We start from the raw sequence: 59,626 nt of genomic DNA on the forward strand, positions 1-59,626 counted from the left end.
TTTTTTTATTTAAAGCTTTTTGGCCTGGCAATATGTTTGAAAAAATATAATGTGGTGCAACATTGATCGTTTTTATTAATAGGTGGACTACTCCTGTGTTGAAAATGTGTATTTACAGATCACAAATATTTTACTTTTAAATGGAACAAGAGCGAGGTGAGAGAACAGTGTGGTTCTCTCTGTGAGCCCTTACCTTTCAGCAATGTAATCAAGAGAAAGAAATCCACCTTGCCTTCACCAAACTGTAATTTTCAAAAGGTGTTGGTCAAAATGATTATTTAGGTTGTTATAACAGAGGTTCACCATAATTGTGAGCTTTTCATGTAAGTTTGAATAGCTCATCATTGGCTAATAGTGAAGCATTGAACAAGCACACCATTATCTTCATACCTTATTCTTCTGTACTGTGTCTTCATTACACACATGGGTAACAGTCAGACAAGATAGAGGAGAGTGTGTTTTAGGTTTTAGCTCTTATATAAGCCAGGCTTTGTCTGTGATAAAGCCTGGCTTATATTGACCAACACCTTTTGAAAATTACAGTTTGGTGAAGGCAAGGTGGATTTCTTTCTCTTGATTACATTGCTGAAAGGTAAGGGCTCACAGAGAGAACCACACTGTTCTCTCACCTCGCTCTTGTTCCATTTAAAAGTAAATATTTGTGATCTGTAAATACACATTTTCAACACAGGAGTAGTCCACCTATTAATAAAAACGATCAATGTTGCACCACATTACATTTCATCAGGATCTTTGTGTCAAAATTACACTTTTATTTAGTCAACACAGCTCCATCCTGTTCACTCCCAAATCACTGGGATGATACACATGACAACTCAACTGCTAACTCAGCAATGACAAATCAAACGCTAACTCAACTGTCTTTGCATACTGATCTACATGTTTTTGCAATTTTTTTAATTGTCTACATCCAGAGTTTGCACTTTTTTTTTTATTTCTTTTTTTTTAACCTTTATTTAACTGGGCAAGTCAGTTAAGAAGAAATTCTTATTTACAATGACGGCCTACACCGGCCAAACCCGGACGTCGCTGGGCCAATTGTGCACCGCCCTTTGGGACTCCCAATCACGGCCGGTTGTGATACAGCCTGGAATCGAACCAGGGGGTCCGTAGTGACCATTAAACTTTTGAAAGGATCATACAGATTTATTTAGCCAGGTAAATCATTGAGAACAAAATGTTATGCAGTTTCATGATAAATGGGTGTCTCACTCAATTCAAGAAAGCGTACAGTATTATATAGAGTCATTAGTGCATGGAACTCCGTTCCATCTCACATTACTCAAATGAACAGCAAACCTGGTTTAAGAAAAATACAGATAAAGCAACACCTCACCGCACAATGCCTCTCCCCTGTTTGACCTAGATAGCTTGTGTGTATGTATTGATATGTAGGCTACTTGTGCCTTAAGAAAATATATATATATTGATGTGGTTCTGTCCTTGAGCTTGTCTATTAATGTTCTGTATTATGTAATGTTTCATGTTTTGTGTGGACCCCAGGAAGAGTAGCTGCTGCTTTTGCAACAGCTAATGGGGATCCTAATAAAATACCAAAGAGGAACTGGTAGGAATGGCCTATGTTTGATCTTTTACATGTTTGCTGTCTTGAGTCATTTTTATTCAGTTACATGTTTTCATATGTACAATAATGAAATAATCAATCTTCATCATCTTTTGTGTTTACTTTTAGATTACAAATAAGTTGTGTTTTTCTTTGCAGGTAAGATGTTTCCATAACTAGTGTAAAATAGGATAATTCCATGTGTTGGCAACAGGTGGCGCTTAACTTAATAAAACCATTACTGTTTTAACTCTGGTTCTTAATGATACACAGTATAAATTATAAATCCCTTTTAATTTTTCCAAATTAATATTTCCTTTTCTCTATAATTGCATAGTTAGTTTAATATCTGATTTATAGATTTGATAAAGTGATGATAATGCTGTGGTATCATTGTCACATCTACGAAATAGTTCTGCCTTATGTTTGGGGTAGGGGAAGCCTGTCTCTGACAAACAGCTTAATGTTTATTTACAACCAGACAAAATACACGATGAACTGTGGGACTTATAAATCACCTGAGTAGTTTAGTGATGCCAGCCAGGAATAAAAGTGTATGTGTGTGTGTGTCAATCCCACTCCATTGGCCTTTCTTTACATCGACAATGGGAGCAGAGGGGTGTGATCATTTGGGATGATGAAACAAAATATCAATTGGGTGATTTGTAACATTGGAATGATCGATTTTCGAAATCACTTACTTTCAAATTACATGAATCAAGTCAAGTTTATTTGTCATAGGCACAGAAACACATGGTACAAGAAAACATACGACTGGTTGCTCTTCATTTTCCAGTATTGACCATACACATTGCGATCTTGTGCTGTTGAAATGAAATGTTTTTACACAATGCAATCATTTTTGTAAAATTACGTTTGGGGCTTATCATTAATTAAAGACTATGCTAAGATAAATAAGTATTTTACAGACGAGTAGGTACGGGCCCCTATCGCTGTGACTCCTCTCCATAGATCCCAACGTGATGACTCCTCTCCATAGATCCCAACGTGATGATGTGCCACGATCACCAAACTTTGCAGGCAAATGCACTAGCCCGGAGCACGACTAGGGGAGCGAATCACTGCCCCAGAATCAAGACTTTGTGGAGAGGCTGAGCTCTGATTTTAAACCCGCCCTCCGGAGAGATCTCATTTTCCCAAAACCTCCCATTTTCTCTCTCTCCTTCTGTCCCTCTCGTTCCTCTTTATCGCTTATTTCTCGTCTTTCGCTGTAGCCTACCCCCCACTCACGAATCATGGATCTCACAACGAGATGTTTCTTTCTTCTACCCTGCCTTTGCATGATATCTGCAATCGTTTTAGAAGCAATAGAAACAAGCTACTATGTGGAGCCCACTGCCACTTCAGATGTGATCGACTATAAGGATCCCTGTAAAGCTGGTAAGATTTTGGGATGCTATTTACATCATTTATGTGGACCTCAAACATGCCACGAAATGCTTTTGTGTGTTTGGAAGCCTGTGGTCAGTGAGGGAAATGCATTTGGAGATGACAGCGGTGAATCGAGTTTTAAAAGGCATAAGGATTTTTTATGATATTTCTTTATTACTATTGTCATAGTTTTGACCAAAACATACTGTTGACATAGTTGGTGGTGGAAAGATTGCACTCGTTAAAATAAAATAAGGACATCAATGTAATTTATCTGGGTATAATATTCAAAGCATGGAAAAAAAAGTTATTAGTTTAAAAGTTTTGTCATATCTTTAAAGGAAAGTATTTTTGATGTATGATCTTTCTGTGTAGTTGTAAAAAATGTATGTCATTTTTAGAATAGCCTATTTACAGAGATTGAGGAGTTATAGCCTAACTTGGAAGAATAAAGATCCATTGGAGAGCACCAAATAATCACCCATTGAACTGTGGGTTGAAACTATTATAATCCTTTCTACCGATCATACGTTCACTTAAGTCGGCCTCGATCGTGAGGAAAAACGCTGCATTTTAGTATGTTATGAGGCTCCAGTGTTCCCCACTTGGTTTTGTCATTGCGCAAAAATGACGTGCTTTTAATACTTCACCGGCTGTTCATGCGACCACTGAAAACAAGCGGCTGGAGGGGGTGCTGTAGTGTAGTCTACACCTGGTCTATTTTATCCTCATGTATGATCTCCATGACCCTTCTAAATCCCAATTATGTTGACATTAATTGGGAGTGGGCTGCAGCCTATGTGTTTTTCTAATTATACACTACATGACCAAAAGTATGTGGACACCTGCACATCGATCATCTCATTCCAAAATCATGGGCATTAATATGGAGTAGGTACCCCCTTTGCTGCTATAACAGCCTCCACTCTTCTGGGAAGGCTTTCCACTAGATGTTGGAACATTGCTGCGGGAACTTGCTTCCATTCAGCCACAGGAGCATTAGTGAGGTCGGGCACTGATGTTTGGTGATTAGGGATAGCTCGCAGTCGGCGTTCCAATTCATCCCAAAGGTGTTCGATGGGGTGGAGGTCTGGGCTCTGTGCACAGGGGCATTGTCGTGCTGAAACAGGAAAGGGCCTTCCCCAAACTGTTGCCACAAAGTTGGAAGCACAGAATTGTCTATAATGTCATTGTATGCTGTAGCGTTAAGATTTCCCTTCGCTGGAACTAAAGGGCATAGCCCAAACCATTATTCCTCCTCCACCAAACTTTACAGTTGGCACTATGCATTCGGGCAGGTAGCGTTCTCCTGGCAAACAGAGATTTGTCAGCTGCCAGATGGTGATGTGTGATTCATCACTCCAGAGAACGTGTTTCAACTGCTCCAGAGTCCAATGGGGGCGAGCTTTACACCACTCCAGCCGACGCTTGGCATTGCGCATGTTGATCTTAGGCTTGTGTGAACCTGCTCGGCCATGGAAACCCATTTCACGAAGCTCCCGATGAACAGTTATTTTACTGACGTTGCTTCCATAGGCCGTTTGGAACTCAGTAGTGAGTGTTGCAACCGAGGACAGATCATTTTTATGCGCTACGCACTTCAGCACTCGGCGGTCCCGTTCTGTGAGCTTGTGTGGCCTACCACTTCGCAGCTGAGCTGTTGTTGCTCCTAGATGTTTCCACTTCACAATAACAGCTCTTACAGTTGACCCGGGCAGCTCTAGCAGGGCAGAAATGTGACGAACTGACTTGTTGGAAAGGTGGCATTCCATGACGGTGCCACGTGAAAGTCAATGAGCTCTTCAGTAAGGCCATTCTACTGCCAATGTTTGTCTATGGAGATTGCATGGCTGTGTGCTCAATTTTATACACCTTTCAGTAACGGGTGTGGCTGAAATAGCCAAATAAACTAATGCTAAGGGGTGTCCACATACACTATATATACACTACCAGTCAAAAGTTTGGACAAACCTACTCATTCAAGGGTTTTTCTTTATTTGTACAATTTTTTACATTGTAGAATAATAGTGAAGACATCACAACTATAAAATAACACATATGGAATCTTGTAGTAAACAAAAAAGTGTTAAACAAACAAAAAAATATATATATATTTGAGATTCTTCAAAGTGGCCACCCCTTGCCTTGATGACAGCGTTGTACACTCTTGGCATTCTCTCAACCAGCTTCACCTGGAATGCTTTTCCAACAGTCTTGAAGGAGTTCCCACATATGCTGAGCACTTGTTGGCTGCTTTTCCTTCACTCTGCGGTCCAACTCATCCCAAACCATCTCAATTGGGTTCTGGTTCGGGGGATTGTGGACGCCCTTACACAGCCTGGAGGTGTGTTGGGTCATTGTCCTGTTGAAAAACAAATGATAGTCTCACTAAGCCCAAACCAGATGGGATGGCGTATCGCTGTAGAATGCTGTGGTAGCCATGCTGGTTAAGTATGCCTTGAATTTTAAATAAATCACTGACAGTGTCACCAGCAATGCACCCCCACACCATAACACCTCCTCCTCCATGCTTCACGGTGGGAAATACACATGCAAAGATCATCCGTTCACCCACACCGCGTCTCACAAAGACACAGCAGTTGGATCCAAATATCTCCAATTTGGACTCCAGACCAAAGGACACATTTCCACCGGTCTAATGTCCATTGCTCGTGTTTCTTGGCCCAAGCAGGTCTCTTCTTATTATTGGTGTCCTTTAGTAGTGGTTTCTTTGCAGCAATACGACCATGAAGGCCTGATTCACACAGTCCCCTCTGAACAGTTGATGTTGAGATGTGTCTGTTACTTGAACTTGAATTGGTTGAAAGAATGCCAAGCTGGCTGAGAGAATGCCAAGAGTGTGCAAAGCTGTCATCAAGGCAAAGGCTGGCTATTTGAAGAATCTCAAATAACCACTTTTTTGGTTACTACATGATTCCATATGTGTTATTTCATAGTTTTGATGTCTTCACTATTATTCTACAATGTAGAAAATAGTAAAAATAAAGAAAAACCCTTGAATGAGTAGGTATGTCCAAACTTTTGACTGGTACTGTGTGTGTATATATATATATATATATATATATATATATATATATATATATATATATATATCTTGTCTGTTTCCATGGTATTTCTCTCATTATCATATGGATCTTCTTCTCCCATAGCCTAGGTTGTAGGCATAGCTGTGGGAAGTAGGGGTGTTGAGGGTGCTGCAGCACCCCCCAGAAAAATCGGAATACAAAATAAAATATTTTATGCACTGGGCCTTTACCAGTCCTGTATTAGCGGTTTGATATACATTTACATTTACATTTACATTTTAGTCATTTAGCAGACGCTCTTATCCAGAGCGACTTACAGGAGCAATTAGGGTTAAGTGCCTTGCTCAAGGGCACATTAACGTCATTTAGCAGACGCTCTTAGCCAGAGCGACTCACAAATTGGTGCGTTCACCCTATAGCCAGTGGGATAACCACTTTACAATTTGGGGGGGTTAGAAGGATTACTTTATCCAGCAGAGGCATCATATGGGGAGGCAATAACAAGAAACATAGACTAAAATCATTCCAATCCTGATTAAAATGCAATGGCTGTTTCCCGTAAAGGCTGGCTTTTACCGCCTTTTTCTGTCACTTTTAGAAAGCAGAGGGCAGAGACAGTGCCATTTGCTTTGCCGGTAAACTGTTTAGGCAGTGCGCTGACTGCTTTGAATTTGATGTCGGCATTTGAACTTGGCCTTGTTGTAGTCTGAAAGCCAGGGGTTAATTTAATTGGGAATTGGGAGGTGGGGAGCCCTCCTTTTTGGTGACCATTCGAAACCAAAAGCTGTTTTATTGCTATTAAAATATAGGTTGTGATAGCTGTAAGCCTAGTCGTTATTTTTATTTATTCGCCCAGCAGGCTAGTGCAATTTTAGTTTCATGTAGGCCTATTGGTATGAAAATAAACAACTGAACAAATTGCTATTTAGAGCATTTCCCCAAAATACATGTCTTGTTTTTGGCTTCAAAGACAATAACAATTGTAGGCTATAACAAATGTGCATTGTCATGCAGTGACAGAATGATAATTGAGATAATGCAAATAATTTATGATGACCTAGTTGGGCTAACTTTTTTTTACTTCTTGCTGTAGGCCTACATCATTATCCTCTGCCTGCCTCTGGTATAATGCATTTCTACCTCTCACTCTTGCTTGTCCATCTTCCTGAATTAAAATGAGATATTCTAACAGATCAATCTTGCTGGCAAAACGTCATTAAATATAGTTATTTAGCTACAGTGTGGATGTAGGGCTGTTTTTGTGTATATAATGAGCACCCAGATGTTTCTCTTCCCTGGCGATTAATGCAGACAGGCAAATACAAAAATGAGCTGGGCGCACACAGAAGGAACATCTCTGAATGCAGAGGAACCATTTTGGTGGGAAGCGCACAATATTTTTTACATTTACATTTTAGTCATTTAGCAGATGCTCTTATCCAGAGCGACTTACAGTTAGTGAGTGCATACATTATTATTTAAATTTTTTCATATTGGCTCCCCGTGGGAATCGAACCCACAACCCTGGCGTTGCAAACGCCATGCTCTACCAACTGAGCTACATCCCTGCCGGCCATTCCCTCCCATACCCTAGACGACGCTGGGCCAATTGTGCGCCGCCCCATGGGTCTCCCGGTCACGGCCGGCTACGACAGAACCTGGATTCGAACCAGGATCTCTAGTGGCACAGCTAGTGGCGCCACTCGGGAGAGTAATACAATGCAATGACACTGTCATAGTACACTGTATGCACATTCCACAAGGGTGACTTCATATAACCTATAGCAGGGGGTCTGCAACCTTTTTCATATGAGTGACAATTTACAATTTCTAAAGATCTGCGTGCCAGTTATGATTTTCATATAAGCATTGTAGGCTACTCAACTCTGTCCAGAAAATGTCTAACAGCCCACAAACTGAATAGCCTAATTCTAGCTGGCTACTAGACAGAGATGCTGTCCATTCAGCCACACCCCACCGAGCTCCACTATGCCTACCTGTATCGAGGCACTGTCCATTCAGCGGTGCTGAATCACGGACGCGGCCTTAATGTGTAGATTTTTCTTCATTCCTTGGTCGAGTTTGTTTGTCTTTATGTGTCCTTGTCGATTGTAGGCCTAAATAATTCATTTGATGTATGCCTTTTGTTTCAATGCATGTGTAGGATTAATCTGGAATAGTTTGCATTCGCAGCCAGCTGTTTTATGTTCTGTTTACTTTCACATTGATGTCGGAATTTGAAGTCGGCCTTGAGAGCGTGTATTATGCTGTTCCAAGTAGGCTAAATTAGTCTATGTAGCCTATGTATGATGAGGTTGAGTAGTACATTGTACACGCCATTCCACAGACTTTTAAACCTAATATCAAACTAATATAGCAGTGATAATGTGTGGGGGACATTTTTGTTTGTTTTTGCTGTTCTCCAAATAACATTTTGTTGTGTAGAAGTACAGGAAATTAGCTTCAACTGGAGGGTTTATTTCTACACAACCCGCTTTGCCGTACCCTAGGTTTAGCTGAACTGCACCCCCCTCCCCCCTTCAGGAGAAAAAATATACGCACCACCCCTACCCCCAAACTACTTCCCGCGGCTATGGTTGTAGGGGTCCTTCATTTATGACCCAGGCAAGATGTGTAGCCTAATTAAACCAAATCAATTAAATCTGATTAAATCAAGATCTGATTAAACCATCCTCTGGCTAGTTTATTTCTACAAATATGACAACATTCATAACAGAATAGGCCTATATTTTGTGTGGAAGAGCATATCTCAATTGTCATCGTAATAAACAATGTGCTGTAAATTCACTGTCTCCCCAAGTGTCTTTGGGGAATTTGTAGAGATGATTTTCCAAATCTGCTGAAGGTATTTAGGATACAGACAAGAGACATGGCTCCTCAGAAATGACCCCTAACTCCTGGAAGTTCTCCCTGGTACTTAAATGGTTTGGCGCTTGTGTCTGTCTCATTCTCGCTTGACAGCATCATGCAGGGGAAGGGGATGTGTAATGTCTTTCATGTCCCTGTTAGTTCAGTCCTCCTCCTCCTCTTACTCCTCCTCCTCTGTCTTCATTTCTCCTCAGTCCAGTGGCCTGGATTCTTTGTCCTGTTTTTCTACTGAGAAGAAGCAGGTTTGAGCATGATAGAAGACCATACCTATACCAGCCACTCTATTTGGGCAATTCCACGATAACGGAATTGCGGTGAGATACACTTAAAATGTATGCCAAACAAAAAACAATGATTTCAAAGTTTAACAAACCATGTAACTCTATGCTCAATAACTACTTTTAACAATTTACAATTAACATTTTACAAAAACACATTTACTGGAAGAACTATGCAGATGCAAATTTGGGTAACAGAATTCCCTCTGTTTTTTATGTGACCATGTTTTCCAAAAACTCTTAAATATCTACTCCGAATTAAGATTCAAAGATGTCTGCAGAAAGTATGGGGTGTCAGCTATGACATGACGCCTTGCATTTGAAAAAATCTATTTTGGTTATTGAACTACAGTAAGTGAAGTGGATTTACACCCGGTAACAGAAATGTGGTAACGAATATTCATCATGGGTCCCTGATCTATACTCCAAAAAATGCATAATTATGGATATGAATGTCATTCTCTTCCTGGTGATGTATCCTGAATAGGGCTCAGTACAGTACATTATAGTGTACTCAACTCTAGTGTGCTCAACTGTACTGTACTAAGCTCTACTTTACTTTTCTTTACTGTACTGTAATGTATTGTGCTGTACTGTACTGTGCGGTGCTGTCCAAACTTGTGAAACATAGACATCTATGATTGGTTCTGATTTGGTGGAGGATGCTGGTTATAGAATTACATAGGAAAGAGAGGGGGCTCATGGGTTGTTGTCAGTAAGAGCCGGGAGAGGTCGCATTAATTGGAAGGAGAGAGAGAGAGCGTGAGAGTGAGAGGGTTCCAGACTTTTTAGTTTTAATCACTTAATAATTCATAAACAAAATGTATATCAGTAAAAACACTAACTAATTCATAGGTCCACCTTTACTTGTTACTTCTGTGAACTTTCATAATCCTCCCTCCTTATCAGGGAAAGAGAAATTAGAAAATATCTTAAAGATATGAATTTCAAAGCACAAGGCAATGTTTCTTAAACTTACAGAAGGCAGAAATCATTATCCTAAACTAAATATGTGTTGATATTAGTTCAACATTATGTTAATTTATATATGCCTTATTTTTTTTTAATATATATATTCTCTTCGCTTTCATTTGACACCCAATTTGACATGCTCCTATGAACTTCACATGTTGGTGCTCATGGGTCCTTTTACATGGAAATGACCAGAGGCAGAACATAATAAAAGTGGTGTGTTGCAATACAGAATGCATCACACACACATTGCTCTAATTTCATGTAGCTTGTTAACACTTTTCTTGGACGTAGTAAGGAGTGATGATGTGAGATGTTTTTACAGGGGTTCAAGAGGTTGCTTCCTCTACTCTACTCTCTACATAGATCTGTTTAGAGGAGCAAAGTTATCAGTATTCGTCATCTCAATTGTCCAGACAAATTGTTATGGTTTACTTTTAAATAGTAAAATATGGGATATGATATGCTCATGGTTAGGATCCCCCTGGAAGCAGAGTAAATCAATCAGTACAAGTGGGATTCCTAAATCTAAACAAGTATGTCTTCAAATCAGGATTGAATGGGCTAGAATTGAGGATGCAGCATGAACAAAAATGTGCTATGTTTGTTATCAAAGGTCCATGGTGTCTGTTTTTTGCTCGTTGCTTATTCTGTTGACCTAAAATGATATCTTTAATTTGTCTATACAGAGCAAATTACCAAAATAAAACAAACAAACAAACAAATGGCAGGGACTCACACATTTTATTTTAGTAGTGATGGTAGACCAGTCCCATCATCATTTGAACAGAGGGTTCATATGTTTACAGTTACCCCTGGGCAATGTTAAGGACAGATTATGGAAAGACAGTTAAGTACAACTCCCACCCATTTCTAGCCTCATCCAAACTTCTTCACTCAATGACTCGCTCACTGACTTACTCATTCTCTCTCTCGCAAAAGGTGACAACCACTGTCAGCAATCGACACTGGTGTAGTGTTCCTTCGCTAGTGCCTGTATCGATTTTTACTCAAGGATACCATTGCATTGAGTCAATTTAATAGCTGTCTGCTACTTTCAAGGTTAGCTTTAGGTCAACACAATGGTTAGTGTGCTTACAAGATTACACAAGTTTTCTATATGAAAAATGTATGCAGGCAAGTCACGCTCAATGTCTCCTGTATTTAAATCATGATAGATCTACAAGAGAGCAGAAACTGATTTGACATTTGAGTTTGCATTATGGGATAGATTACTTAATCTACCAAAGAGCTTCTTTCAAGGGTTGAGCCTGTTGGATTTTAAATCATATAGCCTGCTAATTTGTATTCTAACGTCATTTAATTTGAAGTCTGTGGGCTACAACAGGCTTTGCCCTGCATTTGAGCTCCTCTGCTGTAAGCGTTACCAAGAGACGTGCTGTAGCCTATAGGGAGGGTGAGGAGGAGACCAGCCTCAAGCAACCCCCTGCCCTCGCTTATGCAAGTGGTTTTCCTGTCTCCCCCGCCCCCCTCCTCTCCCCTCTGACTGGCCCTAGCAGTTCCCACAGACTGTAGGTCATTCACGCCATGCCAGGGCAGAGCTGCTGGAAGGTGGAGGGCAGGCTGGGCAGACTGGCCACGCCAGCGTAAGGCGAGTGTAGCCCATTCAGAGGGACTTGGCAGCATATCTAGGAGCTGTTTACTGGCCCTGAGGATTGCATGCATGCAGTCAACCCAAGCCTTTAATCATCCCCACCGTTACTTATGCTTTTGGCTATGAGCTAGTCTCTGACTTGATAATAAACACTGGAACATGGGTGATAAGGGATGTTTGAAAGGCAGCGGTCTTCTCTGACGTCTTCATCATCTGAAGAGTCTAGTTGGATAATTCCCTAATTCATTTCAGGTGTCCTGAGCTGTTGATAGTGTGACCCAGAGGGAGCTTGTTGCTTGAGGCCCTGTTCTCTTAGAGACCACGTGCTACTGGATCTTTAAATCACTGAATATAAATCACTCCTCGTAAAATGTGATCCCAGCAGGTATGGTTATTCTCAAACAGATCTAGTGAAATGTTACTTACTTGTGTGATTTAGACAGCAAGAGCCAGATGTTTGTTATTTGGAGAGCATTTGATGGGTGATTTATATTAGTCAGCAAAAATGTTTTAAAAAACAAAACAAAGTGTCAGCATTGTTGGAAACCAATTGTTTTATAATGTCTGTTATATGGTTTGTTGATTTAGAACCATCTCTTATTTTTGGAGAAAAATAAATAAAAACGTGTAGTATTTAAAATTATATCATAAATAGGACTGGTGGAGTTATGTCATACATGCAGCGAACAAAAATATATGGAAATGTGTGCTCTACTCAAAATTTCAACCAACTAATTGCAGCATTACCGCAAAAATGGAAGAGGCAAGTGGAAGGGGGAGAAAGTAAGGAACTTGTCTGTCGGCTCTGCATTAAAGACCAAAATTGGTTAAAGAAAATTGTGATAAATGAAACTGGTATACTTTTTTATTTAAGGACCAAAAACTTGACAGCTGTGCCATATAGATTGCAAAATAGTTGGGAAGAGATTTTCGATGTACCGATTCCATGGCACGTGGTTTATGAACTGATACACAAAACGAAGCTGGATTCAAAACGTTGAGTTTTTCCATTTTAAATTATTATACATAATTCTTGCCACCAATAGAATGTTATATATATACAGTACCAGTCAAAATTTTGGACACACCTACTCATTCAAGGGTTTTTATTTATTTTTACTATTTTCTACATTGTAGAATAATAGTGAAGACATCAAAACTATGAAATAACACATATGGAATCATGTAGTAACCAAAAAAGTGTTAAACAAATCAAAATGTATTTTATATTTGAAATTCTTCAAATAGCCACCCTTTCCCTTGATGACAGCTTTGCACACTCTTGGCATTATCTCAACCAGCTTCATGAGAAATATTTCACTTATAATTCACTGTATCACAATTCCAGTGGGTCAGAAGTTTACATACACTAAGTTGACTGTGCCTTTAAACAGCTTGGAAAATTCCAGAAAATGATAGGCTAATTGACATCATTTGAGTCAATTGGAGGTGTACCTGTGGATGTATTTCAAGGCCTACTTTCAAACTCAGTGTCTCTTTGCTTGACATCATGGAAAATCAAAAGAAATCAGCCAAGACCTCAGAAAAAAAATTGTAGACCTCCACAAGTCTGGTTCATCCTTGGGAGCATTTTCCAAACGCCTGAAGGTACCACGTTCATCTGTACAAACAATAGTACGCAAGTATAAACACCATGGGACCACGCAGCTGTCATACCGCTCAGGAAGGAGACGCGTTCGGTCTCCTAGAGATGAACGTACTTTGGTGCGAAAAGTGCAAATCAATCCCAGAACAACAGCAAAGGACCTTGTGAAGATGCTGGAGGAAACAGGTACAAAAGTATCTATATCCACAGTAAAACGAGTCCTATATCGACATAACCTGAAAGGCCGCTCAGCAAGGAAGAAGCCACTGCTCCAAAACCACCATAAAAAAGCCAGACTACGGTTTGCAACTGCACATGGGGACAAAGATCGTACTTTTTGGAGAAATGTCCTCTGGTCTGATGAAACAAAAATAGAACTGTTTGGCCATAATGACCATCGTTATGTTTGGAGGAAAAAGGGGAAGGCTTGCAAGCCGAAGAACACCATCCCAACCGTGAAGCACGGGGATGGCAGCATCATGCTGTGGGCGTGCTTTGCTGCAGGAGGGACTGGTGCACTTCACAAAATAGATGGCATCATGAGGAAGGAAAATTATGTGGATATATTGAAGCAACATCTCAAGACATCAGTCAGGAAGTTAAAGCTTGGTCGCAAATGGGTCTTCCAAATGGACAATGACCCCAAGCATACTTCCAAAGCTGTGGCAAAATGGCTTAAGGACAACAAAGTCAAGGTATTGGAGTGGCCATCACAAAGCCCTGACCTCAAGCCTATAGAAAATATGTGGGCAGAACTGGAAAAGCGTGTGCGAGCAAGGAGGCCTACAAACCTGACTCAGTTACACCAGCTCTGTCAGGAGGAATGGGCCAAAATTCAACCAATTTATTGTGGGAAGCTTGTGGAAGGCTACCCGAAATGTTTGACCCAATACTAATTGAGTGTATGTAAACTTCTGACCCACTGGGAATGTGATGAAAGAAATAAAAGCTGACATAAATCATTCTCTCTACTATTATTCTGACATTTCACATTCTTAAAATAAAGTGGTGATCCTAACTGACCTAAGACGGGGAATTTTTACTAGAATTAAATGTCAGGAATTGTGAAAAACTGAGTTTAAATGTATTTGGCTAAGGTGTATGTAAACTTCTGACTTCAACTGTATATACATACACTACCAGTCAAAAGTTGGGACACACCTACTCATTCAAGGGTTTTGTTTTTTACATTGTAGAATAATAGTGAAGACATCAAAACTATGAAATAACACATATGGAATCATGTAGTAAACATAAAATTGTGTGTGTGTATATATTGTGTGTGTATATATATATGAAACGTGGCTGGGTCTTTCAGCATGACAATGATCCCAAAAACACCGCCCGGACAACGAAGGAGTGGCTTCGTAAGAAGCATTTCAAGGTCCTGGAGTGGCCTAGCCAGTCTCCAGATCTCAACCCCATAGAAAATCTTTGGAGGGAGTTGAAAGTCTGTGTTGCCCAGCGACAGCCCCAAAACATCACTGCTCTAGAGGAGATCTGCATGGAGGAATGGGCCAAAATACCAGCAACAGTGTGTGAAAACCTTGTGAAGACTTACAGAAAACGTTTGACCTGTGTCATTGCCAACAAAGGGTATATAACAAAGTATTGAGAAACTTTTGTTATTGACCAAATACTTATTTTCCACCATAATATGCAAATAAATTCATAAAAAATCCTACAATGGGATTTTCTGGATTTTCTTTTCTCATTTTGTCTGTCATAGTTGACGTGTACCTATGATGAAAATTACAGGCCTCTCTCATCTTTTTAAATGGGAGATCTTGCACAATTGGTGGCTGACTAAATACTTTTTCCCCCCACTGTATTAATGCTGATATACCCCCTAAATTTTTTTTATTAATAATAATAGAACTCTCCATCTCCATTTAGTTCATATTGGGACCTGCCCCTAGAAAGCTCCCAAGGCAATTAGTTATCTACAGGGTAGGCAGCCATGCATGGAAGATGAAACGTATACAAACCAGCCCACACATAATGTAGTTTACATCAACAGGTTTGCTCCTGTAGTTTTCAGGTGATTAGGGTGCCATGGTGTGGTCATAATCTGGGTGCATTAGTGGGAACAATATGTTTGCTGTCAGTGCTAAGAAATAACAATTGCTCTGGGAGTGCTCATTTAAATGAGTCAAAGCACGCCTAATTAAGCAACAATAATGAGAAGCTAAACTAGCAAAAAGGGAACTTCTTCACAGTTCAGTCCCATTTGTCATTCAGTTTGACCTACCTGAATTATTCATTTGAGCTCCATTACTGTTCATCTGGAAATAGTGTTGTTTTCCCCACCTGTAGTTTCTTTGAAAGTCTCTCTTTTAATTTGATTTTGAACAGCATTTATTTATTCATGGGATATTTTAAGGGGGTTGGATGTCTCTTTATGACTCAATGCATCTTTAAGCCTATCTCAGCTTGACTAATGACTATGACAATTCTAAAGCATCTTCTCTAATCTCAGATTTTATGTAGCTATCACTCTTGACTAGCCATGCAATGCATTGCAAAGATATGGCATATGAGTAAAAACAGACATAATATGTTGCAATGGTTACATGATGATCTCATAAAACTCTATAATTATTATTTGAAAATGTTATGGATATACGGTTTGGGAGTTATTGGAGAACAAGATTTAAGATTACATTTTAGACATGGATCAATATGGGAAATCAGATCCTGCTAATGGGCCTGATGGAGTTTGAAATGCGTAAGAAGAGACAGGCTCTGGACGTGTGGCTCTCCAGCTGAAGCTGTCTTCATGGTGTCAATAATAAGACTCTGGACTGATCTCTGCTGTGGTGCCTGATGAGACTTCTAGTCTTATTGGAGTGTAATCCCATTTTAGAATCTGGGTCTTTAGCCTGAGGCTGCTCTGGAATCTCTCCTAATAACACCTTAGTTATCTTTCAAATGAGCAGAGAAGTTGAGTTTTTTTCTCCTGCCTTGGGCTCAAATTGCAGTGTGAGGAAATATCAAGGTAAGCATTTGCTCAAGAATAACAGCTGGAGTTGTTTTTACAGAAGGAGAGGGGCACAATATTTACCACCAATCACCTCTTACTGTTGCTATAAGCTTTTCATAGACTGTAACACTGTTTGCCTCACTATTCGTGGTGCCTGGATGTTTATTTGTTTTTTTCTCTCAGGAATGTTAAAGATACAGGCACAGAAGGCACAATGATGCTGCTTTTCAACTCGAACACCAGTGTTACACTAGTGTATATGTTATATTAGAAAAATTGTGTTTCCATAGCTAGGGCTGACAGTGAGCACTTGTGAAGATCAGAATCAACAACCTCTGCATAATCAAAACAGTTGCTTTGTGAGAAGGTGTTAAAGTTCACAGTTAGCCATTGTTATGTAAATTAAATCTGAAAAGTACCAGTGGCCTTGCTTTGGCCCCAAGTGAGAGCAGGTCCGCCGGAGCCATGGCCCAGTGAGACATGGGTGCCGGCCCGCGTAGATGGAAACAGAAAAGACTGAGCCTTTTGTGTAAAACACTGGGGTAAATCCTGTGTGAAAATGTGCCATGAGTATAGTGTATCACCCTGCTGCCACACTGTAGCCAGCATGTGTGAAGTCAGATGGGGTTGGCAGGCACAGAATGAAACCTGAAAAGTGATACTTGCCCTGTCATCAGATGGTAGTCATCTTAACGCAATACACTATTGGCTGCCATTGGAATTCAAATGCATGTTTGTTTTCAAAACACCCTCACTGTGAAAGGCATTGCCATTTCATTGTAATGCATTTAAAGCCCACGTCAGCTGTTCTTTTCCACCCCTCATCTCAGGGTCTTCGATAGGAAAATATCAATTTTCTTCAGGTAAACTGAGTACTACAGAAATCCAGGTCTCCTAGTGATCCTACTTTCCTTTGTGTGATAGTGATGTTGGTTTTTAGAGGTTGCCTGTTATTTTAGTTTTACTGTACCAGGTGTGGTGTCCTGGTGGTCACACAGGGAGAATAATCAGTAAAGAGTGCCAGGAAGGGTAATTTCCATGTAAAAGGACCCATGAGCACCAACATGTGAAGTTCATAGGAGCATGTCAAATTGGGTGTCAAATGAAAGCCAAGAGTCTATTTTATTTATTTTTTACTAAGGCATATATAAATTGTTCTACCATTTTCCATCCCCAAAAATTGGAATAAGCAAAGGCTTTGATTTCTTGTCAAACAGATGGAAATGGGGTCTTAGAAAACATCTACCAGAAAAAGTATTTAAAGGTATTAGAAATATGTCAAAACACAATAAAGTAAAGACCCCTGCCGACTAAAATCAACACTTATATTTAGTTAAGGAAAATGTTGTCCGCCTTCTGTAAGTTTAAGAAACATTTTCTTGTGCCTTGAAATTCCGTTACCAAATACCCACATATCTTTAAGATATTTTCTAATGTATCTCCCTCATGAGGAGGGAGGACAATGAAAGTTCACAGAAGTAGCAAGTATAGTTAGAACTATCAATTAGTTATAGTGTTTTTACTGATATCAATTTTGTTTCTGAATTATTAAGTGATTAAAACTCGAAATTCTGTTACCAAATCGGTAACAGCATTTCTGCAATTGAATTGGCTACAATGGGAAATCATAGTAGTCACAAACCAGAGTTTGGTCACCTGCTACTGTCCTCCCTTCCACTGGCATACTGTTATGTTCAGCTGATAACTGTTTTCTCTCTCTTTCTGTCATCTGGTGGTCAAAGCAAGAGTGTGAAAAATCTGGACAACCCCTGTCTTCTCTCTTCTCTCCTCTCTCTCTCCAATTCATGTCATCTCTCCTGGCTCTTACTGACAGCTAACCATGAGCCCCTCTCTTTCCATTAGGCATTTACTGTAACCAGCATCCTCACCCACTGAGCACGGTCCGACACCTGAAGTCCATGGAAATTGAAAAGTAGTTTAAATTTGGTCAGTCCGCCCTGGCCGTCTGGACCGGCCTTCATTTGGCCAAAACATATACAGTGGGGAAAAAAAGTATTTAGTCAGCCACCAATTGTGCAAGTTCTCCCACTTAAAAAGATGAGAGAGGCCTGTAATTTTCATCATAGGTACACGTCAACTATGACAGACAAAATGAGAAAATAAATTCCTGAAAATCACATTGTAGGATTTTTAATGAATTTATTTGCAAATTATGGTGGAAAATGTGTATTTGGTCAATAACAACAGTTTCTCAATACTTTGTTATATACCCTTTGTTGGCAATGACACAGGTCAAACGTTTTCTGTAAGTCTTCACAAGGTTTTCACACACTGTTGCTGGTATTTTGGCCCATTCCTCCATGCAGATCTCCTCTAGAGCAGTGATGTTTTGGGGCTGTCGCTGGGCAACACAGACTTTCAACTCCCTCCAAAGATTTTCTATGGGGTTGAGATCTGGAGACTGGCTAGGCCACTCCAGGACCTTAATGCTTCTTACGAAGCCACTCCTTCGTTGCCCGGGCGGTGTGTTTGGAGTCATTGTCATGCTGAAAGACCCAGCCACGTTTCATCTTCAATGCCCTTGCTGATGGAAGGAGGTTTTCACTCAAAATCTCACGATACATGGCCCCATTCATTCTTTCCTTTACACGGATCAGTCGTCCTGGTCCCTTTGCAGAAAAACAGCCCCAAAGCATGATGTTTCCACCCCCATGCGTCACAGTAGGTATGGTGTTCTTTGGATGCAACTCAGCATTCTTTGTCCTCCAAACACGACGAGTTGAGTTTTTACCAAAAAGTTCTATTTTGGTTTCATCTGACCATATGACATTCTCCCAATCCTCTTCTGGATCATCCAAATGCACTCTAGCAAACTTCAGACGGGCCTGGATATGTACTGTCTCCCGAGTGGCGCAGTGGTCTAAGGCACTGCATCGCAGTGCTAGCTGTGCCACTAGAGATCCTGGTTCGAATCCAGGCTCTGTCGTAGCCGGCCGCGACCGGGAGACCCATGGGGCGGCGCACAATTGGCCCAGCGTCGTCGAGGGTAGGGGAGGGAACGGCCGGCAGGGATGTAGCTCAGTTGGTAGAGCATGGCGTTTGCTATGCCAGGGTTGTGGGTTCGATTCCAGGTGCCATTAATACGGGTAACGAGTGGAGGACAGAGGAGCCTCTTAAAGAAGAAGTTACAGGTCTGTGAGAGCCAGAAATCTTGCTTGTTTGTAGGTGACCAAATACTTATTTTCCACCATAATTTGCAAATAAATTCATAAAAAATCCTACAATGTGATTTTCTGGATTTTTATCTCTCAATTTGTCTGTCATAGTTGACGTGTACCTATGATGAAAATTACAGGCCTCTCTCATCTTTTTAAGTGGGAGAACTTGCACAATTGGTGGCTGACTAAATACTTTTTTTCCCCACTGTACGTCCATGATTGGGTCAGATATAGTCCGGTCCAGACCAAATCTGAACCAATCATAGACGTCTATGTTTCACAAGTTTGGATAGCACAGTACAGTCCAGTAGAGTACAGTAAATAAAATAAAAGTACAGTAAAGAAAAGTATTGTAGTACAGCACAGTACTGTACTGTACAGTAGAAAAGAATAGAGTACAGTACACAGTAGAGCACACTATAGTTGAGTATACTAATAGGTTCGATACTCGTTAGTATCATGGCAAGGAAACAAAACAGGAAGCGGATTTTACTTTCTTTAGGAAAACAGCCCTAAAGTTGGAAACTAACATCATGATGTTGTGATCCAGAGTCACATTTATTGTGGACCTCTGTAGCTCAGCTGGTTGAGCACGGCGCTTGTAACGCCAAGGTAGTGGGTTCGATCCCCGGGACCACCCATACACAAAAATTTTTTATGCACGCATGACTGTAAGTCGCTTTCGATAAAAGCGTCTGCTAAATGGCATATTATTATTATTATTATTATTATTTATTTTCCAAGTTTTAGCACACAATATTTTACATACAGCATGTTTTTAAAGGACCAAAGAGTTTGGTCTGCGTCGTGTTTTCATTTTTGCCATGGAAAAAATATTGCAATACCGGTATCGTCACAGCCCTACACTATAATGTACTGAACTATACTCTACTGCAGGGGTTGTCAAACTAAAAAATATATAAAAAATATTAGATATTATATTATGTAAGAAAAAACTAAATTTTATGTACATTGCTAGCTGCAACAGAATACCATCTTGGATACCATTTTTATGTCTCTGCATCCATTTTTATGTCTCTGCGGAAGTTAGAGGTAGTTTCACAAGCCAATGCTAACTAGCACAATGATTGGAAGTCTACAGGAACAGTTACCATGCTAGCTCTTCCTGTTTATCTGACTCTGGGGGAGCAGATAAAATAGTTATTTGAGAACTAACAATGAAATAAGATATACTGTCAGGGAGAATAAAAAAATTAAAATAATAAACGGCCATTCAGGGTACATGCCCATTGATTTTGTTATAATCTTTGAGCAGAGGAACACCGCATTAGCCATGGCAAAATACATAGAGTTGCAGGAGATTAGCTTCAAAACTGCAAAATGTTCTGTCAGCTCAATGGATTTTTCCTTTTTTATTGCAGAAAATGTACAACAGCAACATTTTCTCTATGCCGCCAAGATACTTTTCTGTTAGAGTTTACACTTCCTCTTCCAATGACCTGTGGGGATGTCAAAATAATGAAACTGTCTACGAAATCTATTCATTTTAAAACATTGATTACTTCTACTTGCCATTATCGGTCACCTGATGATAAGACAAGATTTGACACTTTATTGCATTTTCTGTTAACATATGATTTTTTATTTTATTTATTTTACCCTTATATTACCAGGTAAGTTGACTGAGAACACATTCTCATTTACAGCAACGACCTGGGGAATAGTTACAGGGGAGAGGAAGGGGGATGAATGAGCCAATTGGAAGCTGGGGATGATTAGGTGGCCATGATGGTATGAGGGCCAGGTTGGGAATTTAGCCAGGACACCAGGGTTATCACCTCTACTCTTACGATAAGTGCCATGGGATCTTTAATGACCATAGAGTGTCAGGGCACCCGTTTAACGTCCCATCCGAAAGACGGCACCCTACACAGGGCAATGTCCCCAATCACTGCCCTGGGGCATTGCGATATTTGTTTAGACCAGAGGAAAGAGTGCCTCCTGCTGGCCCTCCAACACCACTTCCAGCAGCATATTGTCTCTCATCCAGGGGCCGACCAGGACCAACCCTGCTTAGCTTCAGAGACAAGCTAGCAGTGGGATGCAGGGTGGTATGCTGTTGGCAGTGGGATGATGGGGGTCCCTGGGTCGCCGGTTTGCCTGGGTGGGGGTCCCTGGGCAAGAAAAGTTTGAAAACTCCTGCTGTACTGAACTCTACTCTACTGTTCTGTACTGTACTGTACTCTACTGAGCTCCACTGTGATGTCCAAACTTGTGAAACATAGACGTCTATGATTGGTTCAGATTTGGTGTGGTCCAGACCAAACAAATTTGGTCTTGTTTGGTGTCGGAGCTCATTAACATAATAGCCAGTGTGTAGAATAATACCCAAATATGCAAATGAGGATATTGCATATTTCTACCTTTTGTGTACCTATTTAGGATACATCACCATGAAGAGAATGACATTGATATCCATAATTTTGCATTTCTGTGTTCAGATCAGGGACCCATGATGAAATTCCGTTACCTCAATTCTGTTACCAGGTGTAAATCCACTTCACTTACTGTAGTTCAATAACCAAAAATAGATTTTTCAAACTCAAGGTGCCATGTCATAACTGACATGCCATTCTTTCTGCAGACATCTTTGAATCTTAAATCAGAGCAGATATTTCAGAGTTTTTGGAAAACTGAGGGAGATTTTACCAAAATTCTGTTACCACACTTTGCATCTGCACAGTGCTTCCAGTAAATGTGTTTTTGTAAAATGATCAGTGTAAATTGTTAAAAGTAGTCATTGTGCATAAAGTTGTATGGTTTTTGTTTGGCATACATTTTAAGTGAAAAATGTTGAGTCTCAGCGCAAACCTGCAATTCAGTCATGGTGTGTCTGACACCAAGGAGGCCATGTCCTGGGAATTCCCTGAATCAAATGGTGTTTAATTTGATCAAGCTCTCATGTGTGATCTGACGGGACAAACTGATTGATGGGGGTGGTCTGAGATGAAAGGTTTTATGATGGTTAAGATTATATAAAGATACATTCCAGCGATGGGGAGGAGAGGGAGAAAGTGTAACACACACACACACACGCACAAAGTGCAGTCAATCAAATGTTTAATCAAAGGCTGTTTTTATCTTTCCAGTATGTCCACATACAGCATCTCTGTCTCAGCCACTAAGTGTGGCACGTTGATGAAAATGCCTGTTGTCTGTGTTTCCCCACCATAGATGTTTATGTTAGGACACTGAGAACCAGATCATCTTTAAACTGGAATGAAACTATCTCTTAGAGCGGAAATTATAAAATTGTTCAACCTTTACATTTCTGTTGAAATTAATACCATGGCTGGAGCTGTTGTAATTTAGGTAATGAATGTTGCTGGAAAGCGAGTGCTGTGCTCAATAATGATCTGCTCCAATCTGCCTCTCTTTCTCTCTTTCTCTCTTTCTCTCTCTCTCTCTCTCTCTCTCTCTCTCTCTCTCTCTCTCTCTCTCTCTCTCTCTCTCTCTCTCTCTCTCTCTCTCTCTCTCTCTCTGGGTTTTAATCTACACTACTAGTCTTTCTCTGCTCAGTCTGTTTTGACATTGGTGCACATGCAGTGGGGTTTCTCTGTTTAAAAATCAACTGGCCAGTGCAATGACTGTCATCATGTCCTCTGCCTGGTGCTCCATATTGAAGAATCCAGAGATTCTGTCTGTGTCCGTGGATAATTAAAGCCAGTAGACAAGGGGATTAATTTTCAATCCCTGGGAGACTTTCCCTAAACCTGCAGCGTCTCCAGGACTACTGGGAAGTCCAGGGGAAATGAGGCCTAATGCCGCCGGGGCTGTGCATTTGCTCACTTCAATCTTAGCTGTTGTCAGGGAACAATTATACGCTGGATTAAGAGCTTGTTTTGTGGATGAGTGGGTCTCAGCCATGGACGAGAAGTACATTAGCCCTCTGTGTACAGCAGCGGCGTGGGGGTGGGGACAATCCTGCAACTTGCTGTGTGGTTAGTTGGTTCTAGCATTAGGCCAATAAATCAATGCAAATAACTGTGTAACTGAGTGTAGTATTACTGTAGCATTAGGTAAAGCAGGGTTACTCTCATAAATTAAGTCTTCAAATTGCTGCTGCATTTTTATCTTCCACTGTGGAAAGAGTGTTCCCTGTCCTCTCATCGTGTTCCCTGTCCTCTCATCGTGTTCCCTGTCCTCTCGGCCCCAAATTGACTTGGTTTTGTCCAAGTGCTTTCTATTCTCTCATCCTTTTAATGCTGTCAGTTCTTGGAATCAAAAGTAAGAAGAAGAGGATGAAAGAGAATTGTGACAGTCAGTTTGTAACTGTTTGCATACTGTATGGACAGCTGATAGCTTGCAGTGATCAGATACAATGCCTTCAGAAAGTATTCACACCCCTTGAATTTTTCCACATTTTGTTGTGTTACTGAATTTAAATTGAGATTTTTGTGTCACTGGCCTACACACAATACCCCATGTCGTGAAAGTGACATTATGTTTGACAAATACTTTTTTAAAAGAAAGCTGAAATGTCTTAAGTCAATAAGTATTCAACCGCTTTGTTATGGCAAGCCATAATAAGTTCAGGACAAAAAATTTGCTTATTAAGTCACATAATAACTTGCATGGACACATTCTGTGTGCAATAATAGTGTTTAACATGATTTTTGAATGACTACCTCATCTCTGTACCCCACACAATTATCTGTAAGGTCCCTCAGTTGAGCAGTGAATTTCAAACACAGATTCAACCACAAAGACCATGGAGGTTTTCTAATGCCTCACAAAGAGCACCTATTGGTAGATGAGTAAAAAAACAGGGAGTTTTTTTGGATAAAAATAAAGAGAATAGAGCTAAGCACAAGCAAAATCCTAGAGGAAAACCTGGTTCAGTCTGCTTTCAGACACTGGGAGACAAATTCACCTTTCAGCAGGACAATAAGCTAAAACACAAGGCCAAATAAAGCCTACACTGGAGTTGCTTACCAAGATGACATTGAATGTTCCTGAGTGGCCTAGTTACAGTTTTGACATAAATTGGCTTGAAAATCTATGGCAAGACTTGAAAATGGCTGTCTAGCAGTGATCAACAACCAACTTGACCGAGCTTACAGAATTGTAAAAAGTGTGCAAATATTGTACAATCCAGGTGTGCAAAGCTCTTAGAGACTTACACAGAAAGACTCACAGCTGTAATCGCTGCCAAAGGTGCTTCTAGTATTGACTCAGGGTGTAAATACTTACAGTGGGGAGAACAAGTATTTGATACACTGCCGATTTTGCAGGTTTTCCTACTTACAAAGCATGTAGAGGTCTGTAATTTTTATCATAGGTACACTTCAACTGTGAGAGACGGAATCCAGAAAATCACATTTGTATGATTTTTAAGTAATTAATTTGCATTTTATTGCATGACATAAGTATTTGATCACCTACCAACCAGTAAGAATTCCGGCTCTCACAGACCTGTTAGTTTTTCTTTAAGAAGCCCTCCTGTTCTCCACTCATTACCTGTATTAACTGCACCTGTTTGAACTCGTTACCTGTATAAAAGACACCTGTCCACACACTCAATCAAACAGACTCCAACCTCTCCACAATGGCCAAGACCAGAGAGCTGTGTAAGGACATCAGGGATACAATTGTAGACCTGCACAAGGCTGGGATGGGCTACAGGACAATAGGCAAGCAGCTTGGTGAGAAGGCAACAACTGTTGGCGCAATTATAAGAAAATTGAAGAAGTTCAAGATGACGGTCAATCACTCTCAGTCTGGGGCTCCATGCAAGATCTCACCTTGTGGGGCATCAATGATCATGAGGAAGGTGAGGAATCAGCCCAGAACTACACGGCAGGACCTGGTCAATGACCTGAAGAGAGCTGGGACCACAGTCTCAAAGAAAGCCATTAGTAACACACTACGCCGTCATGGATTAAAATCCTGCAGCGCACGCAAGGTCCCCTTGCTCAAGCCAGCGCAGGTCCAGGCCCGTCTGAAGTTTGCCAATGACCATCTGGATGATCCAGAGGAGGAATGGGAGAAGGTCATGTGGTCTGATGAGACAAAAATAGAGCTTTTTGGTCTAAACTCCACTCGCCGTGTTTGGAGGAAGAAGAAGGATGAGTACAACCCCAAGAACACCATCCCAACCGTGAAGCATGGAGGTGGAAACATCATTCTTTGGGGATGCTTTTCTGCAAAGGGGACAGGACGACTGCACCGTATTGAGGGGAGGATGGATGGGGCCATGTATCGCGAGATCTTGGCCAACAACCTCCTTCCCTCAGTAAGAACATTGAAGATGGGTCGTGGCTGGATCTTCCAGCATGACAACGACCCGAAACACACAGCCAGGGCAACTAAGGAGTGGCTCCGTAAGAAGCATCTCAAGGTCCTGGAGTGGCCTAGCCAGTCTCCAGACCTGAACCCAATAGAAAATCTTTGGAGGGAGCTGAAAGTCTGTATTGCCCAGCGACAGCCCCGAAACCTGAAGGGTCTGTATGGAGGAGTGGGCCAAAATCCCTGCTGCAGTGTGTGCAAACCTGGTCAAGACCTACAGGAAACGTATGATCTCTGTATTTGCAAACAAAGGTTTCTGTACCAAATATTAAGTTCTGCTTTTCTGATGTATCAAATACTTATGTCATGCAATAAAATGCAAATTAATTACTTTAAAATCATACAATGTGATTTTCTGGATTTTTGGATTCCGTCTCTCACAGTTGAAGTGTACCTATGATAAACATTACAGACCTCTACATGCTTTGTAAGTAGGAAAACCTGCAAAATCGGCAGTGTATCAAATACTTGTTCTCCCCACTGTATGTTTATGAGATATTTATGTACACTACCATTCAAAAGTTTGGGGTCACTTAGAAATGTCCTTGTTTTTGAAAGAAAAGCTATTTTTTTGTCCATTAAAATAACATCAAATTGATCAGAAATACAGTGTAGACATTGTTATACATGTTGTAAATGGCTATTGTAGCTGGAAACGGCTGATTTTTTATGGATTATCTACATAGGCGTACAGAGGCCCATTATCAGCAACCATCAGTCCTGTGTTCCAATGGCACGTTGTGTTTGTTAATCCAAGTTTATCATTTTAAAAGGCCAATTGATCATTAGAAAACCCTTTTGAAATTATGTTAGCACAGCTGAAAACTGTTGTGCTGATTAAAGAAGCAATAAAACTGGCCTTCCTGAGACTAGTTGAGTATCTGGAGCATCAGCAATTGTGGGTTCGATTACAGGCTCAAAATGGCCAGAAACAAATAACTTTTTTCTGAAACTCGTCAGTCTATTCTTGTTCTGAGAAATGAAGGCTATTCCATGCGAGAAATTGCTAAGAAACTGAAGATCTCGTACAACGCTGTATACTACTCCCTTCACAGAACAGCGCAAACAGGCTCTAACCAGAATAGAAAGAGGAGTGGAAGGCCCCGGTGCACAACTGAGCAAGAGGACAAATATATTAGAGTGTCTAGTTTGAGAAACAGACGCCTCACAGGTCCTCAACTGGCAGCTTCATTAAATGGTACCCGCAAAACACCAGTCTCAACGTCAACAGTGAAGAGGCGAACTCTGGGATGCTGACCTTCTAGGCAGAGTTGCAAAGGAAAAGCCATATCTCAGACTGGCCAATAAAAAGAAAAGATTAAGATGGGCAAAAGAACACAGACACTGGACAGAGGAAGATTAGAAAAAAGTGTTATGGACAGACAAATCGAAGTTTGAGGTGTTCGGATCACAAAGAAGAACATCTGTGAGAAGCAGACCAAATGAAAAGATGCTGGAGGAGTGCTTGATGCCATCTGTCAAGCATGGTGGAGGCAATGTGTTGGTCTGGGGGTGCTTTGGCGGTGGTAAAGTGGGAGATTTGTACAGGGTAAAAGGGATCTTGAAGAAGGAAGGCTATCACTCCATTTTGCAACGCCATGCCATACCCTGTGGATGGCGCTTGATTGGAGCCAATTTCCTCCTACAACAGGACAATGACCCAAAGCACAGCTCCAGACTATGCAATAACTATTTAGGGAAGAAGCAGTCAGCTGGTATTCTGTCAATAATGGAGTGGCCAGCACAGTCACTGGATCTCAACCCTATTGAGCTGTTGTGGGAGCAGCTTGACCGTATTGTACGTAAGAAGTGCCCATCAAGCCAATCCAACTTGTGGGAGGTGCTTCAGGAAGCATGGGGTGAAATCTCTTCAGATTACCTCAACAAATTGACAACTAGAATGCCAAAGGTCTGCAAGGCTGTAATTGGTGCAAATGGAGGATTATTTGACGAAAGCAAAGTTTGAAGGACACAATTATTATTTCTATTAAAAATCATTATTTCTAACCTTGTCAATGACTACATTTCCTATGCATTTTGCTATATTTCCTATTCAAACTAATTTGATGTATGTTTTCATGGAAAACAAGGACATTTCTATGTGACCCCAAACTTTTGAAAGGTAGTGTATTTCATTTTCAATAAATTAGCAAAGCTTTCTAAAACCATGTTTTCGCTTTCTCATTATGGGGTATTTTGTGTAGATGGGTGAGAAAAAAAATCGATTTAATCATTTTTGAATTCAGGCTGTAACACAACAAAATATGGAATAAGTCAAGGGGTATGAATACTTTCTGAAGGCACTGTATACTCTTGGCACAGAGTGTCAGTATTAGAGCTGATTACGAATAGTCTGTTTTAATGTTTTGGTGACTTGGTGACACTCACAGTGATTGAGCGTTTTTCTGAGTGCAAATTATAGGATCCCTTTGAGTTATGGTATTTTAAACCTGCCCTCTGAGCTCTGAGTATGCCCTATCTTGCAGGCAGAGATCTACACCTTTTCCTATTGCTGTCATTAGCTTGTTATCTTGCTAGCCCTCAACATGCCCTCTCCGACCCTCTCTGTTGCTTTTGGGACACTGTGGCTGCATCTCAGCCAGCTACATATTGTTTAAATAATTAGCCTCTGGAGGATAAGGAACACAAGCCAAAAAGTTTTTCTCTATTGTTTTCCTTCATCTTCTTTTCTCTCTGACACAAAATGTTTCCCTTTTAAAATGTATGCCAAACAAAAACCAATGATTGCAAAGGTAAACCAACCATACAACTCTATGCACAAGGACGACTTTAACATTTTACAAAAACACATTTACAAAAACAATGCAGATGCAAAGTTTGGTAACAAACCGTCATTCTGTTACTTAACTTTGCGTCTGCACTCTTCTTCAAGTAAATGTGTTTTTGTAACATTTTCAGTGGAAATTGTTAAAAGTAGTACTTGTGCATAGAGTTGTATGGTTTGTTTAACTTTGCTATCATTGGTTTTTGTTTGACATGCATTTTAAAGTGAAAAATAATTATGTTACTGTGGAATTGCTCTGGAACAACTATATGTCATTTGGGGTACTCCTACATTTCTAACTCAAATTGTGGACATACAGTAGTCAGTGCCATATTAACTCAAGCCACAGCAGATAACTCCATCAGGTCTGACTTTATCTGTCCCTTGGTACTCTGCTTCCTGTCCCCAAGGAGTATAAACCTCTCACACACAAAAAAACATGTTTGCAAAGGATAGTCTTTCTCTCTCCCCCTCACAATCAGTGGGCAGCGAGCCTTTATGTCCTCCTCCCCTTCCTCCCCTCTTCCCCCTGCTCTCATCTTCCTGCTCAGACATGGATTACACTCCCTTCCTTCCCTCCACTCCTGCACACAGGACAGGCCGTAAATCCAGCAAACGTGCTGGTTTAAAAGCTTATAAAACAGAGCGGCCTGTATCTGTGGAGAGGACTCCTGCCCTAACTGCCACAGAAATAGGGCATTTAGCAAGGAATCCCATTCTTCACATTCTTCATAAAGGGTGACTGTTAGGTTATTTTTCCTATTTTTTCCCTTCTCCTTGGCCTCATTAAGAACCTATTACTTGTTCAAGGTGCCCCATATACAGTATTGAGGCAGCATCTTACAGTATTAGGTCTGCTCAAGGACTCATTAACGGTACAAGGATATCAGGACATTAAATATTCCCCCAGAGTTTTCTCAATGGCAACTGGATTGACCCAGCACATCTGGGGTATGCTGATCTGAAATCGTTTTTATGTAGCTCTCATTAATTCATTTAATATGTCCTCCATTGAATGTCATACAGAGATGTCCCCCTGATGGTATGACTTATTTAGCTTGGAGCTTATAGAGCTCTGAGATTCAGACAGCACTCCTCTCCTGTTATTCAAACATTCACATAACTGCTGTTTCACAACTCTGTGTGTCTGTTTGAGAGAGGGGAAGTGGGAGAGGGGGCCAAAGATATGGGAGGGAGGGAGTGTGTGTGAGAGAGATAGAATGTCTAGCTTTTTCACCCTCTGTTTTAATGGATGTCTATGTGATCGACAGGGGTCGTCTGACTGCAGAGCAGGAAAACCTTGAGGCTATTGGACGGTGCAAAACAATATCCAATATTGTAAAGACGCCTTAAATATGTCTGACATGCTTTCTCTCTTTGTGTGTCTGTTTCAGCTGCCTTTTGGGGAGACATTGCTCTGGATGAGGAGGACATGCACATGTTTAAGGTGGACCGGATTATAAACATGGCCCAACGGACCGTCCAGACCTTCAATGAGACAACCACAAGTGAGCAAGAGCTATGAGGCTGGCTGACCCAGTCATGGTTACTGAGACTAAAGATTAAGGCCTGTCGCCATAGGCTTAAAGCTAGCATTTTCTTGTAAACTTGCCTGTCATCAATTTTAAAAGTCTGACTCCATTTATGCATGTGCTATTATATAGTGCTGACTAAAATGTATCCTTAATGATACAATACAAACCAGTCCAAGAAGAAAAGCTTGCATTCAGTTAAATAGTTCCCACATTTTCCCACCTCAAGGCCAATTATGCAAGGAGGCTTTGTAACTCTCTCCCAGTGCATCTGCCAGGAAGATGTATACGATGCATGAACCACTCAGCACCAGGTGATGACTCCTCTCCAACACTGGGTTGGCCAAGACACCTGTTGTAAACAAACAGCATGTTTATCACCAGCACTCTCAAAGTGTTTATGTAAAGAGAATGCTCAACAAAGTTATAAAGCATGCTTCATTGTCATTGTCTTTACCATTTAGGAACAGCTGAAATGTTGTAATCTCATCATGGTTTTTACCATGTTCTCATCAGAGTTGAACTTTTTAATTTGATGGTTCTCTGTGATTATATTGTACAAACCTCATCTTTGGCTGGTAATTGTGAATGACAGGGTCTTCTGCCAATGAGACCAGTCGAAACAGAGCGTTGCCAAACCGGCAAGGATCACACCGCAGGAAAAGGGCGGCAACCTCCAGACCTGAGAGGGTGTGGCCAGAAGGTGTCATTCCCTATGTCATCAGTGGGAACTTCAGTGGTAAGTCCCACGTCATCGCTGCTGTTTACTTGCCCTATGTGTTTTATATGTGCCCTATAACATAGTTCCCTACTAAAAGGTGGCAGCTGGTGTCCATTCAGCATACTTCAGCATACTTGCATCCACTACATTAAAAGGAATGTCTTGGCAGCTATTGGACATAACACATTTATTAACTTTACTTGGGATGAATTTGGCACTACGAGCAAGCTGTCAGCATTGGTATTTTATCCTCCTATTTATGTGTATTATGCACTTCAGCCTCACTGATCTCCTCCCTTCTTCCCATCACATTTAGGCAGCCAGCGGGCGATATTCCGCCAGGCCATGCGTCACTGGGAGAAGCATACTTGCGTGACCTTTATGGAGAGGACAACAGAGGAGAGCTACATTGTGTTCACCTACCGGCCGTGTGGGTGAGTCCACGCAGGCCTGGGCTCGCCTCCCTCAGGAAGGAAGTGTAGCTGGTCAGCCTGCTCAGACATGACACTCCTTTATCCACACAGCCATAATGATTTATCGCTTAAGTACTTTTCCTTACCTCTCCTCCATCGTCCTTTAGTGCTGGCTCATCTCCTCTGTCCGCAGTCTGTCTGCATGAGTTGTGCTAATTGCAGCCCCCTGCAAGTCCTGAGAAAGACGGCCATTCAGGCCCTAGGAATGCTTGCTTTGCCTCATAGTCCTGACACATCTTTCCCTGAGCACTGTTGTCACACATGTTTTTTTTATGGCACCCAAGGGAGACCTCCTCAGCTTTACCATAACCCGACCGCTTTCATTCCACGTGATATATTTTGTCATTTTCCCAGCTATGCATGTTTTTAAGTTCAAATGAGTTCACACAAAAACTGTAGCTGCGTTGATGGCGTTATCCTCTGGCTCTGCATGTACAGCAAATCCGTTACCAAGAAGAACATATTAAAGAGCGGATTTGGAGCATAAACTGCCCTTTTCCCACCCAGCTGTTGATAGCCATTTTTAGCCTGGTAACTATCCTCCAGAGTAACAGGGATGACATTATCCACGCAGGCGGCCGCAGTTAGCAGTGGGAATGCCTGGGCTCTGGGCTGGCCTGCTGCAGGCCCCATCTGTCCTGTGCAAAGTTCAAGGCCCGTCTCAGGAAAGCCTGGCTCACAGTAATTAGAGAGAGGCTGTTGGCCAACAGGGGCAGTGTGTGCCCATGGACCGGGCTCCCACACTGAGCCTTTCATGTCAGGGAGGGAGAGAGGGAGAGCCCTGCAGTCTGAAGTTAGCCAGCCTTCACTGTCACACACTGTAACCCTCCATCTTCAGTGAAGCACGCATCAATGAATGTCACCACTGTATTAGAAAGGCGGGATGGAGGGTCACCTCACCTCGTCTAGTTTTCCTATGACCTGCTAGAAAGGCTGTTAAGAATGCTGTTCCTAATACTGTATATATTCATTAGAGATGTGAGTTGAACCACAAACTGTTGCAGTCAGACCCTGCGTCTCTCCAGGAACAGGGATTCCTTCCATAGACTCCTTCACTTGGCTTATTAGTTATTTGTTCACTCCCTCTGGTTTACACTTGCATGTTTGTGGAAGTAAAGCTCTATATATCCGGAGTAACACAAAGTTCACCAAGTTCTTGTTACATGATTGATCTGGACACAGAAATGTAGCACTTACATAATACTATGTTAAGCAGGATGGGCCCTCTTGAGCTAACACTCATCTTTGTGTCTGCCAAGCTAAAAGTGACTTAGTTTGGTCTAATATGTAGCCAGTTACCACAGTCTTTGGCACTAGCTTGTTACCCGCCTGTTGACCTGTCCCTGATCTTTGTTCTGTGTGTTGGACCCTGCAGGTGCTGTTCCTATGTGGGCCGCAGGGGTGGCGGTCCCCAGGCCATCTCCATAGGAAAGAACTGTGACAAGTTTGGAATAGTGGTGCATGAGCTGGGCCACGTGATTGGTTTCTGGCACGAGCACACTCGGCCCGACAGAGACGAACACGTCAGCATCATCAGGGACAACATCCAGCCAGGTAAGACTGCTGTGTATGGAACAGCCCACTCATCTAACATGGAGAGATATCATATGAGATGAGCTAACATAGTTTTCCCTTTCTAGGAGATAGCCACTCACTTTTTCCATTCAGTATTTGAGCTATGGGTGGGTTGCAGGTTTCAGTATCTGTTTTCTTGCGTCCATTCACAGGACAGGAGTATAACTTCTTGAAGATGGAGCCAGGGGAGGTGGACTCTCTGGGTGAAGTGTATGACTTTGACAGCATCATGCACTATGCCAGGAATACATTCTCAAGGTAGGAGCTGGGCCAAGTTCCACTTCATACACAGCAGAACATAACAGACATCATGGAAATCAGTTGCAGTTTAGGTCAGAGAGCAGTTTCCCAGACTATGTAACTTTTGCTCTCTTCATGTCTCACTTCAGGTCTTTTCGATGTTACTGCAGAATCACTTCATAGTTATACTGTGTCAATGCCAGGGGCTGACTTCAAGGCTTAGGAAAGGTGGTGCAAATTGAAGCTTAGAATTATTTAATACTATTCAGTTAATGACCTGCCGACATTCATAGCCTGGGGGACAAAATATACTGCTGACTTCCCACTGTTACTTAGCCTGTATGATGGTTGGTCTGATGAATTTGAAGTACAGGGAAGCAGGACAAAGACACAACTCAGTGATGGACCTCATGAATGTGTCAGTGCCTTGGCTTAAAGGAAGAACAGCTGCAGAATATAATACTTTTTGGGAGTGTCTTCTCTTTCTCTCTCTTCCGCAAGTTTATTTTGGCTTGGATCTTTAGACTCTCTCAACGGTCACGGCTTACATTTGAGCGTGCAGTGGAAATGCTCAGGGGGTGAACTGACGTGGTTTCTGTGAGATTCAGAAAGGATTATATTGCTTGTCCTTGTAATGAGATTTCTGAGGGTAAAAAAGTGTAATCCACCAAAATGCCTGGAGTAACATGTCATTAGAGTTGACACATCTGGCCCATTTAGCTTTTTTGGGCCCAGAAAGAGCAGGATTACAGAGCTTTCTCTTTCAATCCTGGTGTATGTTTTATACGTTTTCCTAGACAGCAGCAACTTTTTGATCTTGTGTAGCCCACCTTACCCAGTCCATCTGTAGTCTAGGAGTAGAAAGGCACCTACCAAAATCAATGCACACAAACTGCAGCATGCTTTACCAACCCCATGTAATACAATGCCTATCTGTTTTGTATAATGGTGTTAGGCATATATCATATTGATTGCTTCCAGCCTTTCAGGTAGCTGCGTCGCTCAGTGGGGATGCTATCCAGTGGCAGCTATGTATTAAGGGGGGTATTTGTTGGATAAGGCTATTTCCATGTAAAAAGACCCATGAGCACCAACATGTAAAGTTCATAGGAGCATATCAAATTGGGTGTCAAATGACAGCTAAAAGTCTACATTTTTGAGAAATTACAGCATATATTAATTTTTTAACCATTTTCCATCCTAAAATGTTGAATTAAGCGAAGGCTTTGATTTCTGGTCAAACAGATGGAAAGGGGGTCTTCAAAAACATCTACCAGAAAAAGTCTTAAATATTAATGTTGAAATAAAGACCCCTACCAACTAATATCAACACTTATATTTAGTTTTGGAGAAATGGTTCTGCCTTCTGTAAGTTTAATGCCAGGCATACACTACACGATTTTGCCACGAACTCGCCATGTTTTGGCCGTCCCAGATGAATTTTTATGATTTGGGTGAAATCCTATGAAGTTGGGCTAGGATCAGTAGGTCGGTACTGGCATAGTTTGAGCGGATCAAGGACCCTGTCGGATGTCCCGAGAATTTTTTGAAACAATGATGGTGAAGAGGAAAGCAACAACAACACGCACCATGTGGATCGATGTGATGGAAGACATTGGTGGAGCTGTGGAGAGAACGCGGATGCCTTTTCAATGGGCGAGTTCGTTTTACATGGCCCAGTGCCCCGGATGGTAGAGTTTAATTATTTTAGACCATTCCATAGGTCCTTAAGTTAAATCCCCAACCACCGGGGCACCGGGCCATGCAAAACGAATTCCACCAATATATACGTCTGCGTCCTACCATGAGAGAAATCAAAAAAAGTATTTAATATTATCATAATTTTTTTCCGTATTAAGTCCATATTCTGGGCCTCTGTCTCGTTTTTGAATGTTTCTGCAAATGATAATGTACACTAATAAAGCAGCTCACAATTTGCATGTCAGAATTTTTTTCCTACGACAACCGAGAAATGCAGGGCAGAACCAACTAGGGAATCATCGTAATGTGAGCACCCACGTCCTGAGGTTGAGGATGGACGGAATGAAAGATTTGGGAAAGGAAATCGCGAAATATGAGCACGTCCAAATTGTTACGATTTTAGAAGTCATGTTGTGTATGCCCAGCATAAGAAATATTGCCTTTCTGTTACCAAAATATATTTTCAAATTTCTCTCCCTCATTAGGAGGGAGGATAATGAAAGTTCACAGAAGTAACAAGTAAAGGTAGACCTATCAATTAGTTATAGTATTTTTACTGATATCAATTTTGTTTATGAATTATTAAGTGATTTAAAACTAAATTCCGTTAATAAATCGGTAACGGAATTTCCAAAAAATACTGTAGAGTACAGTACACAGTAGAGCACACTAGAGTTGAGTACACTATAATGTACTGTATTGTACTCTACTGTACTGAACTCTACTCTACTGAGGGCTACTGTGCTATACTTTGATGTCCAAACTTGTGAAACATAGACGTCTATGATTGGTACAGATTTGGTACGGTCTGGACCAACCAAATTTGGTCTTGTTTGGGGGCAGAGCTCATTAAAATAATAGCCAGTGTGTAGAATAATACCCAAACAATATTGCATATTTCTACCTATGTGTACCTATTTAGGATTCATCACCGGAAGAGAATGACATTCATATCCATAATGATGCATTTCTGTGTAGTACAGATCAGGGACCCAAGAGTTACCGCAATTCCGTTACCGGGTGTAAATCCACTCTACTTACTGTAGTTCAATAACCAAAATAGATTTTTTACAAAGTGAATGTGTCATGTCATAGCTGACACCCCATTCTTTCTGCAGACGTCTTTGAATCTTAATTCGCAGCAGATATTTAAGAGTTTTTGGAAAACGTGGACACATAAAAACCTGAGGGAGATTTTACCAAAATTCTGTTACTGAACTTTGCATCTGTTCTTCCAGTAAATGTGATTTTTTTGTAAAAATGTCAGTGTAAATTGTTAAAAATAGTCCTTGTGCATAGAGTTGTATGGTTTGTAAAATTTTGAAATCAACGGTTTTTGTTTGGTGTACATTTTAAGTGGGAAAATCTGAGTCTCAGTGCAATTCCGTTCCCGTGGAATTGCCCATAAGGTTTGATTGTGTCTACCTTTTGATGAGCCAGCTTTTACCCATAGCCACAGGTTGTTCCAATTATCCCTCCCCTGGTTGGCTCCAGCTGTCTGAGTGTAGCAGCAGCCCAGGAAACCTTCACATCCATCCCTAGGTTTAGGTAGAGCCGCTAGCGCCAGTGGCCTTGCTGCATCACATCAGGCTACATGGCACTTTCATACCTCTGAAGCTCCTTGTAAAAGTTATCCTCTCATAGTGTGAACTGCCTCATTATGCCACATACGACCCCTTTGAAGTGGCTTTGATCATCGTTAGCAACATGATCCCACATACCAGGCTTCTGTAGGAGGTTATAGGGTTTTATTCCTGAGGTGTCTGCTAGCTAGCTTCATGGCTCCCTGGTGTTAAAAATAAAAGTCAGGTCTACTCCAATTGCTAGCGTGATTTAAGTCAACCACTAATGATCACAAACATGTTTAGGTATGTGGAAATGGAGACCATTCAATGTAATTTCCCCGACATTGATTTGACATTGACTTGACGCTCAAATCTCTGAGAGTCACCTGTTTCCAGGTGTGTTCTGACCGCAGGCTATAGATTTTTCAACAAATAGTTAATATGATTGATCTATTGTGGCTTTTGTGATCAAGGAATCATAGATGGTTTGTGCAGTCTTTAAAAAGGACATAAGGGGTGTAATAGATCCCCCAGCTTATTATTTTTTTATGGCCACGTAGATGGAATCTATTAAGATTGTCTTATTGTCTCACTTTTCCCTGTGTTTAGATTTTTTTGTAATAATATACAGTAGGAAAACAGCTGTCCACTCCAACCTAACTCTTTTAGTGCTGTTGCAGTACATGCTGCTGCTATTTGAAATTCATATGACAAAAGATTGCTTCTTGGCCTTAAAGTATGCTTAAAAAGGAGAGCAGTGAATGTGTCATGGTCTTTATGATACTCCACTGTGCCAGTGTGTCCCTCTGTGCCAGCTGACCTCTTTATTTCTCCCAGACTCCCTGTTTGACACATCTGGAAATCTCTCCAGATGCTGTCCTGTCAGTCACAGACAGAGACAGTGGTGTCATCGTGGCTGTTTGAGGTTTGGACCAGCCCAGCTTCTATGACTACTGCATGCTTATTTGGGTTTTACCCATTCCCTTGCTTTTTTAGGCTGCAGTTTGGCACTGTTTCCTTCTGTTTCCGTTGGATCAAAGCAAAGCTAAAAAGGTCCACTTGGGACTGAGTTGGAGATTGAGCTGTACATTTGGTGTCATTGTAATTACATAAGTCATACAAGCCCAGCATAAAGGTTGCATGACATCCTTGTCAGGCAGTGTGCAGTCTATAGTGGATTGCATGACAATGGGGGGATATCCTGGCACTGAGTTTAACATACCGGTAACATGAGGTTCCCTCCCGCAGCCATGTGTGTGATGAATTTTTGGTACCCGCTGTGCAATTTGACCCAGACTTTCTTCTAAAGATCTTTTACATAAACAAAATGTGAAACTGTCTAGCGCTACAGACATCGACACCAGCGATTGTTGTTCCAATTCAATGCCCCTTTCCCAATTGCAGAACAGGGTTTGAAAGGCCCCAGCTCCCCAGTGTGAATGTAACGTGAGCCTGGGCACACGCAAGGCGAGTGAGAGCTGGAGGAGAGGGTGGCCAGACCAGACCAGACCGTAATCATTACTACACAGTTCTCTGATATGAGAACCAGCTGTTAGCTCTCCTTTTGTTCTCAATGCCTCCTATTGCAGCCTCACTGTCTGGACCTCGTCTCAAATAAACTGCCATGCGCTCGTGGCAACTGGATTCTGGGAAGCCGGGAGAGATTCTTTCTCTACAAGGAGGCTGAGATTGGATACAAACACTCTTTCAGGCCACTGCACAGAATGGGCTGTCTAGCCCTTTATTTCTTTAACTGTACAGGCAATGTGCTTGCCAGGGGGTGACAATGAAGTAGGTTTGTGATTGTTGTTGCTTTCTGCTCTGTTGTCATTCAACCTCTCTAAGCATGTCCTATTTTCCCTGAGTATAGCCAGCTTTATTTAATGATTTCACTGTTTAGAGATGAAAAAGTAATGGATTGTATTGAGAGCGTGGTCAGTGTGTTTTCAGAGCACCTTATTAGGAGACAAGGGGCTCCTGTTAGCTTTCCTCAAGTCATTGTGAGGTTTGTGATCCAGTTTACAGTTTACACTTCACCTGCATGCTGATCAGTGGAGGCTGCTGAGGGGAGGACTACTCATGATAATGGCTGGAACAGAGCAAATGGATTGGCATCAAGCACATGGAAACAATGTGTTTGATGTATTTGATACCATTCCACTGCAGCCATTACCACGAGCCCGTCCTCCCCAATTAAGGTGTTACCAACCTCCTGTGATGCTGATTGGCTGATGTACCTGTTCCAATGTCTTCCTTTGTTTCCCCATTATTAGCCTGTGTGTTTGCACAGCGTTTTTACTGTAAATCACCGTGGGAAGCCAGGGACTTTGCCGAGATTGTAGTTGACAAGATTTCATGGGCATGCCATCATGTTTTGAAGTGTCTCTTGGGGACAAGTAAGGCAGCTCCCCATGCTTTTTGTCTGGGGCATGTTACCCGACCCTGGGCTTTACCCGCCCCTCTGCGCTGGGGACATTTTTTCAGGCCTGGTGCATAAAGCAGAGCCAACTCAAATAAAGACCTGCCAGTGTGCCCTTTGTCTGCTCTGACACCGGCTGGAGTGGCGTTGTTCACCGGCAGCCAGCATACGGGCTCCTGCAGGCAGACAGGCAGACAGACAGTGCTTAAACTGTTAGCTCAGGCTGCTCTGTTTGCACATGCCTGGTGTTGATGGGTACGTCACCATGGGAACGGCCAGGAAGCAGGCTTTGCTCACCATTGCAGAGAGAGAAAAGGAGGTGATAAACTAGCAAATTGTCAAGTGAGAAAGTGGTGTGAAAAGTTCTGGTTTTTCGGCATCAACTGTTCTGGACTCCTTTTCAAGCCAAAGGCAAGCCACCATGGTCTGATTTTTGTACTTCTTTGTAATTGTTCTTGTTCTTTTGGAATTCTTATGCTAAATGTTGTTGTTGTTGTTGTTGTTGTCCATACAACAAACCAATCAAGTTTTAGATTTTCCCATAGAGTTGTCAGAGGAGGGCTTTTGGTTTGAAGTGTTGGAATTGGATAGTGTTTTTCTTCCATCTGCACAGCACACATGATGAGGTCAGTGGGAGGTCAGTTTTGACCCCCAGTCCCATTTGAACTACCTCCGCTCTCTGAGGAGGACATTCCTACAGCCTTGGAGGGGACCACTGACCAGTAATAGTCCATTGGTTGGTTTTTATATAATAATATATGAAGTTAGGTCATTGTTTTTGACAGTGCTTGAACTGTTAGCTCAGGCTGCTCTGTTTGCACATGCCTGGCGTTGATGGGTACATCACCATGGGAACAGCCAGGAAGCAGGCTTTGCTCACCATTGCAGAGAGAGAAAATAAGATGATAAACTAGCAAATTGTCAAGTGAGAAAGTGGTGTGAAAGTTCTGGTTTTTCAGCATCAACTGTTCTGGACTCCTGATGGGTGTGGCTCCACTCTTTGCTGAGTTCACTGATGAGAACCACTGAGTGGGCACCGCCTGGCCTCAGAGTCATACAAAATATACTTTACGTATTTCTGAGCACCTCCAAGACGTATGATACTTACTAATGGTCTAGTTACTTGAGACAGAAACTAAAGTAGGGAGGTTGGTCGGGGAGGACAGGTAGGCGTTATCTGCGATCGTAAAGCAATCCAAAGCTTGCATGTTCGAGTCGCGTCGGGGACCACTGTATTTTAGCTAACCCTTCCCCTAACCCATATTCTAAACATAACCCAATTCACCTAACCTGCTATGTAAATTTACCTAACCTTTGTCGTTTTAGTTCTCCAAACCTTTGTTGTTAGTTCCCCTAACCGCCAATGTAAATCCTCCCTTAATTCTCCTTTGTTGTTATGCCGCAACAAGCAACCTGGTCTCAGATAAAGATGTGCAATATCATACGTCACCCAAGATGTATGATAAGGCACATCATCCAATTTGTATGCTATTGTACCACCGAGTAAGACGTATGATACTATACGTTCTCTAGTTCATATGTTATTGTACAACCGCTATTCCATTCATAATGTAACCTAACATATCATATCATACTAGAAGGAGTGTCACAGATTTACGTACAGAATAATACAAATTGCCCTGAGACCACATTGGTGGGCAGCACGGCTTGGCATCACACTCGGTCCACTCTCTTAACTGGCATAATGTTCCAGTGCGTGTTTTGTGGTGTTTCGACACAAAAAATAAGTGTTTTACATGGGGCCCCTTGTCTGCTCCCCATACAGTATATCACTCCTTGGCACAGGCCTTACTGGCTCCAGGCTGCCAGACTCACACAGGTAAAGCTATGGCCTGATGCTTCCATAAGTGTCAGCATCCTCAGTAGATCCCTGAATAATGCCTACTGTCAGTGTTAGTGTCAGCAGTTCAGCTGCTGGCTGATGGATGTTTAGGCTTCACCACTTCCCTCCGAGTGTCTTTTCTGAGAAAGTGTGTATCAGTGTATATGTGCGAGTGCCTTCTCGGTTTTGCTGTGTTTTGATCTAACAGCGGTCTCTTCTCCTGAAATGCAGAGGAATCTTCTTGGACACCATCCTGCCACGCTATGATGTCAATGGAGTGAGACCGCCGATTGGACAGAGGACAAGGCTAAGCAAAGGGGATATCACACAGGCACGCAAACTCTACAAGTGTTCCAGTAAGAACAGCACAATTATTGCAAATAATATTCAAACACATTTTTGTGTATAGTTGGTACATACCATATGGTAGATTTTAAACAATAGGCCTATGAAGTTGACATAATAATGCACAACGGACATGATATAGTGCTTGTTGTTGCTTTTGCTTACCCCTGAGAGTGAGAAATGTTACTCTACTTTTTCGTGTGTCTCAATATCACTGAGAGTGAATACTCAAAAACGTTTTCCTAGATGTAGTTTACGTGTGGAAATAGTTGAGCATCTACCATTGATGTGGCATGGTTCCCTGGCTACAGTTGCTGTGACTCCCCGGCTAGGGGAAGGAGTGTAAACAGTGCCCTAGGACAGGAAGTGTCATCACTCTTTCCCAGATAGACTCAAAAGAACAGCTGGTCTCAAGAGGACAATGACTAGAATGATGGCTGGGAATCAACATACTCTATTCTTAGGGTCCAGAGATCAAGACATGTTTTATGTCAACTGAACACATAAGTGTTCTAAAGGAAAACATACTGCCCTGACACTTTACCAATAGTTATGTTGGTCTTTAGAAAGACTTAGAGATTTAATAAGGTTTTTAAGGCTGAAGGGACAACGACTAAAGGCGTAAGGTCGATTTATAGCATAAACCGACAAGTTTGAAATAGTCATTCATAAAATAAAAGTGATGTCAGAGCGTTAATTGTGGGTCAGACAGGGAAAATTGGGTTTGTCAGAACCACATTAAAGCTCAGTGAATAAACAGTATACTACTGGCCAGAACTGGACCGCTGAATGTGGTTTTAGTGGGAGGAATCATCCATCTTCACCATAAATGGTTCAGAGAGGTGGGGCTGGTTGAGTGGGTGTGTTATGTGTCCTCCACAGTGATAAACTCCCTCTCAGTGGAACAGGGGATAGTGGATGATGTGGCGCACAGCGCAGCACAGGGGATGCAGCTAAGAAGGAGTCTCTCTCTCAGTTTTTATGGAAAAAAACGATCCAGTGAGCGCAGCTCAGCGTATCCTTATTCACACTGCATTCCTGGGAGCATTTGTCATCCCCTCCGAGTGCTTGTTAATGGTTTAGCATCAGCAGACCTCTGCCAAGCATTATTAGACAAAGCTCTCACCTCCATGCTTTATGGCCTGGAAGGAGGGAGCCTATGAACGTAACCAGTTGGTGGAGATGTTTTTCTTACTCCCACTGAGTAAGAAAAACTCAGTAAGAAGTTCCCCTAGAGCACTGTGACCCTAAGCCATGCATGCTGGTTGAAATTATCCCCTGTAGCACAGTTGGTTTAGCCAGTTGGCCAGGGGGAGGGTTGTATTTGGTCTCCTAGAGGATTGGGTTATTTACAGTAGGCCAGGTTTATTTTGAGACGATGCACAGAGAATGTGTCTCATACTGTCTTCTATCGCTTCTCATCAACTGGAAGAGGTTGATAATCATCACCATCAGCAGATGAATATGAAAGAGTTGCCCTCTTAAGAGTCAGGATTATAGTTGTGGCATCAAGCTTCTGTCTCCTACAGTCTCCCTTTAGTGGGACTTGGCTACTTCATTGCGGTTTCTCAATGCTACTGCTGGAATCAGTGTTTTAGTCCTTATCAGACAGAAACGAATTGCTAGATCCTTCAATGGTTGACGTGGTCCTCATGTTAATGTCTCTCTCTCTCTCTTTGTGGATAGGATGTGGAGACAGTCTGCAGGAAAGCAGTGGGAACTTCTCCTCTCCTGGCTTCCCCAATGGATACTCAGCCTACATGCACTGCATCTGGAGAATATCGGTCACGCCAGGGGAAAAGGTGGGAGAGCATGGAAAACTGACTGAGATAGAAACTTGGAGCAGTCTTAGGAGAAGTGCTTTGTTTATCGTGACTTAGTGATAATTCTGTTCCCTTTGTCGGTCACTCGGTATAACATAATGTGGGGGAGTCAACGACCAATCATATTCACCTGAAAACTGAAATCATGCCCAAAGGGCCAATAGATGCCAAGCCCGCCCTTGGAAGCCCCGCCTTCCTGGCTATAATACCGGGGTTCGCATTCAATTGCTCAATTCTTCGCTCTTCATCTAGCCTGAAGGAAGATTACGAGATTCAGCTCCAGCTTAAGTGTCTGTTAGTGGGGAGAGAGTACTCGTCACCCTAGATGTTGCGAGTTTTGGGTCTTGTTTATCGGTTTTTGTGTTTCCTAAAAGCTCTTGAGTGGCTCCCGAGTGGTGCAGCGGTCTAAGGCACTGCATCTAAGTGCTTGAGGCGTCACTACAGACCCCCTGGTTCGATTCCAGGCTGTATCACAACCGGCTGTGATTGGGAGTCCCATAGGGCGGCGCACAATTGGCCCAGCGTTGGCCGGGTTTGGCCGGTGTAGGCCGTCATTGTAAATAAGAATGAGTGCTGTCCTGTTGCCTGGGGTGGAAACACGCTTTGGCTCGGACCAGTTCGTGTGACCATTGTCTCCGGCTGGGTTCAACCTCCATTGGGCGTTGGGCTGACTTTGTGAGAAAGATTGGGGCTGCTGGCGAAGGGTCTTCTGGTGAAGTGACCTCGGGAATGGGGTTGTCTGAGGCCGAGAAAGAGCAGCAGCGGTGGTCGGAGTTGTCATCCCAGACGAGTGAGGCTCATTCCTGTTTCTCTGGCAGTGATCAGAGTCCAGACTCCGGGGATGATATACTATCCCTGGTTGGCTCTGGAGGGTTTTCAGAGTGTGAATCGGATGACATCAGTCCGTGCAGCCTAAAGCCCCGGCTTTGGATTCGGCGTGGGAGAGTGAACCATTGGTGGTAAATGTGCCTTTGATGGATCCGTGTCGTAGGGTGGCAGATCACCTGGGGGTGGATTGGCCGTCTTCTCCCCCGGTCAACAGTAAGTGCTTAAATTGTGAAGTGGAAACGTCTAGGAGCAACAATGACTCAACCGCAAAGTGGTAGGCCATACAAGCTCACAGAACAGGATCGCCGAGTAGTGAAGCGCATAGCGCGTAAAAATCGCCTGTTCTCAGTTGCAACACTCACTATCGAGTTACAAACTGCCTCTGGATGCAACGTCAGCACAATAACTGTTCATCTGGCGCTTCATGAAATGGGTTTCCATGACCGAGCAGTTGCACAAAAGCCTAAGATCACAATTTGCAATGCCAAGCGTCGGCTGGAGTGGTGTAAAGCTCGCCACCATTGGACTCTGGAGCAGTGGAAACGCGTTCTCTGGAGTGATGAATCACATTTCAACATCTGGCAGTCCGACCGATGAACCTGGGTTTGGTGGATGCCACGAGAACGCTACTTGCCCCAATGCATAGTGCCAACTGTAAAGTTTGGTGGAGGAGGAATAATGGTCTGGGTCTGTTTTTCATGGTTCAGGCTAGGCCCCTTAGTTCCAGTGAAGGGAAATCGTAACGCTACAGCATACAATGACATTCTAGACGATTCTGTGCTTCCAACTTTGTGGCAACAATTAGAGGAAGGCCCTTTCCTGTTTCAGCATGACAATGTCCCCATGCACAAAGCAAAGTCCATACAGAAATGGTTTGTCGAGATCGGTGTGGAAGAACTTGACTGGCCTGCACAGAGCCCTGACCTGAACCTCATCGAACAGCTTTGGGATGAATTAGAACGCTGACTGCGAGCCAGGCCTAACCACTTAACATCAGTGCCCGACCTCACTAATGCTCTTGTGGCTGAATGGAAGCAAGTCCCTGCAACAATGTCCTAACATCTAGTGGAAAGCCTTCCCAGAAGGGTGGAGGCTGGTATAGCAGCAAAGGGGGGACCAACTCCATATTAATGCCCATGATTTTGTAATGAGACCGCGGAGGCGGGGAAGCTGGGTTCAGAGCTTTTCGACGAAATCCGTGCTACGGCTGATTTTGTGCTGCATCTGTCCCGCTGTACTATCCTGGCTGTGGGTAAAATATGGGGGCGCCGGTGATGTATTTGGATGAGCCAGTTTCGCCAACAATGTTGGTTGGCTCGGCTATGGAGTCCTTACAGGCCCGTTTTGAGGAGAAACAAAAACAGGACAAAAATCCTTTGCGGTAGTTCCCGAGGCTTGAAGGAAAGGGTTCAGGCCAGAGGTGGGTTGCCCTGGGCAAGGGGGCGGCATCGAACCCGGTGTGGGCCGGGTATCAGAACCGCAGTACCATGAAAGCACATTGTTTCTACCCAAGGTTCCTCTGTGTTCAGGGGTATCGAAAGTGCGGTATCGTCCAGGTGTGGGCATAATAAACACAGTTCCTTCCCCCACATTCAGACACACAGTTGTCAAGAGTGTTGGATATGAAAACAAGCATGACAGAAAAACCAAATTATCCCAGTCCTCAAGCTGGCACTCTGCCCCTTCAGGAGATAATGTATGGGAGACTGGCAGCGTGCTCCGTCCAGTGGCAGACGTGCAGTTTCACCATGGGTAATGAGGACGGTGACAAGGGGGTACGGTCTGCAGTTCGCTGTGCATCCTCCTCCTTTTCATTGCATCATTACGTCAATAGTCCCCGGTGTCCTAACGCCTGTCTTGAGAGAAGAAATGTCCTCTTTCCTTCAAAAGCAGGCTATTCGGGTGGTCCCCGTGTCAGAAGTACAGAGCGGTTGGTATAGCCGGTACTTGTTAGTTCCCAAGAGCGATGGAACGTTGCGTTCCATTCTGGACTTGCGTGTTTTAAAAAAGCACCTCAAGGTTTGAAAGTTCAAAATACTCACACTTTGCCAGCTATTCCGGTCGGTGCGTCCCAGCGATTGGTTCACGTCCATAGATCTGAAGGATGCATTTTTTTTAAATGTGGATTCCTCCTCCCCATAGAACGTTTCTGAGGTTTCATTTCGAGGGTGTGGCCTACGAGTTTATGGTCCTGCCTTTTGGGCTCTCACTTTCGCCCGGCTCCTTTTCTATGGTGGTGGAGGCGGTTTTGGCACTGGTGCTGTGCCAGTATTGGCTTATATGGATGATTGGCTGATCGTAGCACAGTCGAGTGAACAGGTGGAGCACCACACTGCCGTGCTGATTTCCCATATTCAGTCTGTGGTTCATAGTGAATCATAAAAAAACTTGCATCAGCGCATTCAGTTACTGGGTCTCGTTCTGGACTCTGTTCTGAATATGCTCTGTCTGGCACGGTTTCAGCTGGGGCACTTGGTGCCTTTTCGCTTGTGCCTGTGGTTATTGGGTTTGATAGCCTTTATGATAGCTGTGGTGCCTCTGCGACTTCTGTTGATGTGTCTGTTTCAGCACTGGGTGATTGTTACGTGTCTGGATGCATCTCACCACTGCCATCGGTTGCTCAAGGTATCCCAGTCGTGCCTAAGGGCGTTGACTCCTTGGAGGGACCCGCAACTGCTGTTGTAGGGGGTTCTCATGGGTCGGGTAGTTTCCCGCAGTGTGATCACTTACTGGGATGGGGAGCGCTGTGTGTGGGATACTCGGAAAGAGGGATTTGATCAACAGCGCAAAGAGAGCTGCATATCAATTAGATAGAGCTACTGACTGTTTTGCTAGCGCTGAGGCTTTTCCTTCCTATGTTGGAAGGCCAGCATGTGTTGGTAAGGTCCGACAACTGGCAGGGAGGGACGCAGTCTCTCTATCTCCTATACCTGACCCGTTATCTGCGCGTATGGAGCAGCGCGCATTTCCTGTCACTCAGGACGACGTATCTTCATGGATCTCTCAACGTGGGTGCGGATCTACTTTCTAGGGGGGGTCCTATCTCTACAGAGTGGAGACTGCACCCCTCGGTGGTTGTCCAGATATGTGACCGGTTCGGCAGAGCCGACGTAGATCTTTACACATCACGAGAAAACGTGCATTGTTGTCTGTTCTTCTCAATGAGGGATCTGGGCGCTCGGTTGGGAACGGATGCTTTGGCATATCAGTGGCCTCGGACCCTGCTCTATGCATTTCCTCCGGTGGACCTGATTCAGGCCACTGTGGAGAAGGGTCCGTCAGGAGGGTCTGTTGTTGATTCTGGTGGATCCCCATTGGCCCAGACAACCCTGGTTCCCGGAGATCATCTGCCGGTTGGGCGGGGACCCGTGGAGGGTTCCGTGTCATCTGACAGAGTTTGGCACCAACATCCACAGATATGGGATCTGTGGGTTTGGCCCATGAAAAGTTGAATTTGACAGATACAGGTTTAACCTTGAATGTGATTACAACTATACAGTCGGCGCATGCACCCTCTACGAGAGGGTTGTATACATATAAGTGGCCCGCGCTTGAGGGTTGGTGTCAGATTAAAAGAGTTTCTCCTTTTCAGAGCTCTTTGGTGGACATTTTGATGTTCTTGCAAGAGCTTTTTGAGCAGGGCCTTTCTTTTTCCACATTGAAGGTTTATATGGCTGCCATCTCGGCTTGTCATGTAGGGATTGACGGCTCTACCTCAGGGTCTCATCCTCTATTGGTGCGGTTCCTGAAAGGCATGCGGTGGCTCAGACCAGTGTCTAAGCCTATGGCACCAACCTGGGACCTGGTGTTGGTCCTGGACGCGCTGTGTGAGCCTCCCTTTGAACCATTGGAGTCTGTGGACCTGAAGGTAATTTCCTACAAGACTGCCCTGTTCATGGCCTTGGTGTCGGCCAAGTGGGTTGGGGATCTCCACGGGCTATCAGTACACCCTTCCTGTTTAGAGTTTGCGCCTGACGTCTCTAAAGTGATGTTATGTCCTAATGCAGCGTTTGCTCCCAAGGTCATGCCTATGTCTTACAGGTCCCTGGCTTTCGAGCTGTTCCCTTTTTTAACCTCCTCCGTTTGTTTGTTGCATGGCCTGTGTCCGGTGCGCACTTTACGCACTTATATGGATGGATAGGACCAAGGATATCCATGTTTGTGGCCAGCTTTTTGTCTGCTTCGCTAATCCAGCTCTGGGTAGGGCGCTTTTTAAGCAGCGTCTTTCTCATTGGATAGTGGAGGCTATCTCCCTGGCATATGACAGCAAAGGACAAGGGTTGCCTAGCAGTGTGCATGCTCACTCCACTAGGGGTGAGGCGGCTTCTTGGGCATTGTTCAGGGGCATGACGATTTGGTGACATCTGAGTTGGGATTCCCCACATACCTTTGAGGTTTTATCGCATGGATGTAACTGCTCTCAGTGTGGCTCATAGTGTTCTTATGGCTGGGTCCGGGAGTGGGTGTTAGGCAGTGCGCAGGTTGCACATTTATCTGGGTTACCACAGTTCCCTTTGGATTTGAGCCTTGGGTAGCCGTGGCAGTGTGCGAGTGCACAGTTTCCAGGTTACTGCAGGTTTCCTGTGGGTTTGAGCCTCAGGCTTCCGTGGTTCATCAACTCTGGTCAATGCTATGCAGCGCGCATGTGCGCTTCACCAAGTCACGACAGGTTTTCTGTTGTTTTGGACTTGCGGTTCCTTGTACAAGTTTTGACATTTCAGGCTTGCAAGGTAAGTATTGTTCTTGGAACCATGGGGTCTATGGACTTGGGCTGCAGTGGCAGTGTGTCAGTGCGCATGGCCATGTTGCAGTAGGTTCTGGTTCCCTATATGGGGCTCTGACAGTTCAGGCTTCTCGGATAAGTATTAGGGAAAAAGGTGGCCCCATTTTGGAGCCATGGGCCTCCTAGTTTGGTACCCTCTGAGCCGGCTTGGGGCGTGATTGTATGTCCGCATAGAATGTTATACAGAGTGACCGACTGAAAGGGAAGGTACAATTATGAATATTACTACTGTTCCCTGAAGGAGGGGACTAGGAATAACCTATTTTGGCCCCATGCCGTCAGAGCGGGACTGAATTGAGGAAATGAATGCGAGCCCGGTATTTTAGCCAGGAAGGCGGTGCTTCCGAGGGCGGGCTCGGCATCCATTGGCCCATTGGCCCGTTGGCATCCATTGGCCCGTTGGGCGTGATTTCAGTTTTCTTCAGGTGAATATGATTGGTCGTTGACGCCTCACATTAAGTTATACCTCGTTCCTTCCTTCAGGGAACAGTAGTTATTTTCATAACTACGTTTTCCTTAGGATAATGTAATCTTAGAAAATCTCCCTTTAAAGTCAGCACTGGATTTTTGTTCTCTTCTCATGTTGAAACTGTTTGGACTGTATCTGGTCAGTAATCATCATGCTCTCTTGGTTTTTAAGATCATTCTGAACTTCACCTCCATGGATCTGTACAGGAGTCACCTGTGTTGGTATGACCATGTAGAGATCAGAGATGGATACTCCAGGAAAGCCCCTCTGAAAGGTTAGGATTTAAGAAAGTCGTAGTCCCATACATGCACTATACACTATGGTAAAGTGATGCTGAAAATACACTTAAATGTAACACAAGGGTGTCTGGAGAAAAAGGTAGTTGTGTGATAAGGTGGTCTGGTATGTGTGTTCCAGGTCGTTTCTGTGGGGATAAGCTGCCTGAACCAATCATTTCCACCGACAGCCGTTTGTGGATCGAGTTCCGCAGCAGCAGTAACTGGGTGGGGAAGGGCTTCTCCGCTGTGTATGAAGGTATGGCCAGAGCCGGAGCCAGCAGCCCCATAACAACACAGCTCAGCTGACTGACTGGCCACATGGGTCACAGATTGAACAACATGCCTGAAAGCAGCTCAGTGATTCTGTCAAATCCCCAAGTCTGGCTGCCTCCATGCTGGTGTGTCCAGCACGTTATGCTGCATTGATCAGATTTTGGTCCGAGTTGAAATTCAGCTCAACATTGTATCCAGACTGTAGAGCGTGGTGTATTGAATATAGGAACCATTTAATTTAATCCACATTATGAAATCCATAAAACAAAACCCCTTGAGAGAAATGTGCCAATGATGATAGATAGCTATGACCACTGCATGTTCTCTGCCATTTAGCCATCTGTGGAGGGGAAGTGAAGAAGGATAACGGACAGATCCAGTCTCCTAACTACCCAGACGACTATCGGCCCAACAAGGTGTGCATATGGAAGATCAGTGTGTCTCAGGGCTACCACGTCGGCCTGACCTTCCAGTCCTTTGAGGTAAGAGATACGGGCCTCTACTTGTTCTTTTCACCCCATTTATCCAGTAGCAAGCTTTTACATACCGCTACATCAATATCCTCTGCAACCTCTGTGTATGAGGAATGAAAATGACTTAGAAGTTCTAACTTTGTCCCTTTTACCCATCCCTTCCTTAGATTGAGAGGCATGACAGCTGTGCCTATGACTACCTGGAGGTGAGGGATGGGAACTCCGAGAACAGCCCACTGGTGGGACGCTTCTGTGGTTACGACAAGCCAGATGACATCAAGACCAGTTCCAACCAGCTGTGGATGAAGTTTGTGTCTGATGGCTCTGTCAACAAGGCTGGCTTCGCTGCCAACTTTTTCAAAGGTCAGATGTCAAGAGTTTTGTACTGTAGAAAAGAACACCCAGAGAGTCATTGCTGATGGCATATGCCCTCGTTGTAGAAATTACCAGCCTAAGTTTCATAGTAATGAATCTCTCAGCATCATATCTCCCGAGTGGCGCAGTGGTCTAAGGCACTGCATCGCAGTGCTAGCTGTGCCACTAGAGATCCTGGTTTGAATCCAGGCTCTGTCGTAGCCGGCAGCGACCGGGAGACCCATGGGGCGGCGCACAATTGGCCCAGCGTCGTCCAGGGTAGGGGAGGGAATGGCCGGCAGGGGATGTAGCTCAGTTGGTAGAGCATGGCGTTTGCAACGCCAGGGTTGTGGGTTCGATAAAATAATGTATGTGCTAACTGTAAGTCGCTCTGGATAAGAGCGTCTGCTAAATGACTAAAATGTAATGTAAAAATGATGTCATAATAAGGTGACATTTTGAGTAATTTGAGAATAATTCCATTATGATTGGTTGTGTTAAATTATGTATAATTCAGGACAGACAATTTCATCATTCATCATTTGTGACCTTAAATGTTTATCTTTGGTTTGGTTTTGGAGGGGTGCACTTGTAGGCTGTTGAGTTGCGAGGCCATGTAAAGGGCGCCAACATGTTGTTGTTGTGATGGTTGTAGAGATGGACGAGTGCTCCAAGCCAGACAATGGTCGCTGTGAGCAACGCTGTGTCAACACACTGGGCAGCTACAAGTGTGCCTGTGACCCGGGCTACGAGCTGGCTGCTGACAAGCGCAGCTGTGAGGGTGAGTACAGCAGAATACTGACCAGAGCCTGCTCAATAATGCCTCCTCAGCTGCAGTTCACACAATAATGCAGTTTAGTGCTGTTATTTTGTCACTGCCACCCAAATACACCAGTTGCCCCACATACAGTAGCTAGAAAAAATACTTCCAGAGATTTGTGTACTTAACAATTCATGTCATTTGGATTTTTGCCACCCAATGGGTTGTATTTGATGCACTCAACCTACCAAAATTCAACCCCAACTTCACAGGTAATCAGAGCCCAAAGCAAGTGTTGAAAGCATCCTGACTAATTAGACCATCACCTGTAAATTAGAATCAGACAGAAGTGCTGCTGATGCAGTGGTTTATTGTTTTACCTTTTTGTTGCTCTTTTTCCAAACCTGACCACTGTCTGCCTCTAGAGGAGGAGGCCTGCTATGACATGTTCCTCAAACGTTGAATAATTATCCAGTTTAACCCTTTTGGGTGACATACATTTCTGCATGTTTAAGCTTTTGGTAAAAATATAGCAGGTTGTCTGTTAGAAAATTATCCTCAATGGTTAAATAATACCCAGTTTAACCTTTTTGGATGACATACATTGTATTTTTAAGCTTTTTGGGGATAAAATCCCACCACTACAAATTGTCATTGATACACTCATTATACACAATTGTATCATTATAACCATATGAAGTTTAGGCACATCTTAACCATTGTCCTGGTCTTCTCTCCTATGGACATATGTCTGTCTGACTGTGTGTCTGTGTGTGTAGCTGCATGTGGAGGTTTCATCACCAAGCTGAATGGCTCCATCACCAGTCCAGGCTGGCCCAGAGAGTACCCCCCCAACAAGAACTGTATTTGGCAGCTGGTGGCGCCCACACAGTACCGCATCACCCTGCTCTTTGACGTCTTTGAGACAGAGGGCAATGACGTGAGCACCGGGGTTATTATGACTGGGCACACTTTGGGTTTGTTCTAACTCCATGGGCCTTAGTGGTGTCATCATGAATCTGTCCTCCTGTCTGTCATAGAGTACAGAATGTTGTCCTTATATTGTACTTTGTAATAGTATATATTCCTGTGCATCGTATTTGTGTACAAATTGTAATTGTATTCCCAAATGTTTCATGTTGTAACGACCTGATGCTCCTTTGTTCAGGTGTGTAAATATGACTATGTGGAGGTGCGCAGTGGGCTCTCAGCAGACTCAAGGCTACATGGGAAATTCTGTGGAGCAGAGAAACCTGAGGCCATCACCTCTCAGTACAACAACATGCGCATTGAGTTTAAGTCAGACAACACAGTCTCCAAGAAGGGATTCAAAGCTCAGTTCTTCTCAGGTGAGCCTTTGACACTGTGTGTGTGTGTGTGTGTGTGTGTGTGTGTGTGTGTGTGTGTGTGTGTGTCTTTCCCTCCAAGAGTCTGTTTCTGTGTGTATGAGTGGTTAATCAATTCGACCCCACATATGTGTTTGAGTGCTGATGGCAGGGTGGTTGTGTGGGAGAAACGTTCATGAAGGTAGTGTCCCTTTATGTCCCCAGACAAAGATGAGTGCTCGAAAGAGAACGGAGGCTGCCAACATGAGTGCGTCAATACCTTCGGGAGCTACAGCTGTCAGTGCCGCAGTGGCTTTGTGCTGCACGAGAACAAACATGACTGCAAAGAAGGTACCGATCGGCCACCTGCACACTGAAACTGAGACCCACTGGCACATTGATTCTGGGTTTATGTATTTTATGCGGGTTGGAGCTCTGGAGGTTATTTTTAGGGGGATGACTTCACAGGAGGTTGGTGGCACCTTAATTGGGGAGGACGGGCTCGTGGTAATGACTGGAGCGGAATCAGTGGAATGGTATCCAATGCATCAGACACATGGTTTCCATGTGTTTGATGCCATTCCATTGGCTCCGTTCCAGACATTATTATGAGCCGTCCTCCCCTCAGCAGCCTCCAGTGGATGACTTCTTATTACAATGATTGGAGGTGAGGAGGTACACACTCCCATGTGCCAAGTACAACAGTGCAGCTCCTGAGTGGAGTTTGAACATTGGTCTGTGTGGAGCAGTAATGATACAGGGGAGCGATGTTGACTTTGTGGATGTATTTTTGCAGCCGGCTGTGATCACGTTGTGAACAGTGTGACTGGCAAGATCACAAGCCCCAATTGGCCAGATAAATACCCCAGCAAAAAGGCATGCACCTGGGCACTCTCCACCACCGCAGGCCATCGCATCAAAATCGTATGTGTTCCACTCCAACTCTCTCTATAATCTTAACATACAGATTGTATGTGTGTGCGTAGGTATGGGTATGCATGTGTTTGTGGGAAGGGGGGTTTGGATGAACTGTGGAAACCATTGAGGACTTTGCACTGTACTGTACTGAGCACCACAGCCTCTGCTTGATTGAAACAATCCCCTAACCATAAATGGCTCCCCCTTCTGTCACAATCATACCGTTTGTCTTAATCCATGGCATACTGTACATATCTCAGTTTTTTTAATATGGTTAACTTGGCTTAGCCAATGCAAAGTGATTGCATGTGTCTATGCTCTTCATTCCAATGGGTTTCTTAAGGTTATTACATTTTTTACATTTTACATTTTAGTCATTTAGCAGACACTCTTATCCAGAGCGACTTAGTTAGTGAGTGCATACATTTTTATTTTTTCATACTGGCCCCCTGTGGGAGTCGAACCCACAACCCTGGCGTTGCAAACGCCATGCTCTACCAACTGAGATACACGGGACTGAGCTACACGATTACCCTGATAGGGAACCATTATGTTTCATACTCTAGCTCTTCTAGCTCTTGTAAAACAGGCTGCATACCTGCGACCCTCTTTCTCTCCCCTCATACTTTGTCTCAGGCCTTCAATGAAATCGACATGGAGGCCCATCTAGAGTGTGCCTACGACCACATTGAGATCTACGACGGGCGCGACAGCAAAGCCCCCAGTCTGGGTCGCTTCTGTGGCACCAAGAAGCCTCCTCCCATTATGTCCAGTGCCAACAAGATGTTCATTCGCTTCTTCTCTGATAACTCTGTACAGAAGAGGGGCTTCGAGGCATCCCACACAGCAGGTATATTACTGCCATCACAACTTAAACTCTAGCCCACTTTGTGACTAGAAATACTGCAGTGGTTTCTCATAAATGGTCATTGGTTAGTTCCTTCTAAATTATGTCTATGGTGTTTTTTTTATCTCCAGAGTGTGGAGGTCGTCTGAAGGCTGAGGTCAAGACCAAAGACCTGTACTCCCATGCTCAATTCGGCGACAATAACTACCCCGGTGCGTCTGACTGCCAGTGGGTGATTGCGGCTGAGAAAGGCTATGGGGTGGAGCTCATCTTCCAGACCTTTGAAATCGAGGAGGAGGCTGACTGTGGCTACGACTACATGGAGCTCTTCGATGGTGCTGACACCAAGTCCCCAAGGCTAGGACGCTACTGTGGCTCTGGGGTAAACTCACTGATAACCTCATCTATTGAAATACTTTTTCTGCCCAACAGAATTTTAGCACCAACAATGTACTGTCATAATATAATTGTTCTAGTTTTATTGAACCACTGCAGCTGTGTTAAAACAACACTTTCAGAGGCAGTGTATAATTAGCTCTGCAGTCGAATAACCTTTTAAACTGTGTGTCTGTGTTTGAGCTTTAAGGAATGGCCCCAGGGTTGTGAAGATTTCCACTCCGCTCTCCAGCTTTAATCACTTTGTTAAAGTTGATGTGTTCCTCTGGGTTGGACATTATAGCTTCAGTAGCAGCTGAGCTCAATAAGAGCGGGCCCTGGCTGGCTTGTGATAGGCTATCATGGTCTCCAGCACTCAGCTGTAACTGAGAATGAATCAGCCAGTGCTGAGGCTACAGCGGGTGGGGGGTAGCTGGAACAATGAGGCCACTGGGGAGTTGAAACATTAGCTCCATAGGCCAGGGAACACCTTGATTTCATTTAACATACTTAATAATAAGCCTGTAATAAGCCAATAATAAGTCTGTCTCTCTAGCTACTCTACTGATGCCTGGTCCTTTAAATCAGTTCTAGCAGGAGATGGTTGGCACATAATGCTCACAGTACCAAAAGGATCATGTCATTTTTAGACATATTGGACTAAACTGTAAACTGAGACTGTAAAGTAAGGTAGAAAGCTCATAATGAGTTTTTTGGAGAATAAGTGGAAGTTGTTCACTCCAACAGCCCCCCCCCTCCCTTAGGCTACAGTTCCTTCAGTCTGGATCTATGAGATATAATTTGGTTTTAATTGAAGTGCAGTCAGAGTGCCAGAAAGCGACAGCCGTTAACTCAATCTGTGTTTTTTTTCCTCTGTACCCCCAGCCTCCCGAGGAGATCTACTCTGCCGGCGATTCCATTGTAATCAAGTTCCGCTCTGACGACACCATCAACAAGAAAGGCTTCCATGTCCGCTACACCAGCACTAAGTTCCAGGACACACTGCACTCGCGCAAGTGACCAGCGGGGGCCGGAAAGGGCCGGGTGGGGAAGAGGGGCAAACGGAGGGGCCCCCAGGGGAAGCGCCAGCCTGACACTCGGAAACCTTCGGCCACCAAGATCATTCAGAAACGACAGAACAGTCGCAAGACCACCAACCGCACCTCAGCTCCCAGGGGCTTCAGCTCCCTACAGACTGTGAGGAGTAAAGCCATTCTGCAGTAGACCTTGTTTTTACCTTTTTTATGGTTATGATTGGGGTGGGTGGGTGGATATTCGGTTTAGGCGGATCCAGGTTTTTTTTTATTTTATTTTAAAAACAAATGCCTCCTAATGAGAGCTAAATGAACAACAGTGGATTCTCAGGACCTGTAGGAAGGCAGGCATCAGCCGGACAGATCCCTGCTTTTGTCAGGCCAGCCCACCATGCCAGGGAGGAAGAAGGAGAAGAGAGAAGAGGAGGAGACCGGAGGGAGTTCCAGAGGGATTCGCCAACCCCAACCTCCCGGCAGCACTCCTCCGGAATACTAGAGCTCCTCTCCTCACATTCCCATCCCTATTGTTCAAGGATTCCAATCCATAAGAGGATTAGAGGAATACCTTTGAGTTGAGGTGTTGATACTGTATGTCAGAGAATTGCAAGTGTAATTGGCATTGTCCTGGCAACCAGTACAGGATTCTCATTATTACCATTAACAAGGAAATTATGGAAGCAGTTATCTTATTAAAGGACTAATAAATGAAATGTTACCCATGTCTTCTGGTTGGTAATTGCTTGCCCATTGAGGGACTATTGCTGTACCTCTCTGTGTAATTGTAATGAATATGATTATTCAAAGGGACGTGACATGCTTTCCTCAACTCAAATCAGTAAGCACTTTACAGTGAATTGTTCCAAATCATGAACTAATGAGATTTTGTCAAATGCAAGTCCACTTATTTTTTATGCATTTTAAATCACTTCTATTCCCTGATTTTCTTTTTGTTAATTGCTCCATTTAGTTTCTCAGGCGTGCTTGAGAGCTCTTTGTACCCTGTAACATTGGGTACTAAAGATATGGGTTCTGTTTCAGTGTTGATCTACAGTTTTAATGTGCAGGATTTTCTCCCACTAGACAAAAACTCTCCATAGATAGTACAATCTCCAGGTACAGGCCAGAGTCCCCTTTATTGTAATAGAAGGCTCTGGTGCCAGCGAGTCTGAGTAGTCATTGTCATAGCAACACATTGCACAATATATTCATCTGTTTATGGTGGGGCACAGCAGAATTCCATGCTAGTATGAAAGTGTTGGTATTGTGCAGCGAGACTGATGTTGAATACATGTCAATTACTGTTATCCCACTCTATTTTCAGGTTATTTTTCATTTGACTGACAATGCCAGCTATGTCACTTAATGTCTTTGCCTTTATAACCAATCAATGCAGATGTTTAGCATGGTTGGATTTGTAAAAACCAATGGATGTGCTTGTGATAACAAAGTAAGTGCTATGTGTGTGTTTGTATGCTGTCATATGCTCCTGTCTCTTTTCAGCTGTCTGTTTTTAGCATGTGCTGGTTAGGTGAGAGTCCTGGGCACTGTAGAGAGAGAATACTTCCACAGGAGTCAGAACTGATTATTTTCTAATAGCCTGACGCACATTGGTCTGAGACTGCCAAACTCCAAAAACCAATGAAGACCAAGCATTTTCAGTTATTCAATCACACAATTTCATCTTCCGAAATGATTTCCTGGGTTTAGTTTGAGTTTCAGGCTATATTTGGTTCCAACATATCTGTAATAATGATGACCTGTGAACATATCCAGTGACCTCTGACATAATGGTTCAGCCACTGTTTTGCTCTGTACAATACTGCCTTATTATTCATATTGCATGAGTGATAATGTTATCAAGCAATAATCCTCAGGGTGGCACCAAATAGACTGTGAGCTCACACTAGCTGTGCTCACTGGAAACCAAATCTGTACATCTAACAGTAACAAATAGCATAGCCTGTCTTTGTGCATTTAAAATCTGCTAATATGAAAAGTATTTCTGTATTTTTTTTATCTTGCTCAGCAGGAAATACATGGTTCTGTTCAGTAAAATTAAAAAGCAATTATTCTTGGAATCATTTAATTAACTAGATATTATATGACCTGCCATGGTTGATTCACAGTAATTACAAATTATGAAATGATCACAACAGCTTGTCTCATACAGCGCTAGTAGGATATATAAGCACAGACATCTAATCATATTCTATATTTGAACATAAGCTGTCAGACTGCTGCTGTGTGATTTAGGGCTCTATTGAATCGTGTTACAGATCAGCGATATAAATTAAAAGTTATTTTCAGATTGAGCCGACAGATGCAGCGTTTACCGTGAATGCAGTCTCCGCTAAAGAGGGAACATTGCCTTTAAATTTAAATCATGCTGTAAAGCTGAACTTCCGCGATGCGGATTGAATAGAGACACTAGTCATCAGACAGTAGGTGGCTTGTGGATATCTATGTCAATAACAGTTCTTTGTTTGCCTAATGATTTACATGAAAAATGTATTGCACACGTTGCAATTCATTATTAATCCTGAGCTATTTGTCATTAATTATTAACTGTCACCAGAGGAGGAGACATGTACAAGCTGTCACAATCAGCTTAGTGTGACACTCGAATTGACTGAGCGTCACACTAAGCGGATTGTGACATCTCTCTTAGGATCTCTGCTCCCCTGAGATATGGTGTTACCAAGCAAAATCAGAGGCAAGGGCTGAAAACCAAGGACAAGGACACACACAAGTGTGATTCTAAAAACTTGAGCCATAGTTAAGAGCAGTAGCCTACCTGCAATCAAAAACAATCAAAATAACAGTGAAATAACATCTCTTTTGGATGTTTGCCCTTCAAGAACATCTATAATTTGCTCAGATAGAGTAAGTGGGTAGTGCATTAGAAGTGCAGTTGAAATGTGTGCTTTAAGACCTTAAATGGTTCATACAAAGGTTATATGCAACATAAACCTATGTGATTTCAATTATCACTCTTAAATCAACTTGAAATTAAGTGAATGAAAATAACAAATTTTTTTCTTCCTCTCCATCTCTGAAGGCCTACCTGCTTTATTTCACGCTTACAGCAATAGGTCTACACACATAATGTGCTGAAGTGTTACAGATTCTGCAATAGACATTTTAAGGTAAATTCGGATTGAGCCGACATATGGAGCATTTACGGTGAAAGCAGTCACCACTAAAGCAGGAACATTGCCTGTAAATTTCAATCACGCTGTAAAGCTGAATTTCCGCGATGTGGATTGATTAGAGCCCTTAATCCAGTTACAGATTCATCATGTAGGCTAACTTAAAAAACATTATTTTAGCAATAATACATGAGACCATGTGTTATGACATTTTTATCATGGCATTGACTAGTGGTGGGCGGGCCAGCTGTTTGTTCACCCACACCCTCCCACAATTGCTAATAGCCAAACCCCGCCACAACCGCTAGACTATATGATTAAGTGAAAATCTGAGGCCCGCAACCGACCCTAACCCAAAAATATAGAAAATGCGCTGTAGGCTACAGTCAAAGACAGCAGAATTATTTTTTTTGCCGAATTTAGATAGGTTTCTCCTTATAATTTCCGACATTTTGGTAGGCTATTTCGAGAGTTTATGACTATAAGGTTCTATTTGCATTTTTGTCAAAATTGAGTTATTGACATAGCCTTGTTTTGTTAAATGGTCTCTACCTATATAGTACTCTAAATACCCCAGTTCATGTTGATAAACCAATGAGGGTTGGAACTTCAAAGCCAATTATCTCAGAATCATCGTTTTATAGATAGAAACGTATAGTCCCAAGCTCTCGATTTGTTTGTCAACTGCAGGGCGCGAATTACAGGGAAGCCAGGGGGGCTCAGCTCCCCTAAATGCAACAGTAGTCAAACTTTGAGGTGGGGGTCTCTAAATAATGCTAATTTAACCATTCTCCAATATGTTTAAAATGTAGTGGTAAATAAACTATATGACCAAAAGTATGTGGACACCTCGAACAGCTCATTCCAAAATCATGGGCATTAA

General features: G+C 42.9%; 1 protein-coding gene across 1 annotated transcript; it reads left to right on the plus strand.

The window, feature by feature from the left end:
- The first annotated feature begins 2,639 nt into the window (after nucleotides 1–2,639).
- Nucleotides 2,640–57,672, plus strand: LOC121584832 (bone morphogenetic protein 1). Its single transcript, XM_041900975.2, has 20 exons — nucleotides 2,640–2,986; nucleotides 30,035–30,148; nucleotides 30,768–30,911; nucleotides 31,210–31,327; nucleotides 32,742–32,920; nucleotides 33,094–33,199; nucleotides 40,941–41,065; nucleotides 42,741–42,856; nucleotides 49,129–49,231; nucleotides 49,375–49,491; nucleotides 49,845–49,990; nucleotides 50,149–50,344; nucleotides 50,991–51,116; nucleotides 51,875–52,035; nucleotides 52,264–52,444; nucleotides 52,646–52,771; nucleotides 53,217–53,344; nucleotides 53,975–54,188; nucleotides 54,317–54,567; nucleotides 55,446–57,672. Exons 1-20 carry the CDS (start codon nucleotides 2,842–2,844, stop codon nucleotides 55,578–55,580), a joined length of 2,931 nt encoding a protein of 976 aa, XP_041756909.1. The 5' UTR covers nucleotides 2,640–2,841; the 3' UTR covers nucleotides 55,581–57,672.
- Nucleotides 57,673–59,626: the final 1,954 nt, after the last annotated feature.

Source organism: Coregonus clupeaformis, chromosome 16 (genome assembly GCF_020615455.1).
Source record: "Coregonus clupeaformis isolate EN_2021a chromosome 16, ASM2061545v1, whole genome shotgun sequence".
Lineage (NCBI taxonomy): Eukaryota > Metazoa > Chordata > Actinopteri > Salmoniformes > Salmonidae > Coregonus > Coregonus clupeaformis.

Bases quoted from the DNA above. Each gene is read 5' to 3' on its own strand.
- LOC121584832 (XM_041900975.2), top strand. From the start codon at position 2,842: ATGGATCTCACAACGAGATGTTTCTTTCTTCTACCCTGCCTTTGCATG. The intron at 49,232-49,374 runs GTTAGGATTTAA...TGTGTGTTCCAG, and splicing joins CAGGAAAGCCCCTCTGAAAG to GTCGTTTCTGTGGGGATAAG. The intron at 54,568-55,445 runs GTAAACTCACTG...CTGTACCCCCAG, and splicing joins GACGCTACTGTGGCTCTGGG to CCTCCCGAGGAGATCTACTC.